General features: G+C 34.4%; 2 protein-coding genes across 2 annotated transcripts; both read right to left on the bottom strand.

Annotated features, from left to right (window-relative positions):
* Positions 1-20,815: 20,815 nt before the first annotated feature.
* Positions 20,816-22,230, bottom strand: LOC114288017 (receptor-like protein EIX2). The gene is made up of 3 exons (XM_028231509.2): positions 21,976-22,230; positions 21,747-21,885; positions 20,816-21,639 (listed from the first exon to the last, which is right to left on the bottom strand). Exons 1-3 carry the CDS (start codon positions 22,228-22,230, stop codon positions 20,816-20,818), a joined length of 1,218 nt encoding a protein of 405 aa, XP_028087310.2.
* A 6,220-nt stretch (positions 22,231-28,450) lies between these two features.
* On the bottom strand, positions 28,451-30,424 carry LOC145802314 (receptor-like protein EIX2). The gene has a single exon (XM_082895007.1). It carries the CDS (start codon positions 30,422-30,424, stop codon positions 28,451-28,453), a length of 1,974 nt encoding a protein of 657 aa, XP_082751133.1.
* Between the last annotated feature and the right edge of the window lie 20,222 nt (positions 30,425-50,646).

Here is a 50,646-nt window from a genome sequence, read left to right as displayed (position 1 = left end):
TTTCAAAACAAAAGCATAACCTCGGCATCGAGCACACCCGTTCATAGTCCGTCAATGGCCGATATCTTAACAAGGGTGCTACTTAGGCTTAACGTCCCCTAACACGAAAGGACGGTGCTACCTAGGCTTAAAGTCCCTTAGCATGGAAGGACCCTCAAAACAAGATGTGCAGTTGCATTATAGTCCCCTGGCACTAAGGACTTTCAAAACAAGATGTGCTGCGAAAGTTTAGAGTCCTCCAGCACAAGGGACTTCCAAAACAAGATGTGCTGCGAAAGTTTAGAGTCCTCCAGCACAAGGGACTTTCAAAACAAGATGTGCTGTGAAAGGTTAGAGTCCTCCAGCATAAGGGACCTTCAAAACAAGACATGCTGCGAAAGTTTAGAGTCCTCCAACATAAGGGACTTTCAAAACAAGATGTGCTGCGAAAGTTTAGAGTCCTCCAGCACAAGGGACTTTTCGAGAATGTCATCAAAACAAAACTTATACTTGATACGCAGAACTTATACTTGATACATAAAATAGGGATATCATTCATGCTTAGCAAATACTTTTATCAAAACAAGGCAAAGCTTTATCAAAACCTTATAACATAACTTTATTAAAAATACCACTCACATAGTTCTTGGGACGTCAGGGTCAAGGCAAAGGTCCAAGTCCTACAAACACATGGCAAGGTCCAATGAACATACTTCTCAAACAAGTCTTACATGCATGCAAATGATCTCGAAAAACATGCTGGAAGTCAAAACACAGTTTTACATGTCAGGAAGACATGCTGGGTACCAACCAAGTCTTCGCCGAGGTCCCACACCTCCTGGCCGAGGTGTGGCTACCTAGGCTTCGACGTGCGGCTGCATGCCGAGGTGCGCACAAGACAAACTAAAGGTGTAAGTGATCATGCAAGGTAGGCCAAGGTGAGATACGATGCTTAGCCTAAGTGTGTGATCTAGGCAAGAGTGATCTCGGCGACTACACTCAGGGAAGTGAGGTCTGGTGATCTGGGTTTCCACCTGTGACGAACAGGAAGAACATGAACATGAAGATCGTGAAGAATATGAATGCTAAAATCATAACTTCTTTATTACAAAAAACTGAGATTTCATGCTATGAGTTCGAAAACATGGACTTGGGTACCCATACTCGAAAATCATATAAAAACAAACACAAAAACATGGATCTAGGCATGAGCTTTCGGATCAAAACATGACTTTTCTTCAAGAACACATGAATGCTATTTTCTCTTTCTAAAACCGAACTTCAAAGCAATGCATGGCTTACAAATCATATTCAATCATGCAATGCAATAACATGAACATAAAAAACAACATGGGTAGATCAAGAATCTAACCTTAGAACACGGATCTAACGGTTCAATCTCTAGGGATCAAGGTTGGAAATCCACTCTCCCTCAAGAACTCCTCTTCCTCTCCTAGAGCTTCTCTCTCCTCTTCAAAAACAAGGACATAGCAAATGATAAGTTTCTCCCTCTGCCGACTGACTTAACACTCAGCTCGGACACGTGGCAACGGTTGGTTGGCTCTCCTTAAAAAGGTGATAGATTGACAAGACATGTGTAAGACAAAGTGTATCTAACAAGCTACCCGATAAGGCACTCCGGCAAGTGATGACATCGGCTAAGGACAAAGCTTCGGTAACTAAGGTGACAATGACCTCGGCTAGGAAGGACAACACTTGACTAAGTTGTGCCACACCTTGGCCTAGATATGCCACACCTCGGTCTAGGTCATACCACTCCAGGACAAGATCGCTTAGGTGCAAAGGTAACATCTCGGCCTAGATAATACACATCTCGGCCTTGGTGATGAACACCTCGGCCTAGATAATGACATCTCGGCCAATATGTCAGGGCGACGGTGGAGGTCGAATAAAGTGGTTCCAAGATAATTCTAGACTGAAGATGACCTCGGCTTGGAATGATCTAGGCTTAACATGACCTAGGCTTGACATCAAGAAAGGAACAAAGCATGTGTACAATGCTTAGACGAATCACACGAGCACAAAACAAGGCAAGATTCATGAATGCAAACTTAACAAGACAAAGTTATGTAAATGAACATGAATATGGGTTGTTACATCCTTCCCCCCTTAAAGAAGTTTGGTCCTCCAAACTTAGCTTACCATGTCTTCAAAACAAAGTATGTAGGCTTAACATGACCTAGGCTTGACATCAAGGAAGGAACAAAGCATGTATACAATGCTTAGACGAATCACACGAGCACAAAACAAGGCAAGATTCATGAATGCAAACTTAACAAGACAAAGTTATGTAAATGAACATGAATATGGGTTGTTACATCCTTCCCTCCTTAAAGAAGTTTGGTTCTCCAAACTTAGCTTACCATGTCCTCAAAACAATTTCCGAGCGTCGGGTTCTCATCTCTTCTTATCTTTTCTAGCCTTTACCCTTGGACAGTCCTTCACACGGTGACCCATCTCGCCACATTCAAAGCAAGCCCCCAATGCCTAATGACAAACTCCAAAATGTCGCCTCCTGCAACTTGTACATGTCGGCCTAGTGTCACCTTCCTGATTCGCTCTGTCAGAACTGTCCACACTTCTCTTCTTCTCGGCACCACACGGGTCTGGGCGATCGTCATAGGTCTGTCTCTTTTTCTGCTCCTTTCCCAAACTGCGACTCTTGTTCAAGCTGGTTTCTGCCAAGATGGCCTTGTCTAGTACTCCAGCATGCGTCGGTGCATTGGGAAATGTGCCACCTCCATACGAAGCTGGCTGCAGAGGCACTTGTCGCACTGGAGGAAGTGGAGGTGGAACTGCATGTCGGCCATCTGCCTGCTCGGCCTGAGTAGACGTGGTACCAGTGTTCTGCTGTCTTGCCTGCCTTAACTCGTGTGCCAAACCCTCAACCAGTCTTTCTAATCTGCCTATTCTGGCCTCGAGATAATCTCGGCCAACTGGGGGTCTACCTCTTCTCATGATGCTAGAAGGTATGCAAAATGTGACTCTTAGAACAAAATGAACAAATGAACATGTATGCAAGTGAACATAATCATGCCGATGTAACAAATGCTCATGCCGAGATGATGCACACCTTGTCAAGTAGCAAGTAACATGATGCAAATCCTAAGATCATTCTAAGGGACATCCTTTGCTCTTTAGGACTCAAAGTGTGTGAATAACGTAGTATAAGGAACGCGTGCTCTGATACCATTCTGTCACGACCCCAAACCGCCCCTAGTAGTTTGGTGTCGTGATGGCCAGTAATCCGTGATTACCAAAGGCCAACTTTCAAAATTCACACACAATCAGAGTATAAATATATGGGACTCACAAGTGCAGAAGCAATAATTTAAAATACAAGTTGTCCATAAGAGCAGTGCATAAGTCAAATGGAATGGCATACATCTTTACATAGCTTTAAAACTTGAATACAAATAAAATGGAGTACAAAAGTACATATTACATTTCGATAAAAGGCTTCTCGAGCCGACATGTTCAAAATACATAAGCTTCAAGATTGCCGACATAAACAAAAAACACTTGAGCCACAAATCATGAAACATAATCTTCTAGTTTGCCGACATCCTCACTGCCGACATAACATACATGCAAAACACACATCTCGGCGTAGCCGACTTCTTGCTTGTTACCTACATATATATATATAGGGAGGGTGAGCTTGGATACTCAGTGAATGGTATAAGTAATAAATGGGTTAAATGAATGATACCCGAGATCTTTTCAAAACAATACATAGTATATCCTTGTCAAAACCATACATAACATAGCTTAGCTTGACTTGAAACAAAACATCAATCGAACCTTGGTCTTTCAAAACAAAAGCATAACCTCGGCATCGAGCACACCCATTCATAGTCCGTCGGTGGCCGATATCTTAACAAGGGTGCTACTTAGGCTTAACGTCCCCTAGCACGAAAGGACGGTGCTACCTAGGCTTAAAGTCCCCTAGCACAGAAGGACCCTCAAAACAAGATGTACAGTTGCATTATAGTCCCCTGGCACTAAGGACTTTGAAAACAAGATGTGCTGAGAAAGTTTAGAGTCCTCCAGCACAAGGGACTTCCAAAACAAGATGTGCTGCGAAAGTTTAGAGTCCTCCAGCACAAGGGACTTCCAAAAAAAGATGTGCTGCGAAAGTTTAGAGTCCTCCAGCACAAGGGACTTTCAAAACAAGATGTGCTGCGAAAGGTTAGAGTCCTCCAGCATAAGGGACCTTCAAAACAAGAAAGTTTAGAGTCCTCCAGCACAAGGGACTTCCAAACCAAGATGTGCTGCGAAAGTTTAGAGTCCTCCAGCACAAGGGACCTTCAAAACAAGATGTGCTGCGAAAGGTTAGAGTCCTCTAGCACAAGTGACCTTCAAAACAAGATGTGCTGCGAAAGTTTAGAGTCCTCTAGCACAAGGGACTTTAAAAACAAGATGTGCTGCGAAAGTTTAGAGTCCTCCAGCACAAGGGACCTTCAAAACAAGATGTGCTGTGAAAGTTTAGAGTCCTCCAGCACAAGGGACTTTTAAAACAAGATGTGCTGCGAAAGTTTAGAGTCCTCTAGCACAAGGGACTTTCCGAGAATGTCATCAAAACAAAACTTATACTTGATACGCAAAACTTATACTTGATACATAAAATAGGGATATCATTCATGCTTAGCAAATACTTTTATCAAAACAAGGCAAAGCTTTATCAAAACCTTATAACATAACTTTATTAAAAATACCACTCACATAGTTCTTGGGACGTCGGGGTCAAGGCAAAGGTCCAAGTCCTAGAAACACATGGCAAGGTCCAATGAACATACTTCTCAAACAAGTCTTACATGCATGCAAATGATCTCGGAAAACATGCTGAAAGTCAAAACAAAGTTTTACATGTCAGGAAGACATGCTGGGTACTAACCAGGTCTTCGCCGAGGTCCCATACCTCCTGGCCGAGGTGTGGCTACCTAGGCTTCGGCGTGCGGCTGCATGCCGAGGTGCGCACAAGACAAACTAAAGGTGTAAGTGATCATGCAAGGTAGGCCAAGGTGAGATACGATGCTTGGCCTAAGTGTGTGATTTAGGCAAGAGTGATCTCGGCGACTACACTTAGGGAAGTGAGCTCTGGAGATCTGGGTTTCCACCTGTGAAGAACAGGAAGAACATGAACATGAAGATCGTGAAGAATATGAATGCTAAAATCATAACTTCTATATTACAAAAATCTAAGATTTCATGCTATGAGTTCGAAAACATGGACCTGGGTACCCATACTCGAAAATCATATGAAAACAAACACAAAAACATGGATCTAGGCATGAGCTTTCGAATCAAAACATGACTTTTCTTCAAGAACACATGAATGCTATTTTCTTTTTCTAAAACCAAACTTCAAAGCAATGCATGGCTTACAAATCATATTCAATCATGCAATGCAATAACATGAACATAAAAAACAACATGGGTAGATCAAGAATCTAACCTTAGAACACGGATCTAACGGTTCAATCTCTAGGGATCAAGGTTGGAAATCCACTCTCCCTCAAGAACTCATCTTCCTCTCCTAGAGCTTCTCTCTCCTCTTCAAAAACAAGGACATAGCAAATGATAAGTTTCTCCCTCTGCCGGCTGACTTAACACTCAGCTCGGACACGTGGCAACGGCTGGTTGGCTCTCCTAAAAAAGGTGATAGATTGACAAGACATGTGTAAGACAAAGTGTATCTAACAAGCTACCCGGTAAGGCACTCCGGCAAGTGATGACATCGGCTAAGGACAAAGCTTCGGCAACTAAGGTGACAATGACCTCGGCTAGGAAGGACAACACTTGACTAAACTGTGCCACACCTTGGCCGAGATGTGCCACACCTCGGTCTAGGTCATACCACTCCAGGACAAGATCGCTTAGGTGCAAAGGTAACATCTCGGCCTAGATAATACACATCTTGGCCTTGGTGATGAACACCTCGGCCTAGATAATGACATCTCGGCCAATATGTCAGGGCGAGGGTGGAGGTCGAACAAAGTGGTTCCAAGATAATTCTAGACTGAAGATGACCTCGGCTTGGAATGATCTAGGCTTAACATGACCTAGGCTTGACATCAAGGAAGGAACAAAGCATGTATACAATACTTAGACGAATCACACGAGCACAAAACAAGGCAAGATTCATGAATGCAAACTTAACAAGACAAAGTTATGTAAATGAACATGAATATGGGTTGTTACATGTTAACATTCACATTGATAGGAGTGTAAAATTGGCCCGCGGCCTATGGGTGGCCCGAAACCCGCCCGCTGCCCGTGGGCTGCCTTAGGCGGGGCCGGCCCGGCTCGTTGATAATGTGAATATTCACATTGACATGTTAACATTCACATTGATAAGAGTGTAAAATTGACTCGCGTCCCATGGGCGGCCCAAAGCCCGTGGGCGGCCCGGTGGGAGCCTGGTCCGGCTTGTGACAATGTGAATATTCACATTGATAGGAGTGTAAAATTAGCCCGCGCCCGAAGCCCGGCCGCTGCTCGGGGCGTGCCCGGCTCAGCCCGTAGACGACAGGCTCGGGTCGAGTCGGTGGGCCTGGGCCTAGCCTCGAGCTTAGGTCGGGCTTGGGCGAGCCTGGCCATTTTTTTTTAATTCTTTTTAATTTTTTCTACCAAAATTTTATTATTTTTCACAAAAAAAGACATTGCACCTCGAGCGGGCTGGGCCTCGGACCGAGCCTTGAATGGGCCTTAAGCGGGCCAATGGGCGGGGCCGGGCTTCAAAGTGGGCGGGCTTTGGGCAGCCCACGGGCCGCAGGCCAATTCTACATTTCTATCAATGTGCATGTTAACATGTCAATGTGAATATTCACATTGTTAACGGGCCAAGTCGGGCGTACCCCGGGCCGCGGGCGAGCTTCGGGCAGCGGGCAAATTTTACACTCCTATCAATGTTAATGTTAACATGTCAATGTGAATATTCACATTGTCACGGGTCGGGCCAAGCCTGCCTTGGGCTGCGGTTGGGCTGCGATCGGGCCTCGGGCCGTTGGCCAATTTTATACTCTTATCAATGTGAATGTTAACATGTCAATGTGAATATTCACATTGTTAACAGGCTGGGCCGGGCCAGGCTCGTCCCGGGCCGTGCCATGGGACGTGGACTGGTTTCAAGCAGCCACAGGGCGCGGGCTAATTTTTCACTCCTATCAATGTGAATGTTAACATGTCAATGTGAATATTCACATTGTCAACAGGCTAGGCCGGGCCGGGCCCGCCCCGGGCTGCGAGCGGGCTTTTGGCCGCCCATGGGCCGCGGACCAATTTTATACTCTTATCAATGTGAATGTTAACATGTCAATGTGAATATTCACATTGTCAACGGACTGAACCGGGCCCGCCCCGGGCCGCTATCAATGTTAATGTTAACATGTCAATGTGAATATTCACATTGTCATGGGTCGGGCCAAGCCCGCCTCGAGCTGCGGTCGGGCTTCGGGCCGCTGGCCAATTTTATACTCTTATTAATGTGAATGTTAACATGTCAATGTGAATATTCACATTGTCAATAGGCCGGGTCGGGCCCGCATCGGGCGGCGCCACGGGCCGTGGGCAGGTTTCGGGTAGCAACGAGGCGCGGGCTAATTTTACACTCCTATCAATGTGAATGTTAACATGTCAATGTGAATATTCATATTGTCAACGGGCCGGCCCCGGGCCGCGGGTGGGCTTTTAGCGCCTATGGGCTGCGGGCCAATTTTATACTCTTATCAATGTGAATGTTAACATGTCAATGTGAATATTCATATTGTTAACGAGCCGGACCGGGCCCGTCCCGGGCCGCTATTAATGTTAATGTTAACATGTCAATGTCAATATTCACATTGTCACGGGCCGGGCCAAGCCCGCCTTGGGCTGCGGTCGGGCTTCAGGCTGCCCACGGGTCGCTGGCTAATTTTATACTCTTATCAATGTGAATGTTAACATGTCAATGTGAATATTCACATTGTCAACAGGCCGGGCCGGGCCTGCCCCGGGCCGCGCCACAGGCCGTAGGCGGGTTTTGGGCAGCCACGGGGCGCGGGCTAATTTGACACTCCTATCAATGTGAATGTTAACATGTTAATGTGCATATTCACATTGTCAACGGGCCGGGCCGGGCAGGGCCCGCCTCGGGCCGCGGGTCAATTTTATACTTTTATCAATGTGAATGTTAACATGTCAATGTGAATATTCACATTGTCAACGGGTCGGACCGGGCCCACCCCGGGCCGGGTTTGGGCCGCGGGCGGGTTTCACGCCGCCACGGGACGTGTGCCAATTTTACACGCCTATTAATGTGAATGTTAACATGTGAATGTTAACATGTCAATTTAAATATTCACATTGTCAACGGGCCAGGCCCGCCCCGGCTCCCTGGCGGGTTTCAGGCCGCCCACGGGCCAATTTTACATTTCTACCAATGTGAATTTTAAAATATGAATGTTCACATCATAAAATTGCTAACCGTTCAAAAAATATTTATAAGGGTATCAAAATTAAATATAAGGGCATAAGTATCCAAGAAAATAGTGTAAATCAAGAAAAAAGACTTTATGGAATAAAACTATACATACATGGGACTAAATGGGTTAAAACATTCTTTCATGGACTTCTTGAGTTAAAACACTTCTAAATGGGATTTATCAATAAACATCCCTTTCATTAAACATGTCTCTATTACTAAAAAGGATCAAACTTTAGATTAAATAACATATGATCCTATGAAGGTGGACTTTTCACCAATTATGTTCACAAAAATAAAAAATCTATATAATAAAACAATTTTGTTTTTGAAAATGTCTCACTCTAACATTTGGTTAGAACGATCCGGATCAATCAATCTATGAGATTAACGGTTAGATTCATTTAACCAAAAATAATTTTCCTGCTCAAAGAAGTTTCAACACTTTCCTAGCGAGTAATTATTTTGTACTTCCAAAGTACAGCCACTTGGTGCTCCATGGAATTATGATTGGTGGAGAAGGTGGAGTATTATGATTTTCTGTTGGATGATTAAGGAGCATAAGAGGGTATGGTGAATGATGATTGATAAATGAGTACGGACACCTAATACCCCTGAAGTACTTAATAATTTTCCCTTTCCTAGCACCTTCCTCTCTTTCCTTTTTTTTTTTTTTTGTCCTATTCTTTTCCTTTATTTTCTCTTCCTAACCATTTGCAATTCACTCCCCATATCTCTCCCTCTCTTTCGTTATTTTCTTTACAAAAGGTATGATTCTATGTTTATGTAAATTTGAATGAGTTAACTATAATAATTGATTACCTATATTGATGGTTCTTTTTCGCATGTATTATTGAACGCGACATAAAAATATACATTATACATGTATTTTTTAAAAAATTTCTTTTCATGTGTGCCATGCGGATTTTTTTTTTAACTAATAAATGTGTCGTGATGCCTAAAAAATTCATAGTTTTTTAGACGCCAACTAGTTTTTAAAAATAAAAATAATTTTTTTTTAAATTTAAAATTATGTAAGACTAAATTTATATTTGAAAAATTATTTTTAAAGATTTTTCAATGTCAAATTATATATGGGTTAAGTATGATAGGTTAGATATAGCTATTTTATTTTTATTTTTTTTAATATTTATATTAAGATTTTTAAATTTAAAAATTATAAAAATTTAGATAGGCTAAAATTTCTATACTATGTGTATTTCTTAACATTTATTTTTTTAAATAAAAAATTTAGATTAATGTTTAATGTTTATAGAGTCTTTCAGAAGAAAAATACATTTCGATTAATATATAGTATATATATAGAAGATTTATCCTAAACTATGTATGCTCTGAACATAAAAATGAATTGAGAAATTATATATAGATGGGTAGACATAAAATAATTATACTACAGATGAGAATATTTTCTGTTACAACTTGCCCCAAACATAGGAATGGACTTCCACTATTCTATTGAAATGTAATTTTTCAAAAAAAATATCAAGTCTTATAAATTTGATGGAATAGGAGTGATCACACCATAATTCGGTGTGACTCACTACACCCGATGATTTCTCTCTTGAATGGTAATAAACATTCGTGCAAAATCTTGAAGAATCTGGAAGCTACTTGGTTTGAATTCAAACATCTAAAGACACAAACCCTTTGGTGAACCGTGGTGACTATTGGCATTGTAAACAAATCCAAAAGGTGTCACTATTCCCAAAGGACACGTAAATGTGTATATAGGGCACAGCTTCTCTCCAGTCCAAATCTGGACTGGACGGTGCTGTCCGGTCCTTGGGGGCCCACTACGGGTTGTGTTTCGATAATCTAAACCGTTCAATGTGTAGAACTCGTCGAGTATTATTTATTTATAAAAAATCACGTTGATCGGATATCAATAGCTATATGATCAAATCAGTTTTTTGTAAGCCGTTTATTTTTCGCCGTCCATTTTTTTCATAAAAAACTGATTTGATCATATAACTATCGATATCCGATCAACGTGATTTTTTACAGGCATATAGTACTCGACGATTTCTACACATTGAACGGTTTAGATTATCAAAACACGCCCTGTAATGGGCCCCCAAGGGCCAGACAGCACTGTCCAGTCCAGATTTGGACTGGAGAGAAGCTGTGGCCGTGTATATAAACCCATAACATGCAATACCTTATGCAACTAAAGTATTATCAGCAATGATTCATCCCACTAAAAATATCATCACTAATAGCACTAATCCATTAAAAAAGTAAAAAAATAAAATAAAAAATACAACTCCAAGACCAAAACATCACATCATTAATGGTGGGACCTACTGCCACCTAATTAGTGGGAGCACTAATTAGTGCTCCCAAGCATTTTTCAAGTATTATTTACATTCTTGTATGATAAACATCCTCACAGGATTATCAATCATCGCCGTCGTTAGTTTATTCCTTCAAAATTACCTTATGCAACTAAAGTATTACAGCAACCTAGATGTAAGGTTTCATTGAAAAAAGAACAGGTTTGAGAGATAGAATAAGAAAGATGGATTTAATATTTCCTTTTGAAAATTGGTGAGAGATGTTAGATGAGGGAGATTAGGAAAATAAATTTTTTTTTCTCCATTTATTTATCTTTCCTTTTGAAAGGTATAAATTATGAAATTATTTAATATTTTTAAAATTGTTAGTTTAATGGGTTAGCCAATAGCATTTTTTAAATTTATTTTTAATTGTAAAGGGTTCAAAAAATTTTTAGGAAGTGATTGCATATAAATTGGAAAGGAAAGGAGAGAGGTACATTAATTGTATGAGAGTAATTAGTTTTGATTAATATTAAATTGTGTTATGAATGTGTTCAAGCACAGATTATTCGCTAGACAACATCGAACTTCAAGAATTCTACACTAACAGCCAGCAAACAGCGGCCACATCAGTGACGTGGGCTCACACTCCAAATTTTCTTCGACTTTTCTTCGATGGAGAACTCTCTCCTCTCTATCTTTGTTCTGTTTTGTGAATAAAGTTGGGAAAATTGCATTTGAGTGGAATCATGAAAAAATAATTTTATTTTTATAATGGTACAATTGTGCAAGTCCAAATCGTCCATGTCATAAATTTTATATAGTAAGGTTTTACAAAAAAATAATTTAAGGGTTGGCAAGCATTTATCTGATTTATCAAAATTGAATGATCCGAACCAATCGGTCACTAAATAGATGATTTCAATGACCTTGCCGACAATTTTCATGTATCTAGTCATGTCCAATGAAATAGCCAAAAAACCACTACAAAAAAAGTAAAATATTCTGTATATTTTTTGCACACATTTCGTAAGAAAATAAAAGTCAACTAAAATAGTTAATTCTCTAAACAATCTTTAGTAATTTTATTTGCTATTTATGAAATATGAAATTGAGTTTTATTTTTATCCTCTATAACATTATCTTTTATAAAAGCTCAATTTTTATATATTAGGTTGTGGGTTTGGAATGAGATCTATAAAATGAAGTATATAAGGACAATGTTATGAAGGGGAGCCATTACCCCCCAAATAATGGTATGGAGGAGAGTTATTTATCCACAGAGAGTCCCTAACCATGTATTTCCTGGAGCCAAAAAAAAACACTTATACAATCTAGAGTAAATTACAAATATACTCCATAAGATTTGTTAAAATATAGATTGTCCCTTTTAGTTCTAAAAATTATAAATACTTTATCGTCAGAGTTTTTGATAGGTAATTTTATTTCCACACTGATTCTCCTTAGTTAACACACTTAATAAATTTTTTGTTAATACAATTTTGTTTTAGAATAAAGTATCATCCTTTATTTTCTTCTCCCTAAACCCTAATTCTAAAACATCACAACCATCCTCCATTGTCAATGCTATGCTACCTCTCTTATTCGCCATCTCCTTTGTCTCCTCTGCCTACGATTATCTTCCATCATGAACCATACACCCCTACAAGTATCCTTCCACAAACCAACAACTTTTGAGGTTGATTGTAGGAGTCTAAGATGGAAAGGGATGCGCTAGGAGTGGTGGTGGTGTCGATAAAAGAGAGTGGCAGCAACGGTGGCGAATGAGGGGTGAGTGGATGGAAGAAAAATTAGGGTATTAAAATTGAAGATGAGGATATTATTGGGATAAGAAGATATGTACTAAGAATTATTTTTTGATGTGTATTGATTGAGAAGGTTTTCATTAAGTGTGCATTCAAGGGAATTAGTGTGCGGAAATAGAATAATGCATTTTTCATTTAACAAGAGTTAACAAAAAAAATAAAATTCCTAACTACTCCCCTATACAACAATTAAATTATAAAATTATTAATTGAATATATTTCTAAACTTATTAATTAATTTAATAGTTAATGAATGAAATGAATTATTTGCAATGCCATTAATAGCAAAAGATTTGTCAATATTATTGATCTATAGTTGCTCAGTGGTTATCATCTCTCTCCTTCTATGCACGAATGTTTGTGGATTGTAGAAATAAAAATGCTATGAATTCATTCTTATCAATTCTCTATGCACGAATGTTTGTGGATTGTAAAAATAAAAATGCTTTGAATTCATTCTTATCAATTAATAATTTACTCTGAATGTGTTTGTATGATGGAAATTAAATTAATAAAATGTAAAATTTATGAATAAAATGAATAGTTGCTAATTTGTAGTGTTATTATTGTAAGTAATATCTCTCCATCTCAATAGCTGCTAATTATTTGGTGGATAAAAGTGGGTACTATCTGAGAGGGCTAGGGAAGAAGGAAGCATGAGCGCCAAGAAAGCGAATAAACCACGTGGATTGGTTGGGTGGGTATTTGAAAAATGACATGGACTTCAAAAGTTTTATCAAATTTTTACCAAATATCTTACATAGGTGTGAGACTCACACCATGTGGGTTTCATGTGGGTCTCACATCCATATGAGACATTTGATAAAAAGTTTGACAAAATTTTTGAGATTTCTAGCATTGCTCTGTGTATTTTTCTTTGTAGCTTGTTTTCATATAATTTGCCAAAGAAAAGTTGCTGTTTTATAAGATAGTGAACATTTGCTTATAGACACTTTTAACCCCAACTATTTTGCCATATGCTCTTTTGGTAATTTTATAAATTTATCAATTGATCTCTATTTTTTCCGTTTAATTATTCTTGGTTTCATATTAATTCAGTGAAATATTTAGCTGAAATTTTCATCCAAGGAGATTAATAGAAAAATACGGAGGAAAAAGAAGAAGAATATGCTTATAGTTTTTATGGATTTAGAAAAATAAATAAATAAAAAATAATAAATAAAAAATAAAAAATAAAAACAAAACTTGAGGTGGGGTGTGCTTAAAGATATAATATGGTGGGTATTAGAGAAAAAAATATTGACAAAGAGGTTATATTAATGCGATGAAGGGCATGTATAATGGAACTGTGACTACAATTAATTCACTTGCAAGAGAAACAAATGAATTTTTGATTACTTGAAGATTACACCAAGAATTAGCCTCAAGTCCGTACCTATTTGCCTTAATTATAGACGAATTGATTAGACATATTTTAGATGATGTCTTATGATTTATGCTATTTACAGATGTTATTACCATAGTGGATGAAATTAAAAGAGGAATTAACACTAAATTAGAATTTAGATAGAATAGAAGCACTTGAGTCCTTAACAAACATCTTAAAATAATACTGAAATTGTACACATGGAATATTGCTTCAATAACACTAGAAATAGAAATAACAGACAAGTTGAGGTTGAAAAGCAGGAGATACCAAAGGGTGAGCAATTTCGTTATGTAGGTTCGATTATTAATAAGAATGGAAACTAATGCTATCTCCATTCGAAGCAACCCTCTCCATATGTTGGGCTGTTGCAATTGTCTTAGTTCAATAGCGATCGATGACAGCATTTTGGCTTGAATGAACTTTACAAAGAGATTAAACAAATCAAAATCAAGAGTACATCGAAGAAACTGATCAAGTCAACGAAACCCAAAATAGCATGGATGTAGTCGAATGTGCAGGCTGCAGTGGCCTCAAGTATCTGAACTGTAAACATTTGGCAATGGAGAAATGGAAAACTTTGATTGTCAAAGTGATGAAGTCATCATGAATCCTCCTGCCACAATGCTGTATGATTGATCTGTACATGTGGATTTCAAGTTGTTGATTAGGAGAAGATTAAAAATCATAAGATTGAAAACTAAAATGAGAAGGAAGACATGACAAATTCAAACTCACCAAATTGATTCTTAGTGATATGTGTTTTCTTTCCTCCAAATTCCTTGGACAGACATTAAAAAATAAGCCAAGATAGACACTAAAAAGATAGACACTAAAAAGCATTCCTAGGAGGGCACAAAGGCACAAAGGCACAAAGCCCTGCTCTCATCCTCATAACCTTTGACACTCTAGTATTGAACTCTCCCATTTTGTTCTCTTTTAGGCTCTCCTTTTGGAGTAACTAGTTCAACCTTGTTGGATCAACTTATATTTTTATCATATACAGCAAGGTATATTTATAGGTGTCTTATTAAGTCAACCTTAGAATTCTTGCTCAACATTTCATAAGGTTAGGTATTTGCCTTGCTTTAGAATGGTATTAGTCAATATTAGTCAATAAACAACGGGGCAAATTACGACGGTAGTTCTTGTATTTTGGTCATTGTGAAATTTTAGTCCTTGTAATTTCAATTGACTCGATTCTGATCCTAAATTTATGAATTTGTCTCAATTTGGTCCAATTGATTTGAACTCTTAGTATTTTTTTTTAATAGAAAATATGCATTTAAGTGTTATGTGTCATATTTTTAAGGGTACAATTATAAATTTACTCAACTCAGTGAGTTAACCTCAACTAATTTAGTGATAATTTTTTTTAAAAACACTAATAATATTATCAATTTGACCAAATTGACACAATTTAAAATGAATGATCAAAATTGAGCCAATTGAAAGTGTAGGAATCAAAATCATACAAGAAGTAAAATAGAAGAATTACTGGTGTAATTTACCCTAAACAATAAATCAACTAACCAAGCATTACGGCAACCAATAAACTAGTCTATGTAGGCCTATTGTAAAATAATTGAAGCTTATTTTAACTTAATTCAAGCCAGATTTTAAAAAGTTTGTTAGGCCATTTTCGGTCCTTAAATTTTTACTCAAATTTAAGAAAAATGATTCATTGACATAATTCCCTCCCCCCAAACCCTCTCAAATGATGTGACAAGCAAAATTTGAAAAGTTGATCTACATTCAAATATTCCCTCGAAACTCTCTTTATATGCATTTTGTTTTGCCACCTCATTAGGGGGATGATTGTGAGGGGAAGAAATTGTGTGGATGTAGTACTACTGTAAATTTAATTAAAAATCTAAGTTTGATTTGATATGACATTCCATTGGATAAACTTAGGTTTGAACATAAATTTGGGTAAAACTTCAGTAATGACAGAGTGGTAAATTTGAAAATTACAAAATGATCTTGAAACAAATTCAAGTATATATTTAAGTCTTTTTTAAATTGGGTTAAAAAAATGGGTAAAACTCAATTTCATATAAATTTGAGTCAATGAGTAGAGCGGTGTTTTGCAAGATTTTTATCCAAATTTAAATTTGATAAACCTTGTTTGACATTAGACTAATATAGTTAAAAAGTCACTATAAATTATTATATCACTCTTTCTATTTTTTTTAAAAGATTAAAAAATTAATTAAAATAACACTTCTCAAACCATAGCGGTTGAAAATGTCCCTAGATGGTGGTTTTCAACTTTTGCTTGTGTGGCAAGATTTTTTAATTGGAAATTTACTTAATTATGGTTCCCATATGAACAGTTCCCCCCACTTATTTCTCTCCTACTCTCGCATCTCTATGACTAATAAGAACAAAAAAAGATAATTACAGAACGGGGGTGATGGAACAAACTTAGAGTTTTTTTTTATAATATTCTAAAAAAAAAAACAATTTAGAGAATTGATCCACTTTTCAAATTATTTGGGAAACTAACCTGCTTTTGAAATCACATTTTGAAAATATGATTTTGAAATTGAAATCACATTTTCAACATGTAATTTCATATCGCATTTTCAACATGTAATTTCACCATGTCATCATAAATTGCATTTTCAACCTGCGATTTCAAGGTGAAATTGCATGTTGAAAATGTAATTTCAATTTAAAAATCGCATTTTAAAAATGCGATTTCAAAAAGTAAGTTAGTTTTCCAAATAGTTTGAAAAGTGGGTCAACTCTCTAAATTGTTTTTTTTTTTTTTCCTTCATAATATTAAAAAAAAAAAAACTCAACAAACTTAACCAATGCAATCATGAAAGCTACATTGGACCCACTCTTTAGAGTAAGTAAATCTCGAATTCTAAAAAGAAAAATGTTTAGGAGTTTTAGAGGAAGAGCTTTAGAGAGAGCTCTAATGATGGGTTCCAATAAACGATGTGATGTTTTGGTTATTTTTTATTTTTTATTATTTTGCTTTGTCACATCACTAGAGCTCATATTAAAGTTCTAATTTTAGAGCTCTTAATCACTTTCCTTCTAAAGATTGCCTACAAATCACACATGTCGGTTAAGTCTGAGAAACACTAGTAAGAGTCGAACTCGATATGTTTAGGTTTACAGTTCGTTCTTAGGGTCTATCCTTTTGCCACTAGGCAGAGTCATTCATTTATATGATCACACTTTTTACCATATCATTTATCACAATTGCCTTGAAATTGTCCCTAGTGATGGAACCAATTTAACCAATGCAATCATGACCATGAGATGGTAAACTAATATCATTAAAAAAAAATAAATGTAGTATTATTGGCCATTCATTGATCATATAGAAAGAAAAAAAAATTTATTATATCTTTATATTGAAATGTATGTTCTATTATTAATTATTTTTTATATTTACGTATTACCTGTATTAGTTGCATTCCCCCCCCCCACTAGATCATAATATTTATCTCAAACTTCTAAGATTACTAGTGCCAAACGGAACTTGTCTTTTTTTATATGACAAATTACATCAGTGGTCTCTAAAATTTTCACATTGAATCAATTCCATAATATCTTAGCAAAACACCATTGACAAAAAGACTTTTTTCAAAGTAATATAAGAAAATTTACAAACAATTCCATAAAGAACTTGGTTAAGTTTTTATTTATTTTAAGGAGGAAAAATTTGGATCGGTTCTATTGCCCAAAATGGTAAATAGCATGCAATAGAGATGAGGAGCTGATGATGACAAAGATGAAATCTCACAATCTGCAGCAAAAGTAGTGGTCTCTGGTCGTGACCTTCTCAACAACGGACACCAATCGAATCTCAAGGCCTTACCTCAACTCAGCCCCACCGTCGAGCAAACCCCCATTCTTTTTCCTCGTCAAACCATCTGTTAAACATACACCATCTGTTAAACATAAACCATCTCTTTCTATAATTGAGATCCACATGTGTGTTTATTTGATTGAGTTAACTCACTCTGAATAATGTACAAAATATTAAATTTACAATTTTATCCTTTAAAATAAGGCATGTGACATGCACATGGCCAATTTCTGTCAAAAAACTTAACTACCATTTTCAAGTTGGACAAAAAGAGACAAAATATAAAATTCAGAGTTAAAATCAAGCGATTTGAAAATATAGGAACTAAAATAATACAAAAGAATACCATATGCATCATTTTAAGGGTGAACATCGTAGCATCTTCCTTTTCTCTATGCTAATTGTTGGTATGGTGTGTAGGATTGGCTGATGCCTATTGAAATTGTGATAATTGATTTAGATCCCCTTTGGATGTGTTTGTTTTGAAGGATTAGGGTGTGGGATTGGACTATTAATCCCACCAGACTAATAGTCCATTGTTTGTTTCAAAAGTTTTGTTCCGGACTAATAGTCCTCCTAGACTATTAGTCCCATATTTGTGGGACTATCCTATCCCATGGGGGGTGCGGGTGGGATAGAAACCATGGGATGACTCATCCCATGGGATTAGACAATGAAATTACATTTTTGCCCTCTAGTATTTAATTATGTATTATATTTAGTAAAATTCAAAAAAATTTAAATGTCTCAATTTAAAAATAAAATAATTTTATGTAATTTTTATTTTTGTTTTATTTATTTAATTTTTTAAAATATTTTTTTATAGATATTTTATTGATGTTTTATTATAAAATTTTGTTTATATTTTATTTAAATTTTAATAGATGTTTTATTTTATTTCATTATTTAATTATTATTATTATTTAAAATAAATTTATTTAAAATTTTAATTAAAAATAACATATATTTTTATTTTTATTTAATTTATTGAATTTTTTAAAAATAAATTTATTTAATTGTGCAAAAAATAAAATAAAATAATTTTTTATTTAATCTAGCTAAAAATAATTAAAATATTAAAGCTATTACTTAGTAAATAATTGAAAATGATAAAATAGTCATTTGAGCATTTATCCTTTTCCATAATATCCCAAACAAACATTGGATTCACTAAAAATAGTCCAATCTAGACATCTAATCCCATGACTAAACAAACATAGGATACAAATCCTGACCAACCAAATAGTCCGGGGACAATGTATCTCAGGACTAATAGTCCGATGGATTACAATCCCCCCTTATGCAGTCCGTCCAAACAAACACACCCTTTGGGTAATTGTGTGGACTGATGAAATCAATGTGTAGTTAGGAGCTAATCATTTGCATTTGCATCTGCATATATGGAAACTTATGATATTTTGGTTATATTGACAGTTTTATTGCTTTGGCTTTTGTTAGTGTGTGGGATTCACCTAAAAAAGTTATATATATATATATATATATATATATATTTTAAATTTTTAGTGATTTTTTTCTTTCTAAATTATGTCCATTTTTTTTACTTTTTAGGTTTGTCTTGTGTAGACGAATTTAAAAAGTAAAAACAAATAAAAATAATCTTAAAGACAAAAAAAAGTTACAAAAAAATAAAAATTCAACTTTTTTTTTAAAAATCATTTTTGGACTTTTTTTTTTCGAAATTTTCAAATTTTTTGATCTTTTCTAATTTCTCTAGTCGAGTAGAATTCAAGAGTGTAACACTTTTTAATTTTAAAAAAAAAATCATTAAAGATGAAAAAAATCAACAAAAAGTTATTAAAAAAGCCAACCACAAGCACTTGTAAATTGGTTAAAACTCAATAGACACAAATAGATAGAGAATAAAACACACACACACACACACAAAATCTTTGGCAAGGATTAATCATTAACAAATTAAATAAAAAGTAATGCAAGTTGAGAAACATACTTGTATATTACTGATGTTACATACTTCTCCTAAATCATTAAAAGCTTTGACACAAGTAAAGATTACTACAATGTGAAGAAAAACATGAATAGTTGAACTTATATGTGAATTTGACTGTTGCATAATAGCTCTCTGTTTTGATAAGATTTTTCTTGGTGATACCATTACTACATGTATATCATTGTTGGAGCATTTTGCTCAATGCTCAACATTAAAACTATAATCTATGGCCTCAATCGGCAAAAATCATAGAATTCACCAATAAAAGGAGAATACATATATATGCAAAACACAGTCTATAACATATTCTGGACAATATGATAGTTCACAAATCATTTATTTAAGGAAAGACTTACTTTAGAATATTTTACAAAAGGCACAAAATCATCAAACCCCATCAACATATTAGTGGATGTTAACATGGTTTCTCTGAAATAATGCAACAAATGACTTTTGAAAAATTATTTGAGAAACGTATTTGCATTATTTGAACTATATAACAACAAACCTGCATTTTTTTTTTCCAATGTTTTTAAGCATGTGAAGGAGAATTTTAGCGCTTTTGGTAAAGAAATTTGGTGGAAATTAATCTGTACTTTACTATATGATCTTGAATGTAAGACATGTTTTCATGATAATCTGGAAATATCACTAACTCCACTTCAAAATATGAATGGTTATTCTTCACGTCGTGATGATGTTCCAAAAATCATTAACATGAATAGCATTGTTAAGTTAATAACGGTAAAAAAATTCAAAAGATTCATGCAAGATAAATCATGGGTTATGAAGATGTTGATTTGATGCACACATCGCAATCATAACAAGATACAGAGGTAATATAGGTACATGATGAGAGAGAGAGAGAGAGAGAGAGAGAGAGAGAGACGAACCAATTGGGTGATAAATTCATCCTCCAAATTTGCCTTTGTTGAACTTCCTCCTTAGCTGAGCGAACTTGATTGCTATGTTTATTGATATCCAATTGTAGTTATTTTCGATGAACTGGAAGTATGCATACCTCCAAGACTTCTTGAAATTCAAAGTGCCACAGACCCCCAAGAACCCAACCAAGAAACCAGGTCCAATGCCAGTGTAGAATAGAACCACAAAAAATCAGTTTCATCTGCAGCTTTACTCTCATCAGCATGTTTGTGATCACCATTAGATGATTTATCATCGAGGTAGCTATTTAGTGGTGTACCACAAAGGCTATCATCGTTGCCTATATAAATGGAAGGAACGTCGAGAGTTCGAAGTTGATTTCCCGTTGGTATTTGCCCTGATAAATTATTGAATGACATGTTCAAATGACTTAGGTAGCTTAAACTAGACAGACTTTGAGGAATGGGCCCAGAAAGTTTGTTTCGAGACAAATCAAGAGATTCCAATTGTGTCAAATTGCCAATATTATTAGGGATCGTACCTTTTAGATGATTTCCAGATAAATTCAAGTTGAGCAACCCAAAAAGATCCATTAACTCTTCCGGAATCTCTCCAACAATGCCATTGTTCGAAAGGTCCATGGAGACGAGAAATTTGAGTGTCTTGGTGTATTCTAGTTCTCTTCCTTTCATTGAATCCAAAATATTCTCTTCATAAATTCCTCTAGTCTGATAATAGAGAATTCGACCGAAAATGAACCCACGATCTAGTGCAACCATGGCAGTGAAGTTGCCAAAACAACGAGGGATATTTCCCGTTATGTTATTTTGTGCCAAGTTCAACAATTGCAAATTTCGGAGATGACAGAGTTGTGGAGGAATATCACTATAGAAATTATTTGATTGAAGATTGAGAAAATTAAGATTAGTTAGGTTATATCCAATCCATGGAGGGATATTATCAGTGAACACATTTTCACCTAGATCAATGGTGAAAAGAAATGTCAAATTCTGTAAGGACAAAGGAAGCTTCCCATAAAACATATATTGTTACGCAAGTGCAAGGAAAAGAGAAATTGTGGGGAACCCAATGAACTTGGAATTTCACCATATAGACTATTATTCGTCAAATCTAGCACCGACAACTGATCCAATTGCCCCAAGCAAGGAGGAATTTTTCCTGATAACTGATTGTTTGAGAAATCAATAATATTTATATCCTTTGCCTTTCACAAAGACACTGGAATGACACCAGTCAAATTGTTATTTGAGAGAAAAAGATAACTCAAACTCATCGTCGCATTATCATCACTCACAGTAATAGGTCCTAAAAGCAAGTTGTTGAAAAGATCCAAGGAATAAACATCTAAAGGAAGCGGTGTTAGTGGGCCCTCAAATCTGTTAGAACTCAATAGTAACCATTTATCATGAGCACTATATCTATATTTGCATTTTTGAAATATTGACACCTTTCCTTTGATCTGGTTGTTGGAAAGATCCAAGTGTATAATGCCACAATAAATACTCTCAAACCAATCAGGAATGGCATCTGAGATGCTTGCATTAGACATGTCTAACGCTGTAAAATTTTTTTGTGTTTCGATGGATGCCTATCGTATGAGTTGGAGTTGAAAGGGAGGAACCCATTGGGAGCTCACATCAAAACTAATGAATTTGAATGCAAGTACAATTGATTTAAACTCTTGAGTTTGACAAAGTGAAGTTCAAATACGGTGTCAACAAATGCATTTTTTTGACAAATCTAGATATTCTAGTTTTGAAAGTTGTCCCAGACTTGTTGGGATGCTCCCATTCAATGCATTTTTTGACAAATCTAGATATTCTAGTTTTGCAAGTTGTCCAAGACTTATTGGAATGCTCCTATTCAATTGATTATCTCCAGTATCTAACACTCTCAAATATGATAGTCTTCCAAGTGATGATGGCAGCGGACCATAAAATGAATTCATGCTCAGGTCTAGGTAATACAAATGATTTAAATCGGGTAAGGAAAGACTTATCTGACCACCCAGTTGGTTCATTTTGAAATTTGGATAAACTAGATCATGAATTGGATTATGCAGATCAAGCTTCACAACATGGCCTGTTTTATTGCTACAACCAACTCCCTTCCACATGCAACAGTCCTTTCCAACCCATGAGGATAAACGGTTTGCATAATCTGTGAGATTTCCTTTGAATTTCATAAGAGCTTCTCGCTCACTCGCTACGCAACTCACATTTGAATTTGTACTACTACAAATGAACTCAAGTTTTTCAATGAAAAAAAGAGCAAATAACATCACAAGAGCACTAGAGGTTGTGCCCATAGCTTCTGAGTGTGGAATGTAATTTGGTTTGGGATCGAACTTTGTGAGGGAAGGTGAAGACACTTTGGTTTGGGATTGTCCTAGATCCAAAGGTGTTTTTACAGTCTCTTCTTTTTATGGAAGTCTTGTTAGGGATGGGTTTGCACAGGATATCACTAAGGTTTATCCATGGAGAGGTGTTTGGTTGTCGGGTTCGCCTTCAAAGGTCGCCTTTTTTGTATGGACAGCAAGTTTGGATGGTATCTTGACCATTGATAATTTGATTCGTCGTGGGCATATTTTGGTCAATTGGTGTTGTTTGTGTGGTCGAGCAGCAGAAACAGTTGATCATTTGCTTATTCTTTGCCCAGTCTCGTCTCTTTTCTTTGGATGCTTATGATTGTAGTTTTTGGTTTTGTTTGGGTTCAACCAGGTTCGGTGCTCACAGTTGTGCAAAGTTGGGTAGGTGGACGGTTAGGTCGGCGGCGTCGGAAGGCTTGGCTTCTTGCGTCCCACTGTTTAATGTGGTTGATTTGGTTGGAGCGTAACAGGCGGGTGTTTCAGGGGATGGCTCACTCCATTTCTTGGCTAGAGAGACGCCTTCTTATTGTTTTGTATAGCTGGGTGACAGGTTTCGTAGATTCGGATGTGTTGGCTTTCGTAGAGTTTGTAGAGGATTTGATTGTTTAATTTGGTCGAGGTCTCAGGCCTCTTTTGTAATGCTTGCATCTTCTTGATGCTTTCTTAATAAAGTTTTGTTATTTATCAAAAAAAAAAAAAGTAGGCTCAAATAATGCTATCTCCATTCGAAGCAACACTCTCTATATGTGTCCAGGTTTCTTTAGTGGACTGGATAAAAGTAATTGTGGTCTGAAATGTTAGGCTGTTGCAATTGTGTTAGTTAAATAGCGATTGATGACAGCATTTTGGCTTGAATGAACTTTACAAAGAGATTAAACAAATCAAAATCAAGAGTACATCGAAGAAATTGATCGAGTAAACGAAACCCAAAATAGCACGGATGTAGTCGAATGTGCAGGCTGCAGTGGCCTCAAGTATCTGAACTGTAAACATTTGGCAATGGAGAATTGGAGAACTTTGATTGTCAAAGTGATGAACCCATCATGAATCCTCCTGCCACAATGCTGTCTGATTGATCTGTACATTTAGATTTCAAATTGTCGATTAGGAGAAGATTAAAAATCATAAGATTGAAAACTAAAATGAGATGGAAGACATGAGAATTATCACTTTTTATTTATTTATTGTGTTTCATTTTTTTTTTCCTGGGAAACACGGGGTTAATTTTTATAGAAATGAGTCAAAAAGTAGATACCAAATATTTAGATAAATATGAAAAGTGAAACAAATTCAAACTCACCAAATTTATTCTTAAAGTGATATATGTTTTCTTTCCTCCAAATTCCTTGGACACATTCAAAAATAAGCCAAGATAGACACTAAAATGCATTCCGAGGAGGGCACAAAGGCACACAGACCTGCTCATCCTCGTAACCTTTGACACTTAAGTATTGAACTCTCCCATTTTGTTCTCTTTTAGGCTCTCTTTTTGGAGTAACTAGTTCAACCTTTTTGGATCAACTTATATTTTTATCATATACAGCAAGGTATATTTATAGGTGTCTTATTAAGTCAACCTTAGAATTCTTGCTTAACACTCACAATTTCTTAAGGTTAGGTATTTGCCTTGCTTTACAATGGTATTAGTCAATAAACAATGGGGCAAATTACGCGTAGTTCTTATATTTTGGTCATTGTGAAATTTTAGTCCTTGTAATTTCAGTTGGCTCGATTCTGACCTTGAATTTATGACTTTGTCTCGATTTGGTCCAATTGATTTGAACTCTTAGCATTCTTTTTTTTATTATTTTTTATTTTATTTTTTTATTTTTATATAGAAAATATGCACTCAAGTGTTACGTATCATATTTTTAAAGGTAAAATTATAAACTTACTCAACTTAGTGAGTTAACCTCAAACAATTTAGTAATAATTTTCTTTAAAAAACACTAACAATATTATCAATTGGACTAAATTAACACAAAATCTAAAATGAATGGTTAAAATTGAGCCAAATGAAAGTGTAGGGATCAAAATGGCATAAGAAATAAAATATAGGAATTATTGGTGCAATTTGCCCTAAATAATAAGCCAATTAACCAAGCATTACGACAAACCAACAAACTAAGTCTATGTAGGTCTATTGTAAAATAATTTAAGCTTATTTCAACTTAATTTAGGCCAGATTTTAAAAAGTTTGTTAGGCCATCTTTGGCCCTTAATTTTTTGCTCACATTTAAGAAAATTATTCATCCACAAAATTCCCCTGCCCACCGACCCCACAAAAAAAAAAAAAAAAAAAAAAAATGATGTGACAAGCCAAATTTGAAAAGTTGACCTATATTTAAATATTTCCTCAAAACTCTCTTTACATGTATTTTGTTTTGCCATCTCATTAGGGAGATTGTGAGGGGAAGAAATTGTGTGGATGTGGCACTGCTGCAAATTTAATTAAAGATCTAAGTTTGATTTGATATGACATTCCAATGGATAAACTTAGGTTTGAACGTAAATTTGAGTAAAACTTCAGTAATGGTAAAGTGATAAATTTGAAGATTACAAAATGGTCTTGAAAAAATTCGAGTATATATTTAAGTCTTCTTTAATTTGGGTTAAAAAAGGGGTAAAACTCAATTTCATATAAATTTGAGTTAATGAGTGGAAAGGTGTTTTGCAAGATTTTTATTCAAATTTAAATTTGATAAACCTTGCTTGGCAATTTATCAAAAAATAAAAAAACCTTGTTTGACATTAGACTCATATAGTTAAAAAGTCATTATAAATTATCACATCATTCTTTTTATTTTTTGTTAAAAAAATTAAAAATTTAATTAAAATAACCACTTCTCAAACCATAGGGGTTGAAAATGTTCTTAGATGGTGGTTTTCAACTTTTGCTGGTGTGGGAAGATTTTTTAATTGGAAATTTACTTAGGGGTTTGTTTGGAAAGTGTGTTGGTTTTTTAATTTTTTGGTTATTTTAGTTTGCGGTTAAATAACTTCATTTGAGAAGGGTTTTTTGGCCTTTTTGACTTTTTGTGAAAGAAAGAATGTAATAATTATGAGTTGGATATGATGTTTTGTCTTATTGGACTAAAAAGTCTTTTTTTTTTTTTTTCTTGTGTGTGTGTATGGCTACTTTAACCAAAAAAATCCCAACCTCAACTTCCCAAACATAAGCTTAATTATGGTTCCTATATGAATAATTCCCCCACTTAATTCTCTCCTACTCTCGAATCTCTATGACTAATAAGGACAAAAAGAATAATTACACCATGGGGGTGATGGAACCAACTTAACCAATGCAATCATGAAAGCTACATTTGACCCATTCTTCAGAGTAAGTAAATCTCGAATTCTTAAAATTGTCTATAAATCACATGTATCGATTAAGTCTGAGAAACTAATGAAAGTTAAACTTGATATGTTTGGATTCACAATTCATTCTTAGGATCTGTCCTTTTTTCCACTAAGCAAAATCATTCATTTACATGATCACATTTTTAACCATCTCATTTGTCACAATTGTCTTGAAATTGTCACTAGTGATGGAACCAACTTAACTAATGCAATTGTGACCATGAGATGGTAAACTAAATATCATTAGAAAAAAAAAAATATATATATATATATATAATATTATTGGCCATTCATTAATCATATAGATTTTAAAAAAAAATTATATCTTTATATTGAAATGTTTGTTGTATCATTAATTATTTTTATATTTACGTATTATTTGTATTAGTTTCGTCCCCCCCCCCCCCAACTAGATCATAATACTAGTGACAAACGGAACTTGCCTTTTTTTATTGGACAAATTACGTCAGTGGTTTCTAAAATTTTCACATTAAATCAATTCCATAATATCTTAGCAAAACAACATTGATAGAAAGACTTTTTTCAAAGCAATACAAGAAAATTTACAAACAATTCCATAAAGAACTTGGTTAAGTTTTTATTTATTTTGAGGAAAAACTTGGATTAGTTCTATTGCCCAAAATGGTAAATAGCATGTAATAGAGATGAGGAGGTGATGATGAGAAAGATGAAATCTCACAATCTGCAGCAATTGCAGCAGCAACAAAAGTAGTGGTCTCTAGTCGTGACCTTTTCAGAATCATACATGTATATTACTGATGTTACGTACTTCTCCTAAATCATTAAAAGCTTTGACACAAGTAAAGATTACTACAATGTGAAGAAAAACATGAATAGTTGAACTTATATGTGAATTTGACTGTGGCACAATAACTCTCTATTTTGATAAGGTTTTTGTTGGTGATACCATTACTATATGTATATCATTGTTAGAGCATTTTGCTCAGTTCTCAAAATTAAAACTAGAATCCATGGCCTCAATTGGCAAAAATCATAGAATTCACCAATAAAAGGAGAATACATATTATGCAAAACATAGTCTATAACATATTCTGGATAATATGATAGTTCACAAGTCATTTATTTAAGGAAAGACTTACTTTAGAATATTTTACAAAAGACACAATCATCAAACCCCATCAACATGTATACTAGAACTATAGAATTATTCAAACTTATTTCTTTCCAACAACTCAAGAAAATCCATAACATGATCTCAATGCTGCTTCCTCTGAGGGTCCTTTCTCCAGCTGAATATAAGACCCTTCAATGACAGCAAAGCATATAACAAGCATATTAGTGGATGTTAACATGGTTTCTCTGAAATAATGCAACAATTGACTTTTGAAAAATTATTTGAGAAATGTATTTGCACTATTTGAACTATAAAACGACAAACTTGCATTTGTTTCAATGTTTTTAAGCATGTGACAAAGAATTTTGGCACTTTCCGTAAAGAAATTAGGTGGAAATTAATCTGTATACTTTTACTATATGATCTTGAATGTAAGACATGTTTTGATGATAATCTGGAAATATCACTACCTCCACTTCAAAATATGAATGGTTATTCTTCAAGTTGTGATGATATTCCAAAAATCATTAACATGATTAGCATTGTTATGCTAATGACGGTAAGGAAATGAAAAAAATTCAAAAGATTCATGTAAGAAAAATCATGGGCTATGAAGATGGAAATTTGATGCACACGTTGAAATTATCACAAGATACGGAGGTAATGTATGTACATGATATGTGAGAGAGAGAGAGAGAGAGAGACGAACCAATTGGGAGATAAATTCATCTTCCAAATTTTCCTTTGTTGAACTTCCTCCTTAGCCGAGCGAACTTGATTGCTATGGTTACTGATATCCAATTGTAATTGTTTTCGATGAACTGGAAGTATGCATACCTCCAAGACTTCTTGAAATTCAAAGTACCACAGACCCCTAAGAACCCAACCCAGAAACCAGGTCCAATGCCAGTGTAGAACCACAAAAAATCAGTTTCATCTGCAACTTTACTCTCCAGCATGTTTGTGATCACCATCAGATGATTTATCATCGAGGCAGCTGTTTAGTGGTGCACCACAAAGGCCATCGTTGCCTATATAAATGGAAGGATTGTCGAGAGTTTGAAGTTGATTTCCCGTTGGTTTTCGCCCTGATAAATTTTTGAACGACATGTTCAAATGACTTAGGTAGCTTAAATTGGACAGACTTAGAGGAATAGGGCCAAAAAGCTTGTTTCGAGACAAATCAAGAGATTCCAATCGTGTCAAATTGCCAATATTATTAGGGATCCTTCCTTTTAGATGGTTTCCAGATAAATTCAAGTTCAGCAACCCAAAAAGATCCATTAACTCTTCTGGAATCTCTCCAATAATGCCATTGTTCGAAAGGTCCATGGAGACGAGAAATTTGAGTGTCTTGGTGTATTCCAGTTCTCTTCCTTTCATTGAATCCAAAATGTTCTCTTCATAAGTTGCACTAACATCATAATAGTTATATAGTTTGAAATCAAACACACTATCTACTGCAACCATGGCAGTGAAGTTGGCAAAACAACGAGGGATATTTCCCATTATGTTATTTTGTGCCAAGTTCAACAATTGCAAATCTTGGAGATAACAGAGTTGTGGAGGAATATCACCATAGAAATTATTTGATTGAAGACTGAAAAATCTAAGATTAGTTAGGTTATATCCAATCCATGGAGGGATATTATCAGTGAGCACATTTTCACCTAGATCAATGGTGAAAAGTTGTGTCAAATTCTGTAAGGACAAAGGAAGCTTCCCATAAAACTTATTGTTACGCATGTGCAAGGAATTGCGAAATTGTAGGGAACCCAATGAACTTGGAATTTCACCATATAGACTATTATTCTTCAAATCTGGCACCTCCAACTGATCCAACTGCCCCAAGCAAGGAGGAATTTTCCCTGATAACTGATTGTTTGAGAGATCAATAATTCTTATATCCTTTGCCTTGCACAAAGACACCGGAATGACACCAGTCAAGTTGTTATTTGAGAGAAAAAGATAACTCAAACTCATCGTCGCATTATCATCACTCACAGTAATAGGTCCTGAAAGCAAGTTGTTGAAGAGATCCAAGACATAAACATCTGAAGGAAGCGGTGTTAGTGGGCCCTCAAATCTGTTAGAACTCAATAGTAACTGTTTATCATGAGCACTATATTTACATTTTTGAAATATTGTCACCTTTCCTTTGATCTGGTTGTTAGAAAGATCCAAGTGTATAATGCCACAATAAAGACTCTCAAACCAATCAGGAATGACAACTGAGATGCTTGCATTTGACATGTATAACTCTGTAACATTTTTTTGTGTTTTGAGCCATTGAGGAAATTGGGGTCCTACTTTGATGGATGACAATTGTATGACTTGGAGTTGAAAGGGAGGAACCCATTGGGAGGTCACTTTCAAAACTAATGAATTTGAATGCAAGTACAATTCATTGAAACTATTGAGTTTGGCAAAGTGAAGTTCATATACGGTACCAACAAATGCATTATTTGACAAATCTAGATATTCTAGTTTTGAAAGTTGTCCCAGACTTGTTGGAATGCTCCCATTCAATGCATTTTTTGACAAATCTAGATATTCTAGCTTTGCAAGTTGTCCAAGACTTATTGGAATGCTCCCATTCAATTGATTATCTCCAGTATCTAACACTCTCAAATATGATAGTCTTCCGAGTGATGATGGCAGCGGACCATAAAATGAATTCATGCTCAAGTCTAGGTAATACAAATGATTTAAATCGGGTAAAGAAGGACTTATCTGACCACCCAGTTGGCTCATTTTGAAATTTGGATCAACTAGATCATGAATTGGATTATGCAGATCAAGCTTCACAACATGGCCTGTTTTATTGCTACAACCAACTCCCTTCCACATGCAACAGTCCTTTCCAACCCATGAGGATAAACGGTTTGCATAATCTGTGAGATTTCCTTTGAATTTCATAAGAGCTTCTCGCTCACTCGCTATGCAACTCACATTTGAATTTGTACTACTACAAATGAACTCAAGTTTTTCAATGAAAAAAAAAGAGCAAATAACATCACAAGAGCACTAGAGGTTGTGCCCATAGCTTCTGAGTGTGGAATGTAATTTGATGCTAGTGTTGAAAGATTAAAGTTTTGCAAACTGTATAAGACTTGATTGTTTTGAAAAGTCTCAAGTCATGAGCACCTAGTTATAATTATTATTATTACTATATAATGCATATATTTAAAAATTATTAAAATATGTAAATAAGAATATTTATGTTCAAGTCAAGTCATCAGTGGACGGCCATTCCATCTTGTTGGGGGTAGAAACTCTAGTCTCTAGTCCTTGGTGTGTCAGGTTCATAGTGGACAAAGAGCAATGCTAGAATTATTAAATGATTTATCAAAAAAATTACCAAACACTCATATAAGACCATCTCTAATGATGTAGTAAATTTATCATTAAATTTAAATTTGATAAAAATTTGCCTCTTTTTTTGCTCCAACACTTTCATTAAATACATATCAAATCGAGAATATCAAAAATATTTCACCAAATTGAGGACATCTGGATTTTCAGCATTTCACTGTTTTAGAGCCATTGTTTTTGGACGTCGAACGACCTACCGGCTGACCAGCCGAATGTCCAACCGATCTTCCGCTTAGTTGAAAATGAAGGGAAAAAGAATTTTCAGATTACATTGGCTGGTCGACTAGTTGGACTTTCGTCCGGTCGTCCTCCCGACCGACCGATGTTTTGATGACAGCCCACAATGCTCCGTTAGAGAGCTGGATATCAGATAGATGAATTGCTCATTTTTTACTCAAATTTAATGAAATAATTGATACACCGTTGGAGATACTCCAAAGTGTGAGATAGTGATACTAAAAAAAAATACATTTATGTCAGTTAAATATTGTACAAGTGTTTTTTGCAAGTAAAATTAATGTTGTTAGTGTTACAAATTAATTTAAAATCATGAGAGGAGTATATGGTTAATTTTAAAAAGGATAGTTAGAGTTAGTCAAACGTGAATGAGGTGAAATATTATATATAAACGGCCTGTATTTTAGTGGGGTTTTAGGGGTTCCTGGCCTACTAAGTTGGTGGGATTGCTAAGATATGTGTATAATATTTTGTATATTTTGTAAAATTGTTATGAGTTTTTATAGTGTTAATACAAATAATTATAATTATGTTATGAAGGGACGCACCATAAAAAAAGTTTTAAATACAAATTATTATGGTTATATAATAAACTAATATGATAATGTTATGAATATTAAAATAGAGAGCAGCTTGCCTCTAGTCCTTAATCGGATTGGACGGTCCTGTTCGGCCCGTGAAGGCCAACCACGAGTTTCGTTTTGATAATCCAAACCGTTCAATATGTAGAACTTGTCGAGTACTATATGCCTATAAAAAATCACGTTGATCGGATATCGATAGCTACCTCATCTTATCAGCTTTTTGTCAACCGTTAATTTGTTCACTGGCCAAATTTTTTTATACAAAATTGATTTGATCACATAGCTATCGATATCCGATCAACGTGATTTTTTACAACCATATAGTATTCGACGAGTTCTACACATTGAACGGTTTGGATTATCAAAATAGGACCCGTGGTGGGCCTCCACGGGCCGAACAGTACCATTCAATCTGATTAAGGACTAGAGGCAAGCTGCTCCCTTAAAATATTACATGTTATTATGGTGAAAAAGTTATTTGACTATTGTGACTTTGTTATCAATTATTGTAGTGTAGTTTTAAAAAGGCATACCGATGCGTTTTTAAGAGTGTACCATAGGTGGTGTTTGATAAAGTTCAAAACTAAAAATTAAAGATTGAAAATTAAGTATTGAAAATTGAATACTGAATTTTTTAAGTTGAAAACCTGTTTGATAAAAATTTAAATGCTAAATTAAAAATAAATTGTTTGATATGTGTAAGATAAAATTTGAAATTTATTATTTTTAAATTGTATACTTTAATTTTTATATTGTGATGGTGATGGTGATGGTGGAGTGGCCTGGTGGTGGTGGTGGTGGTAGTGGTAGTGGTAGTGGTAGTGGTGGCTGTGACGGTGACGGTGACGGTGACGTGGTGATAGTGGTTGTGGTTGTGGTTGTGGTTGTGGTTGTGGTTGTGATGATAGTAGTAGTAAAATGATGGTGATGTTCATGGGAATAATGACAATGGTGATGAAAGTGATGGTAGTAGTGGTAGTGGTGACGGCATGATGGTGGCGACAGTGGTGATAGTGGTAGCATTGACATAGTGGTGGTGATAGTGATAGCGGTAGTGATGGTGGTGGTGGTGGTGGTAGTGGTAGTAGCGGTAGTGACATGATGGTGGTGGTTGTGGTAGCAATGGTGGTGGCGGTGACGATGGCAGTGGCATGGTGGTAGTAGTGGCGGTGGCATGATGGTTGTGGTGGTGGTGGTGGTGGTGCTAGCAGTGGTGATAGTGAATTCATAATAGTATATATCGATATTTATATTTAATATTTGTAAATTCAATCAGAATTAAGTAAGTTTTTTATGACTTGAAATTTTTTTAAGTTTTAACCTACATTTTAAGAGACATTTAAATTTTTAAGTAATATCAATTATGGTTATGAAACCAACTTAATTAATTATCACTTAATCAATTTAGTTTTAGTTGTTAAATCATGCTATCAAACACCCCTATAGTTATACCCATTTTATTTCCTAAACAAAAACCACCAAAGTATTTTCATATTGGATTACGCAGATCAAGCTTCACAACATGGCTTGTTTTATTGCTACAGCCAACTCCCTTCCATATACAACAATCCTTTCCAACCTGAGAAAAACTAGGGATCATTAAATTTTTTTCATGAAAATGATTATGAAAGATTTGTGATCTTTGGATTACCTTGATTAGTGTGTGGTGCTTTATTTTAAGTGTAATCCAAGGATCATATATCTTTCATGATCATTTTTATGAAATTTTTTTCATGATACCTAGCATTGCTCTTCCAACCCACGGGGATAAATGATTTGCATAATCTGTGAGATTTCCTTTGAATTTCATAAGAGCTTCTCGCTCACTCGCTATGCAACTCACATTTGAATTTGTATTACTACAAATGAACTCAAGTCTTTCAATGAAAAAAAGAGCAAATAACATCACAAGAGCACTAGAGGTTGTGTCCATAGCTTCTGAGTTTGGAATGTAATTTGATGCTAATGTTGCAAGATTAGAGTTTTTTAAGCTGTATGGTCACGTTTGTTTGGCGAATTAGATGGAATGTGATTGTTAGTGAGAGAATGATTAATGAAGAGATTGTTAATGTGGAGATTGTTAGTGAGAGAAAGTAAAAGTGTGTTTATTTTGATGATAGTGTGGGGAACGGTTAGTGATGAAATTGTTAAATTATTTTTATATAAAATAAATAAAAAAATTTATTTCAATATTAAAAAAAATTAAAACAAATAAATGCACTTGGTAAAAAAAATAAAATTTTATATAAAATAGATTCAATCTGTTCATTATTTTTTTAATTTCATCCAAAATCTAACCATCCTATTGAGAAGGATTACTAAGCTCATTACACAATCAATTCCCCTCCTAAATTAATACCAAGCAAACTATGAATGAAACCCATAATCATGTCCAGCAGTGATATAGATTTTCACGTGGGGTGATTCCTACCACCTCATATACACGTGAGGTCAAAGAGAGGATACCAAAAAAAAATAAAAATAAAATTGAACCAACCAACATGATTGAGAATGGTGGGAGTCACTCCAGTAAAGTTCTCACTCATTTTTGAATTATATCAATCTAATCCCGCAATCCGCGCCGGTAAACAAAATAAGAAGACTTGATGGTTTGAAAAGTCTCAAGTCATGACTAGTTATAATTACAACAATCCTACGTACCTCGAAATATTAGAGACGCGAATGACGCGAAATCTCAAAACGACGTCGTTTTAAGGGTTTTTTTTATTCTCTTACCGATAAGATAATATTTTCCGTACTATTCGCGCCATTCGAGCTCTACACATTCGAGGCCTCAATCTTTTTCCTTATAATTATTATTACAAGGAAAAAGCTTTGTAGCTCGAATTTCTTGGCTCGATTTTGGCTCGATTTTTTTTTTTTTTTTTCTTCTTTTTTTCTTCCATTTTCGAACAGATAGAGGGAAGAGGAGAGGAGAAAGAGGGAGAGAAGAGAGGAGGAAGAAGAGAGGAGAAGAGAAAGAGGAGGAGGCAGCACCACCGCCGTCCCCTAGCCGTCGCCGATCGTCGCAGCACCACCTCCTCGCCGATCGTCGCAGTCGCAGCACCACCGCCGTGGCCTCCGGCCCCGCCACCGCCTCCTCCTCCCTTGTGATTATGCCCCCTCCAGTCCTCCTTCCTCCTCTCTTCCTCCTCCTCCTCCTCCCTTCTCTTCTTCTCCATCCTTCTTCTTCGTCTTCCTTCGTCTGCAACAAAAACACAGGAAAAAAAAAAAAAAAAAAAACAGACACCAAAACGACGTCGTTTTGGTGTCGAGCCACACATTCGAGCCACAGATTCGAGCTATGTAGCGGGGCCGTTATTACAATATAATGTATATAATTAAAAAGTATTAAAATACGTAAATAGAATACATTATACAGCCATATTAGAGATATCTAATTTAGTAGCTCTAATCCATTACTAATGTGATTAAAAAAAAAAAAAAAAAAAAAACACAACATACACTGTAACGGTAGATGAAACCATTACTATATCATTGATGATAACACTAATTAATATTCTCACACATTTTTCATACATCATGAGACTCATAATCATATCAATCCAATCCGGCAATCCACGCCGGTAAACAAAATAAGAAAACTTTGATGGTTTGAAAAATCTCAAGTCATGACTAGTTATAATTATTATTATAGTATAATATATATAATTAAAAATTATTAAAATATATAAATAGAATACATTTATGTCCAAGTCAAGTTATCAGTAGACGTCCAATCCGTGTTCTTGGGATAGAAACTCTTACATCTGGTCTTTGGTGTGTCAGGCTCATAGTGGACAAAGAATAATGCTAGAATTATTAAGGACTTGTTTGGTTTGATTTTAAGAAATTTTTTTTTGAAAATATACTTTATAAATACTTTTTTAAAAGTAATTAAATTAAACAGATTTTTTTTAAATTTTTTTTAGAAATGTGTTTGATTATCCTATTTTCAGGATTACTTTTGAATCATGTTTGTAAAAAAATACAAACCAAATAAGTTTTTGTACTTTTATCTCAAAAATTACTCTACAAAAAGACAAACTAAACAAGTTTTTGTACTTTTTATCTAAAAAATTACTCTACAAAAAAAAACCAAAGTTATTTTAGAGAGAATATTTGAAAAAAGACAAACCAAACAAGTTTTTATACTTTTTATCTCAAAAATTCCTGTACAAAAAAAACCAAAGTTATTTTAGAGAGAATATTTGGAAAAAGACAAACTAAACAAATTTTTGTACTTTTTATCTCAAAAACTACTCTACAAAAAAAACCAAAGTTATTTTAGAGAGAATATTTAGAAAAAGACAAATCAAATGAATTTTTGTACTTTTTTTATCTTAAAAACTACTCTACAAACACAAAATAAACACACCCTAAATAATTTATCAAAAAAAATTACCATACACTCAGGTAAGGTGTGAGATAGTGATACTGAAAAAAGTATATTTATGTCAGTTACATATTACATAAGTGTTTTTTTAAAGTAAATTTAATGGAGTTAATGTTACAAATTAATCTAAAATTGAGGGATATATGATTATTTTTAATAGAGTTAAGAGTCAGCCAAACGAGAATGAGATAAAATATTATATATAAACGTCCTCTATTTTAGTGGGGTTTTAGAGGGTCATGGCCTGCTAAGTTGGTGGGATTATTAAGATATGAGTATGATATTTTGTATATTTTGTAGAATTGTTATGAGTTTTTATAATGTTAATACAAATTATTATAATTATGTTACGAAAGGATGTACCATAAAAAAAATTTTTAAATACAAATTATTATGGTTGTATAATAAACTAATATGATAATGTTATGAATATTTAAAATATTACATACTATTATGATGAAAAAGTTATTTAACTATTGTGATTTTGCTATCAATTATTGATATGTAGTTTTGAAAATGCATACCGGATGCATTTTTAAGAGTGTACCACAGTTATGCTCGCTTTATTCCTAAACAAAAACTACCAAAGTATTTTCATATTTCATTTATTAGTATATGATAATTTCAAAATTTTGTGTATGCAATGCAATTTATAATTCATTACCATTTATGTACTGGATGAATTGTGTGATATTATTTCTCATTTGCATTTTTCTAGTGGTAAATTATTGAAATTTAAGTACATGGAATACATTTTTGTAATTATTTTTAGCTTTATTTTAATAGTGATTTGTTCATTTTAGTCGTCTAAATTAGACTTGATCCGACTTCTTAGACTTATTTAATACTTTATTTTTGACTCTTCTAATAGTATAATCCTGACTCCATCCCTAATTTTAATAGTTAATCATGGGTCTCGAAAAACTCAGAAACGATTTAACTTGTGCAGTACAATTTTAAACATCAACTTCATGAAGTGTATAAGACGAGTTGATAGTTTAAGTCATGAACACCTAATTAATTAATGGGTTAGGTTTGTGTCCCGGATGTTTTAATAATATAAATCGTTCATTTTTGTTGGTTTTTATATTTATATCATTGATGAAAAAAACAGACTGATTTGATAATTATATCTATATAATTTTTTTATATTTCTCTTAAAAAATGAACAATAAAATAATTGAATCAATTTGTTCATTTTTTTAAGACAAAAAAATAAAATTATATTATTATAATTATCAAATTAATTTGACTTTTTTGTGTGTGTGTGTGTGAATGATCTATGTATAAAACCCGACAAAATAAACTATTCATATTATCAAAATGGATTGCATTTGAAATTTCATATAACTCAATAACACTCTCCAGTTCACACAATAGAATGTCTCTCTCTTTGTTATAATATAATGTACATAAATTTAAAAATTAATAAAATATTTAAATAATAAATAAATTTATATGGCCCGCCATTGCGTCTTCTCCAAGATCTTCTCTATATTATTGTAAAAAAAAAAAAAAAAGTACCAGCTTGCCTCCGGTCTTTAATCGAACTAAGTGATACTATTCGGTCCGTAGGAACTCACTACGGGTCCCGTTTTGATAATTCAAACCGTTCAATGTGTAGAATTCGTCGAGTACTATATGCTTGTAAAACATTACGTTGATCGGATATCGATAGCTATCTCATTTTATTAGTTTTTTGTCAACTGTTAATTTGTTCACGGTTCTTTTTTTTTTTTTTTTATACAAAACTGATTTGATCACATAACTATCGATATCCGATTAATGTGATTTCTTACAAACATATAATACTCAACGAGTTTTACATATTGAACGATTTGAATTATCAAAACGGGATCCGTGGTGAGCCCCCACAGGCCGAACAACACTGTCCAATCTGATTAAGGACCGGAGGCAAGCTGCTAAAAAAAAAAAAAAAAAAAACTCTTGAGACATTCATTGAGGTTTTTTTATAGACCCGTGCATCCCACGGTTTTTTTTTTTTTTTATCAAAATAATATTTTATAAAATTTAATTAAATTATGTATGTGTCTTATATAAATTATTTTTAATAATAGGATTAATTACATTGATCGACAAAATTGCAAAAACATTCATTGAGGCTTTTGAAAGAGCGAATTACACTGACGGTTTCTGTAGTTTGGGACTTGTATCATTTTGATCTCTGATTTTTCAATTGTGATACATTTAATCATAAATTTTAAATTTGGTTCCAAATAAGGATAATTGAAAATATTGTTGCTCCATTTTAAGGGCATAGTCATTCGATAAAATATAAACTAGTTTGACAAAAATAAATGTCAAAAATTTATTTTTAAAATTTTTAAAATTATTTCTACCCATCAAAGATAAAATTATATAAAAATAATAAATATTTTATATTTTTACCAAATTAATTTTTAATATATGTTTAGATGATGATCGTGTAATGGGTGGTTATTTTTAGGGCATTGATTCAGACCTCCTTAAAACTCCCACCCCCACCACCCCACACACACGTGGGGGTTGGGGATTGGGAGAGAAGAAAAAAAAGAAAAAAAGAAAGAAAAGTTGACCAATCAAAAGCAAAAGAGGTCAAGGGGGTGACCCCCAAAGTGGTCCCAATCTTTATTCTTTTTATTGACATTTTTAATAGTTATCATGTACTAACGGTTGTATTTGTTATTAACAAATATTTTTTTTATGGTTATCATGTAATGTATGGTTATTAAGCTTTTAATATGTATTCAATATGTTTAATATATGAAATGTTTTTAGTTTTAAATTTTTTGATTTAGTAAATTGGTTTAATAATGACATCAAAGTTGTTGTCATGTTTGATTTTTGAAAAAAATAAAAACCAATGAAAATAAATAGCAAAAAAAATTATTTAAAAAAATTATTTCTACACTACCAAAAGATAAAATTATATAAAAATGATGTTTTTTTAATTTTTTTTCACCAATTTAATTTTTAATTTCTTAGAAAAAAAAATTTATAAATAGATTCTGAACCAAACAAAATAAAATTTTATAACAAAAAAAAGTTCTGACATTATTCATTAAAAAAAAGGCCGTTATATTTCAAACAACATATATGTTAACTACCACAAAATAAATTGTATGACGACTTTGCACTTAAAATTGAGTAACAATTCAAAATTCAGAATCAAATGTATCACAATTAAAAAGTCAGTGATCAAAGTGATACAAATCTTATAGGGACTGTTGGTGTAGTTCGCCCTTTTTGAAATGACTTGAACCTTTTTTAAGGTTCAGTTTTCAATTGCACTAACCTCTCCTTAGGTTTAATGAAATTGCGGAAATCTTTCTTAAGATTTCTAAAGTGACATATACCTTCTTTGAGGTTTAGTTTTTTTTATTAGAGTTCGTTTAGAAAGTGAGTTAGCTTTTTGACTTTTTAACTATTTTAACCTACGGCTAAAAAGTCTCGTTTGAGATAGAGTTTTTGATTTTTTTGACTTTTTGTGAGAGAAAGAATGTAATGATTATTGATTAGATGTGACATTTTGTCTTATTAGGCTAAAAAATCTATTTTATCTTTTTGTGATTAAAATAGCTCCAAACTCAACTCAACCCAACCCAACCCAACCCAAGTTGCCAAACGAAAGCTATAGATTATTTTTTCTATTACTTTATCACAAAAAATGTTGATATCATTAAATAATTTAATTATATTTTTTAATATCCTTAAAATTGTGTCCGATTACAAATAAATAAAATTTTATAAATTTATATTTTTTCTTTATTTATTATGCCTGCAATTAATGTTGATTATGTGTGCAAAAAAAAAAAAAAAATATTGACATCATTAAATAATTTAATTACATTTCTAGTTTTACCCTTTAAAATTGTGTTCAATTGCATAAACAAAATACAATTCATATTTTCTCTTTGTTATGCTTGCAATTACTGTTGATAATGTATGTCTCTTTTATCCAAAATCCCAATAGGAATTATACACATGTATATTTATATATATTTTATTTCTTTGTAATTAGACATAATTTGAAAAGGTAAATTACAAATATAAATTAAATTATTTAATAATGTCAACATTTTCTGTTATTTTTTATGATAGATAAAGTAACAGAAAAAAGAATTTATAATAAAAAAAAATTGAAACTCAATGGAGGTTTCTGTCATTTTAAAAACTTTAGGAGACGTTTTACAATTTTGTTAAACTTTAGGGAATGTTAGTGTAATTGAAAATTAAATCTCAAGATGGGTTTTTGTCATTTCAGAAGTCTTAAGGGAGGTTTATACATTTCATTAAAACCCCAGGAGAGGTTAGTGCAATTGAAAACTATACCTCAAGGGATGTTTAATTCATTTCAGAAACTTCATAAGAAGTTTTTGCAATATGTTATGATGTATAAGTTTAATAATATGTTATAATGCATAAGTTTAATAACATGTTTTTCTCTATGTTGAAACCTATAATTTTCTCTGTGTTTTTCACTTTGTACGAAATTAGAAAATTTTGTTGTGACGTAACAACGAACATAGTAAAGTTTGATGATTTTTTTTTTTCAAAATTTCATATTATTTATAAATCTTGTTTGAAAGATCTTGTCAATAAGATTCTAAAAATATACATTTTACAAAAAATGAAGATGTAAATCAAAAGTTACGAAATTTTAAAGTTATGAAATAATTCAAACAATGTAAAAGAAAACTAACTGTCGTGGAATATTTTTGTCCAAAATGATTAATCATGTTTGTTGGAAAACTTCAACTACTACTAAAAAAATTGTTTGTTCTTATTCTTTTAAATTAATATTAGTAGGGATCTTGTAAATCAAAACACAAAACATGCAGCGGAATAAAATCATCAGATCATACCTTTTGATGATTGAACCTCGTGGATAAATCACGTGCTTCCAGAATCAGATCAATCAATCCCAGCAGTGGGGTGATATTACATTGGTGAATATCACCCACACAAACCACAGTGCAAAATGACTTTGATCGTTGTTTCTTGGGAGAGAGTCAGAATATGGGTTGAAACAGACTCAACGTTGTTTCTCTTGGATTACCCATAACCATATAACAAATATTTAATATATTATAATATCTATCCATATCAGTTAAGATACAGATAATATCTAATATATTATATCTATCTATATCAGTTCAAACTGATAACGTCTGTTTCAAGAGTGGTTATCCTAAATAGGTTTGATTTCAAAATCAAAACCTATTTGGATAAGGATTCAAAATCATGTTTTTAATGGTCATGCCACATGGGCGCCCATTACTAACATCTCCCACTCGCACATGAGTTGGCATGACACTGCCACATCTCTATCTCAATCTCCCCAAAAACGAACAATCTCATACTAGCCACTGCACCGTGCGACTGCTGAGAACACCTGCATGTGGGAGCTCTATACTAGAAACTCAAAATGAGCCAGCATAGAGACATCAACCCAAAAAGAAAAGAAATAGTGTCTCATATACCCCAGACCCATCTAATTACACCGGTCCAAAAAACATCTCTAATCCCTCAAAAAGAGCATGTTTGACCCTCTCAATTCTTGCAATATATTCACACTCAATTCGCCTCTCATACAGAGCGATGTGAGTTGCCGGCAGTGAATATACAACAGTGGTGTAATACTAGATGATCTTCCCTTTGCACTCATGCCATTTAGTTTAGGATTGACCGCTTTCCCAGTGATGTCCCTTAAGGCCGAATCATGCATGACCGCAGGCAACATACCAAAGTAGCAGAACATCAACCCCTTACCTTATGACATAGTCAAAAGTCACAAAAGGGTACATAAATGAAAGTCATATCAATAATGACTCGTAAGACTCACACGGTGAGGAAGCAGGGATCCATTCTCTCACCTCATTACTCGGTCGCTAAGCACATATAGTATGAATATATGTTACGGTGGAGTAACTCTTCCATAAAGAGTGACGTCATACTCGATACACCGTACAGATATTAGTCTAGTCGCTTTCTAGCGCCTAACCCGAATTCTCTATTTGCTCGCCTTCTAGGCGTCAAATGAGATCTCGAATCTGGCTAATCATAACAGGCACAACATGGAAAGTGGGTACTAACATCCATGTTTGGTCCTTAACACGACCTCATCTTGGTTATAACCAAGGCGACATACATAGTGGATGATTTAAGCCTCTCTTGGCCCCGAATAAAAATAAACCACCAGTCTCATCCTTGCTCGCTCCCAAGCGCCAAGGGCGATTGCTCGTGTGAGTGAGCCAATCTTGCCTGCTGACATCATCATTTGCTAATCATTATGACACAAACCATAATAGTGTCAACATCCCATCATCTCAAAATAAGTGATCGATTTAAAAAAAAATTGACCACAGCTTGCGCAATTATAGATTCCAAACATAAGCCTTATCAGCACCTCTTGCGATAAGTATATACAACGGAATCCACCATGTGCGCCTCACATGAAATGATTTAAGATCACTATCTCTTGCGCAATAACCTCTCTAAAGATATTTTTGGTGACCAATTTGCGTTCATTCTTAATGCGCCCAACTAGCGCAGATGCGCCCAACTAGCGCATTGAATTTTACAAGGAGCAAATTAATATGCTTCTAATAAAGCATTTTATCCACAGTCTAATGAGCAAGGTCAATGTCTAAACAACTCAGTTAACCATTTATCAAAGATAAAACTTATCATGCCGAATACGCCCACATAGCGTACTTTAGGCTCCCACAACAAAGAAAAAATCAAGGAATATAGGTCATCTGTTTCTCCCAAAGACAATCTGAGGATTCACTCAATAGCTAAGGCTCTGGCTTTTACCGATAGGTAAGTCAATGGGTTTGCAATTTTGCATCTAGAATCGTTCTAGGATATTCCTTATGTAAGTCATCGAAGACAAACCGAGAATTTTCCTAAAACAGTCCCTAAGGATCGTACATCCGAGCATATGAATTACATCACCCATGTCCATCATATCTAAAATGGAGGACTGCCCACCCTAGGTGGCGACAACCTTATAAATTCCTGGCTCATAATGACTAAGTAAGGAAAAACTTCTTTTGGACCATTGATCATGCCTCAGTGGTCTTCATCGATCATCGTTGCCCTATCATGGCTTGACGAAATCTAAGAACCACTGTTTGGATAACTGCTTTAGGCTGTAAAAGATTTATTGGAACTAGCAACCTTTTTGCGCTCCTAACTTTTCACCATAAAAGCAGAAGGTAAATCCCTACGGATCTACTTATCCAATTCTCTAATGAGAAATCGGGTCACAATGTCCACAAATCAATGTTCCGAACTTATGTCAATTATAGCCTAAGTCAAAATAACCTCACTCCCCAGGAGGAAGTCTTCTCATGGTCTACACTTTCCTCAATGGTGCGACCATTCGGTATCTAGCGAGCCTTATGCCTCAAAAAATGACTATTCAAATTACGCATAACTTTATAACAGTTTTGCGTCATAATGGAAAGTCAACCAAATTATAAAAAATGGTTAATCCTCAAAGACTTTGTCTTAAACTGCGCAACATTGATCCACTTTCAAAAAATAGGGGACTAGAGCCTTAGGCATTATCCTAGGCTCTTTATCATCTTGCGGAGCAATCATGAATGTTTCCCTCTCAATCACCCAGTGATGACGTGGAAAATTTTCACATTTGCTACCACGCAACTAAAAATGTAGAGTATTCTGCTCTAATGGAGTAATCCATTAGTAGACACATCGCTCCCACTGTCCCTAGGATATTGGAAATTTCTTTCCATTCTCAACTAGGCTACATAGAGCGCTATGCTTGGAATTCTCCATCTTATAGAGTTCCGAAAACTCTATTCACGTCACCTTTACTAATAAAACTTTATGTGACTTAGTTACACTACCACAAAGCTGCTTACCTATATGCACATGACCCGGAGGGTTTGCATGACCGCATACAATAATGCGCCACACGACCCTTTGTGTTTACAAGACAGCATACAATAATGCGCTATACAACCCTAGGTCTTAACTTCGCAATCTTATGAGAAGTAGAATAAAGATAAGCTGCTTAATGGTTACAGATCGCCCATAGATGGCTCTCTGCTAACCCATTACTCAAAATGGAGTGTAAAAACTGATATGGAGGGCACTTAGTTAGGGATATAGGCAACAAACTAGTGCAATTCCCAATTGGGAAACATTTTGCGCCATTATCTACCTAACATTAACAATATTTAATTCCTTATCTCTACTACACCAGTGTGTTGTTGAGTACTAGGAATAATCAATGTTCTAAGCATCCATCTCTCTTCACAGAGTTTTTCTGAAAAAATAACTCAAATAGATACTCGCCACCTTGGTCAAAACTAAAAGCACAAAAAACTCTTATCTAATTGATCTCGACCTCATATGTGCAATGTCAAAAATCATCTCAAAACTTTTGACTTATGGGAGATCAAATAGTCTTGACTCAGATGCGTATCGTAATCTATAAATGTGTTGAGATTGAGGCTTAGCTATTGTACCCTCACACATATCTAGTCACAAAATATCATAGTGGACTAAATGCGCCAAAACAAATGACCTTCTGCGGCTTTCCTACTTACTTGTGCGCACCCATTGCGAACAAAGTTACACATTCACATGAGAGCAGGATGTCATAAGCGAGTGGGCCCGAGAAGGCCTACTCAAACCATCATGTCATCATCTCATTAATGTGATTAAGTATAATAAGCCACTGGTTCATGACCAATGTCATAAACTAATTCCAATCATCTTAATGTGTGAGTTCTCGAAGACAAGTTTTAAAGGTTTAGGCCCAACTAGGTAATGACTCACGACTAAGTCATATTCACTAGATCATAAAAAGGATGTCATGGAGATATCAACTGCGCCTAAGTCGCAAATTTAACTAGTAAGTGCTAATCCCCTGCACCTTCAAGTCAATTTTATTCTCCATACACTTTAATACATCTAGTTGAAAGATGACGATACTCCTGTTGCCATCTCTATTTCTCGCTTCATAGTTACTTGCAATTAATTCTACTATCCACAAGAAGGAGAGAATAAGCTATCAACTATGATAGCTCCTGAAGTAACTTAAGCGCGAATTAGGCTAAAGAGTCTAATTCAACACAATGCTCTTACAAGCGATGCGTTAAATTCTTAGAGTCATAACAACCTTGTCAGCCTTAACCTTTTCATTACTATGCTGCAACGTTTGCGCTTAGTGGTAAATGTTATTCAAAACGTTAGCCTTGTAAAGGAATCACACAAAGAAGCACCTCATCCATGTTTCACACTCAAGTGTGGAAACAGTAAGTGTCCACACTTAGACAAGTTGGCAATGCTAATAGATTTTGCAGCCACTAAGCGCTAATCTTTTCACTCAGTGTTAATAGATTTTGCAGCTTCTAAGCGCTAATCTTTTAACTTCACGTGATATTTCAACGCACACTATTATAGTGCATGAAATTTCGCTCAATCCACTCCCAATAATTGGGTAGAGAGCAAAACACTGCTCGTACTGGCTACTCGTCTTACACTTAATGACTAATTTATTTAAGCTCGCATTTCTTGGATGACGTGACTCTTGAATGTTACTTCATCCAATGATGCAACATTATTTACAAGTCAAATTACAAAGTCAATCCGCGCAACTCATTAGTCAAGATCATATACAGATCTATTGAGGGCTTACTAATTTCATAACTCCAAAACTCGCCAACTAAAACTATGTAGCGTGCTGCTAACTATAGCGCACACATTAGTTTTTATTGTGCCAAACAAGGCAACAAAAACACGGCGACTTTGAGTCATGTTTCCTTACTTTGGCTCAATTAAGGTTTGACCTAAAGTCTCCAAGACTTTTTCTCATCTAAAGAATGGGATTAGTTTGTTCACATTTGAACATCTCTACTAAGTCTAGGTCAACCAAATTAACTTCCATAAGCTAAATCAATTTAGAGAGAAATTCGCATTGGGATTAATTTGATTAGCATAATATAATTTTGCCGCAAAAATCTAAATTAAATAGTGACAATATTACACAAGTCGCAAGATCGAAAATCCGCTATGCTCGTAATCATCTCTTGCGCCACAAGTGACAATTATCCAAAATTTAGTTTAATTTATGCGCAAAATATTGGTTTTCGGGAGTTAATCTACAAAGATTTCTCTCAACCGAATAACCTCCCACTGACTATGGCATATACAAAGCATGATAAATTCCATACAATAGCATTTTAATGTAAATCTACAAATAACTCATGCTATATTTATTTAATAATGGAATTCTAATAAATAAATAAATAATCATGCTCTTCTAATTACAACATATTACAAACCCAAAAAAATATGCTGTATTCAATATTTAAATTATGCCATAACAGAAAGTACATCATCCTGAAATTTTCTGGATTTTTTTGGTATTTTCTGGAATTTTAAATAACTAATTAAACACACATAAAATTAGAAATAAAAAATCCAGAAACTAGTAAACAGAAACAATATTCAGATTATGCCATAATTAAAATGTACATTGTTCTGAAATATTCTGAAATTTTTCTGAAATATTCTGGAATTTTAAATGACTAATAAATACACATAAAATTAGAAATAAAAAAATCCAGAAACTGATAAAATGAGACAATATTACCAGTAGATATTAAAACATTTCAGAAGTCCATAATAAAAATTTCAACCCCAGAAAATTATTTATGCAATACCAGCATCATTTTAAAGCATAAAAAATGAATTATTAACACAGAAAAAATATTTTTTATTTTCGTAAAATTTTCAAAATTTTATAGAATGTAGAAAAATTAATTCTGAGTCTAAGGGTACCAACCATGCTTAAAACAAAGCTATAACGAATAAATTATGGCCAATTAACGCAATTCAGAATTAAAAAACAAACAAACAGAGCCTTAGAGCCAAGCCAGCGCGGAAAAAACGGCTCGGCTCGGCTCGGCGCCGCTCAGCGCAAGTCGGCTCAAGGATCGGCTCGGCGCGCGGCTCAGCCTCGGCTCGGCCCGCGGCTCAGCCTCGGCTCGGCGCTCGGCTCCGCACGCGGCGCGCGTGCGGGCGCGGACGGCGCGCCTGCGTAGACAGCACCGCCGACGCGCGCGTGATGGCGCGTGCAGGCGCGTCAGAAGGGCATCCGGCGCGTGTAGGCGCGTGGAAGCGCGTGGGCGCGCGTGGCTTCGACGTGGTGGCGCGTGAATGCCACGCGCCGCCTTCCAGGGTACTGACAGTTCCGATTTTTGTACTGTCGGACTCCTTTTTCCAAAATAAAATCATTTATGCTCTAAAAAATGACATTAATGATCATAAAAATGAAATATTTTGGATCTCACTATCTTTTATAAATATACATATGATAAAAGAAAGCACGAAAATATCCATCAATGGCTCTGATACCAATGTAAATCAAAACACAAAACATGCAGCGGAATAAAATCATCAGATCATACCTTTTGATGATTGAACCTCGTGGATAAATCACGTGCTTCCAGAATCAGATCAATCAATCCCAGCAGTGGGGTGATATTACATTGGTGAATATCACCCACACAAACCACAGTGCAAAATGACTTTGATCGTTGTTTCTTGGGAGAGAGTCAGAATATGGGTTGAAACAGACTCAACGTTGTTTCTCTTGGATTACCCATAACCATATAACAAATATTTAATATATTATAATATCTATCCATATCAGTTAAGATACAGATAATATCTAATATATTATATCTATCTATATCAGTTCAAACTGATAACGTCTGTTTCAAGAGTGGTTATCCTAAATAGGTTTGATTTCAAAATCAAAACCTATTTGGATAAGGATTCAAAATCATGTTTTTAATGGTCATGCCACATGGGCGCCCATTACTAACAGATCTCAAATCTTAAAAAAAAAAAATATTAGTATAAATCTAAAACTAAAAACCCCATGCAATAAACATTCATTTTGATATAAGAAATAATAGTTAAATTAAAAAAAAAATTAATAACATAAAATTAAAAATAATTCTAATTTAAGTTATTTTTTTATTTTATTTGTTTGGAAACGGAAGAAGCATAAGGAAACAGAAGAAGCATTGCCTACTCCAATGAAACACAAACAAAAATATAAGTAATACATCAGGTTCTGAATAATGAACGGAGCAATACATCATTTAGTAAAGTTGAACAATGAGCTACAACCATAGTTATCAAAATCTCGATTCGAATCTTACGATCTATTTGGACATCATCAATTCGGATCGTTTAAAAAATCTCTTACGGGCAGGATCTTTTGATACTTGTAATTGGATCTTATAGGATCGTGAAATCCCGATCCGAATTCGATCCTATCCGATCTAATTTGTAAGCCTTACTTTGCATTATATGGCTTATTTTAGTATAAATTTTATATTTGTTGTCTAAATACCAATTTATGGGGTACATTACAAACACACCCCCTGAGATTTATTTAAATTATGAATTACCCCCTGTAGTTCTAGAAATTACAATATGCCCCTACGGTTTCTAATTTCATAACAAATAAGTCATTTTGTTAATAAATCATCAAGTTAATTAACAGTTTTGAATGATGTTAAAATTTTATTTCAATTAATAATTTAGATAATTTTATTATTGTATAGGAGAACAGTTAGAAATTTCATTTTTCAGTTAATTCTGTTAAATAAAAAATTCTGGCAGTGAGGTATTTGTAATTTTTCAAACCATAGGGGGAATTTGTATTTTAAGCAAACCTCAGGGGGGTGTATTTGTAATTTACCCTAAGATGATTGCAACTTTATCCCAATTTTCGGAGAGACTATTTTTGTGTCTCGAACCTGCTAATGATGCTAATGACCAACCTTATTATTCGGTTAAACTGCTTTTTGAGTTCTGAATTTATTTTCATATCTAACTTTGTTAAATATGTTTTTTTTTTTTTTTTCATTTTTATGCATTATTGTAGATTACAAAGTATTATGTTATAGAATTCTTCTTCTTCTTCACTGTCTTTTTTGATGAAATTCAAAACTTTTGCATGAGTTTTCTGTTGTGCAAAATTATATTTACATTTTACATAAAATATTATATTTTTCACAATATCTTCACTTCTGTTTAGTAAAATATAGGCTTATTTTGTGTATTCTTTTTAAGCAATATTTATTTAAATTAAATTACTTTGTAATTTATCTTTTTCGGTAAAATCTTACAATCCTTGATCCGGTTCTACAATCCGATCTTTTGAACACCTCCAACGATTAATTGTAAGATCCCAATTTTAATAACTTTGGCTACAACTGTGAGGAGGGAAAAATAGTTCACATAGGTAATCCATATGAAAAAAATCCTCACCCATTAAAATTGTCAAGTCCTTAAGTTCTTTTTGCCAATGTAAACAAAAGAAATATAGCAACATGATACTGAAAAATCTATACGTCTTTTTCCTATTATTTTTGGTAAATTCCTTTGTTTTGTAAGATGAACAAGATGGGGCAAAAACCAAATATTTTCAAAATTTTAATTTCACTTATAGTTTTTAGAAATATAATTGCTTAAATATAAGCTAGTACTAAAGCATGTCCTGTCTAAACATGTTAGACCTTCTCCAACCCTTCACCAAAATTTTCATCTAATTCGATTCCAAATTTGAGCAAAAAATTTGATTTGATATGAACTACTGCAATTTTTTCATCAAATTTTCATCAAAATCTTTTTAAAATTTCCCCTCTTATCCCCAATTTCTGTAAATTTGAAGCTGTGCGCAGTCGTTGATTCAACATCAAACTGATCAATTCTGAGATGAAGACCGCGGTGAAAGAGATACAGATTGTTGAAGACAAATTGGTTGTGTTTGGGTAATTTATTTCGGTAAATTTGTGTTCTTTCTTTCTTCTTAGTGGATTGATTAGTGGCGTTTCGCCCGTGGTTTTTTAATCACAATTGGATGTGCTTCAATTGTGGTTTTTTCTACATAAAAATTGGTTGTGTCGATTTGTTTTGTTTGAAGCAACAATCTAAATCACTCCCGTATGTACTAGATGATTTAGATTGTTAGTTTTAATTGTTTGGCAATTGTTACAATTAATCTAGATCTAAATCACGAATTACTTAAGTTTTTCAATTGGTATTAGAGCAGGTCACTCTTTGTTTTTATTAAAACTATAGGAGTGTATTTTGTGTGATTTGTGATATGGATTCAATTCGTGAAGGCAACTCGACCCATAGACCTCCGTTATTTGACGGTACAAATTGTTCTTATTGGAAAGCTTGTATGAGAGTGTTTTTAAAATCTATTGATAAGAAAGTTTGGCACTATGTGATTTATGGGTGGAGTGAACCTATTATCAAAACTCGAGTTAGAATAGTAAGGCTCTCAATTCCCTCTTTTGCTCAGTCACACCTGAAGAGTTTCGTCATATTTGCATGTGTGAGGTAGCAAAAGAGGCTTGGGACATTCTTGAGACTATTCATGAGGGTACCACTGCTGTTAAAAGATCAAAACTTCAACATCTCACCTCCTTTTTTGAAACTCTTTTTGCACGTAATTATGAGACGTTTGATGATTTTTA

This window comes from Camellia sinensis, chromosome 11 (genome assembly GCF_055761805.1).
Source record: "Camellia sinensis isolate YWXY chromosome 11, ASM5576180v1, whole genome shotgun sequence".
NCBI classification, from domain to species: Eukaryota; Viridiplantae; Streptophyta; class Magnoliopsida; order Ericales; family Theaceae; genus Camellia; species Camellia sinensis.
The sequence above is the reverse complement of the archived record's forward strand: the minus strand, read 5'-3'. Positions and strand labels throughout refer to the sequence as shown.

What these genes read in the sequence shown, in the direction of transcription:
- LOC114288017 (XM_028231509.2), bottom strand. Translation starts at nt 22,230, where the DNA reads ATGTCTAATGCAAGCATCTCAGATGCCATTCCTGATTGGTTTGAGAGT. An exon ending in TGCTTTTAGGACCTATTACT is followed by an intron (nt 21,886 to 21,975) that starts GTGAGTGATGAT and finishes TCTTTGTGAAAG; the next exon opens with GCAAAGGATATAAATATTAT. An exon ending in TGAAATTCCAAGTTCATTGG is followed by an intron (nt 21,640 to 21,746) that starts GTTCCCCACAAT and finishes CCATTGATCTAG; the next exon opens with GTGAAAATGTGTTCACTGAT.
- LOC145802314 (XM_082895007.1), bottom strand. Translation starts at nt 30,424, where the DNA reads ATGAAATTCAAAGGAAATCTCACAGATTATGCAAACCGTTTATCCTCA.